The sequence below is a fragment of the Musca autumnalis genome, unplaced genomic scaffold (assembly GCF_047663935.1).
Source record: "Musca autumnalis isolate F117 unplaced genomic scaffold, ASM4766393v1 scaffold_2, whole genome shotgun sequence".
Taxonomy (NCBI): domain Eukaryota; kingdom Metazoa; phylum Arthropoda; class Insecta; order Diptera; family Muscidae; genus Musca; species Musca autumnalis.
The window spans coordinates 86,873,923-86,946,011 of record NW_027411755.1 but is presented as its reverse complement, the minus strand read 5'-3'; the positions used below and the strand labels follow the sequence as shown (position 1 = coordinate 86,946,011).

Here is a 72,089-nt window from a genome sequence, read left to right as displayed (position 1 = left end):
ATAGGGTTGTACAAACTGACTTATGTACGTGTAGGGACCTCTAACAACTGCTAATAAAATGTAACGAGTGCCGGTTAAAATGTAAGGAAGTGGAGTGCTTTTTTCACGACTCTGATTGAACTGCATCCGGATAGAGTTAAAATGTGAGAAATAGATGTCATTCGTTGGATCGCATCCGAATGCGCATAAAATGTGAGGAATGGAGTGCATTTTTCACGAGTACGTTAGAACTGCATCAAAACATGCCGTGAAAGAACTAGTCTACATTGCACTACTTCCATTTAATTTTGCCGGGCATGTATATTCATTCTATATTAAAAACAAGTAAGAAAAGCGTTAAGTTCGGCCGGGCCGAACTTTTTATACCCTCCACCACGAACTGTATTGAAGCGAATTCCAAAAATTCCGAAAATTGGGAGATATCGTTGACCTATACCGACAAATTTCAGGTGGAAAGTTGTATACCCTTAACGAAGACTAACTACCAAATTTCAGTCATTTCGGTGGGATATTGAGGTCACAACCTTCAAAATAACGAAAATCAGTAGGTACGGTTCTATGGGGGCTATATGAAGACGCGCACCTATACCGATAAATTTCAGGTGGAAATTTGTATACCCTTAACCAAGACATACTACCAAATTATACTAAGGCGTGGACCTGTACCGACAACTTTCTGGGAGAAAGTTTTATACCCCCAATGAAGACTAAATATCATCCATTTCTGGGGAATATTGAGACCAAATGGAGACCAAATACCAATTTTCAGCCTTTTCGGTGGTTTAATGTGGCCACAACCTTCAAAATACCGAAAATCTGGAGGAACCGTTCTATGGGGGCTATATGAGGGCGTGGACCTATACCTACAAATTTCTGGGGGAAAGGAAGACTAAAATACAAAAATACAAAGCTACAACCGATTCTGTGGTCAAATGGGACTAATACATTCAAAATATCGTAAAGTGACGTTTACTATATACGGGGTTTTATATGGGGGCTATACCAAAACGTGGAGCTATATGAACAAACTTTGGTAGAAATATTTTTTAGCCTCTGAAAATACATAATACCAAATGGGATAAATATCTAAAAAATTCTTTAAAACGACGGCGCGTCACGCGTCACTTTGTATAGGGGCTATACGAAAACGTGGACCTACATAGCCCGCTTTCAATACCAGAAGTCCTACGTACATATAATAGATGCTACCAAAATTTCATCCACCTACTTCAATCCGTTTGGACGCTTGAGTGATTTCCACAGACGGACAGACAGACATACGGACGGACATGGCTATATCGATGTAGAATTGCACGCTGATCAAGAATATATATACTTCGTGGGGTCTACAATGATTATTTCGAGTAGTTACAAAAGGAATGACAAACTTAATATACCCCCATCTTATGGTGGAGGGTATAAAAATGAACTTCTTTCAGTAATATTCAATATAAGTATTTCCGTCCTGATTAAGAAATACGCTATCCCGCTTTAGCTAGGACTCTTTTGCCTATTACTCCAACAACTAAATTTTGGAAGCGTAGTGTCTACTAGAGTCGTAGATTTTACGCATAAATGATTACCATACAATTTTGAGAATATTTATCACTGTAGAATATGGCGGCCCCTTCAGGGTATCCCCATTTCTTTTCAAAAATTTAAGTTTTGATGACTCTAAGTGTACACAAATTAAAAAAATCGTGACGAAATTACAACCCCGAAATTCTCACTACTGGAAATTAACTTGTTGAAGGAATAAGTCAAGCCTTGTCCGACATTACACTTGATTATAAAAAAAATCCTTCCCAAAGCAGGATGTACGGGTGTATTCTTAATCACGACGGGTATACGTATATTGAATATTACTGACAGTACTTCATTTTAAACATAGAGAAAAAATGCATCGATGTTCTAATACAATCTTTATGTATAGTTTTTTTTTACTTGAATTTTTTACTTTATTTTGCTTTCTTTGTATAACTCGTACATAAATCAGATTTGAATACAAGTGAATGACTAAGTTTGCTCCAAACATATGAAACAATATATAACAAACTTCAACACTACATATCTTGTATAAATATGAACAATTTGAGGTTGAAAACAATTTGGTAGGGGGTTCTATTCAAGTGGGCGGCACTGTATCCAAATGAAGTTGTTCGCCTAAAGATTAGCTGGGCATAGGAGTGGCCTAACATATCTCTTCTCTACTATATTCGCCGCCAGATGAAAATATGCCTATTTGTTCATTTTCAAAAGAAATTACAGAATTACTTATTAGTAATGATGAATCAGATTTTCGTAGAAACGCCTCAAACTCTCAACACCATGACTTATATTGCCATTTAAGTTAGATCTAAAACCTCCATTTTAATCATAAAGCAAGATGTAGGTTAATAAATCAGAATGCAAGATGCTTCAGAATTGATTGTAATTGTATATGCTCTGTGTGCAACGGAACGTGAAGATACACTACATTTTATTGGCATTGGTATTGATATAAATAATTTAGAATGGCGTATTTCGGAAAATCTGTACTTACATTAAATGAAGTATGTAGGATATTAAATGGCTTAAATTGTGTATCTCTATATACATATTTTGAAAATTGTTTAAGTATAGAAGTCTAACATTGACCCAGCCAGCATTCTTTGAAAATTTTAATCAAATTCGAGTCTTTTTTGATCCGGCTGCACGATTAAAAAGCTAGAATATGAGCTCATTTTCTGATCATAAATGACTCCTTTGTTGGTAGGAAAACATAACCTCAGGTGACTCGTCTAAGCAAATCACAAATGAGTCTTCCTCAGCATTAGTTTCGAGTCATTTTTGTCCATTTTCTGATGTCATATAAAGTCTTTTTCGATTCGCATTTCAATCATTTATTGGTGATTTGTTGAATAATTTGGGACTCTTTTTCGAGTCTTTTTTGGGTCATGTTTATAATCGTTTATGAATCTTTAGGGAGTCATTTATGAGTATTTTTATTAAACAAAATAAAATAAAAGAATTTTCCCTTTATTCTCTTTTTCTTTCGTTTTCTTTTCTGCTTTGTTATGACTTTTAATTATCCTTTATGTTGGGCGGTGAGTATACTGCTTCTTCACTTCACCTGGCAAAACCTGAACATGTGTTGTGTTTGTATATACACTTAATATTTTACGTTACATTTATATCAAATTTTTGTAGAAAGTGTATATGAGAATTTTATTTTTTTTATTTACAACAAAATAAAAATAAAACAAAGCAATCAGTTTTTAATCACCTAACTGTTCAAAATATGATCAGAAGATACATAATTATAATCACTTTTCAAACAACTGCATGACCCTTTTTTAATTAAGCACTTTTCCATCTTCCAGATGATCAAAATGCGACAATAAATAACAAAAAATGGTCACATTTTAAACACTTCAATGTCTATTTTGTGATTGCTACACATTTATTGTTGTATTTTAAATTGAACTCTTTTTAATCACTACAGGGAGTCACTTTCGAGTCCCTTTCGGATCATACAAGCGACTTAATCAATTTTTGATCACTAAAAGGACTCTAAAAAGACTCCTCAATGTGATTTTTGAAAAAACAGTCTTCCAAATGCTAGCTGGGGAATGAATTCAATGTTTAAAGAATTAGAAATGTATATAACATATTTTGTATATGTACTTATTTAAAAACTAATATAGTGTTCTGTAAATTAAAATGGCTTACAGCATTATGCTAGTCTAATATTGAATGCAATCATTAATTGTAAGCTTGTAAGCTAAGGAAACTCTATATAGCACGAACATGGCATAACAAATATAAATTATATGCATTACAAAATTCCGTGTTCCTTTATTATTTGATAATGGTCATAAAGAAGTAATACCGATTTTATTGGAAGTTTTTCTCAAAAAGAGTATTCAAAAAAAATGTAAAAATTTTTCTTTAAAACGTATTAATATAGTACAGAAACTTCAGAATAATATACGTTTTCATTTAAAATCTCCAAACATAAACAGTAATTATGAGAAAAAAATGCAATTATTTATTAAAGTAGCGCAAACAATTTATTAGTCCAAACCAAAATTGCATATTGACATCAACATTTCCGAAGATTTTTTATTTATAGTCAGTTGCATATCCCGACTAATTAGAGATGTATGAAAAATATAACTGACTTAAAAAATGTAACATAAAACTGTTTTAAACGCAAGAAACGCGGACCGGGTCAGCTAATTTGTTTTAAAACCGATAAAATTAAAAAAAGCTTCAAAAAACCTTTCAAAGTATGTGATCGATCTTGGACGTCTTTAAACGTTATCTTTCTTGAAGTCGCTAACTATGCACAAATCATAAAATCGCAAGGCACTTGTATGTATATTGACCAACACTAAAACGTGAACCAGTGTTGACAAATTTTTGCAGACAAAATATTTATCCCTCTTTGTTGTGTTTGCATGGTTTTGACTTGTAAGGTATAATTTTAAAACCCAGTCTCTTCTTCTCGCATCAATTTTAACACGTATGCCATCGATCTTAAATTTATTAAAAACGTGTGAAATTGTCCAAAACTCTGGATATAAATTGAACAAAAATTACATTCCATACAAAAGCATTTAGCCAATTAAGTTCTCATATCCGATTTCATTTAACACAATTCTTCCAATATGCACGGTAAACGTATGAAACGCTTAAGAATTTAAACATGTCGTCCCTTTTTGTTTTTAACAAATTATTGGTAAATTTCTATCAGTTTTTCCTCCACATATACGTTTCCTTAGACTTTTGAATTCGTGGCCGCACTGTGTCATTATTTTAAATATTTCCGTTACATTTGAGTTTTGCTGTCGTTCGGTAGTGAAGACATGTATCCCACTTATCTTAATACTACTTGGCATTGGAGTTTATTTCACTCATACCCATGTTATATTCACAACACGTATCTGTGCTCAGTTTCATTTTGATAAATTCAATATTGAAAACGAATAATAGAATTTTGAAAAATGCTTTTGTATTGTTGTTGTTTTGTGTGTCCTTTACGTTGACATTTCTATTGGAGAATGAAAAAATTTACACTTTTGTTGTTGCTTTCTTGCACCATATCTTTGGTAAGGGTGAGGTGATGATTGTTTGACACTTAAGTTTTTTTAAAAAGCGTGTAGTTCTGCACGTAACTTATGCTAAATAACATTCCCAGTCTCCCTAAGATGTCTTGTCGACTATTGATTGGTTGTAGTAGAATTTCATACCAGACGTTTCACAAAAGACTGTAGATGTCAATTCTTTGTCTGATTGAATAACTTAATTTATCTTGACGTTTTTGCTTATTTATTGGATAACAAATTGTCTGCGTGGTGTCAAACACCTACTATTGGGAGAACACTAGACAAACACTCATTTCGATTTACAGTTGAAAGTTATTAGAAATGTATAACTTGTTAGCATGTAAAATAAAATAATAGTAACATATGTATGTACTTATTAACTAATCACTATGCAAGAAAATTTAAGGAAGATATCACAAGGCAATGACTTTAAATTGTATTGTGCTAAATCGGACAATGGAAGAACGGAACACAAAAAATTATGACAGTCTATTAGTTTATCGGGTGAGTGATTCAAGAAATTCTTAGAAAAGATCAATAAATATTTTGTAAAGATCCGATTACGACGCAAAATGGTTAAGAAATCGATATCCCCAAATATTTTGTCATCATCGATTATACATTTTTATAAGGGATTGGATAGTAAACAGGCGTAAAATAGTACTATATATACGCTAAATCAAAAATGGAGGGTATAATTAAATTTGTCATTCCGTTTGTAACACATCTAAATATTTGTCGGAGATAAAGAATATATCTCTGGTTTTCTTAGAAAACGCTCAGGAGAGCGAAAACAATATTTTTGTAATATTTGATATATGTCGATGACTTTGTTTTGTTTTTTGTTTACATATTCATGGAGCATGTCAAAAACAAACGTTAGGAATAAAAAAATTTTAAATTTTTTTATAAATTTACTTTTTATTAATTTTTTTTAAACATATCTTTGCAAGTCCTTTTTATTTGTATAACACATTTATGTATACTTATGCTGTTTTCTGTGAATAATAGCGGAGAAAATGGAAAACACATATACACTTGTGTTGTTTTTCGGTGAAATTTATTATACAATTTATAACCCAATCTTTATAGAAATAAAAAAACATTTGATAAAATGTAAATAAAAATTGTATTTCAAAAATTTTATCAGTGTTTTGCATGCAATTATCAAATAATGGCCGAAGACGAAAATGAACTAAAACAAAATCGAAATATTCCTCATACTAATGTCATTTAGAAAAAGGTGGGCTGTATTATAAATTATTCATTGTAGATATATAACACGCTTTAGACTTTGATGAATTTTTACAGTGTTTTATTTAATTTGCTTTGGTGTGTGTTTAGTTCAAATCTGGTAACTCATTTTTAACACGGGTGCAGTTGACCAATCGAATTAAAACTTTGCACACTTTTCAGATATGGATGACAATACACGAATATGAAATCAAAACCAATATTGGTCCAGCTTTACACGGTTTTACAGTGTTTTATCTAATTTGCTTTTCAAATCTGGTAACTAATTTTTCACACAGTTGCAGTCGACCAATCGAACTTAAAATTTGCACACATTTCAGATTTGGATGACAATACATGAATATGAAATCAAAACCAATATTGGTCCATTCTTACAGAGTGTTTACGGTGTCTAACTTAATCCCCTTTTCAAATCTGGTAACTGATTTTTAAAACGGTTGAAGTTGACCAATCGAATTAAAACTTTGCACACTTTTCAGATTTAGATGACAATACGTGAATATGAAACCAAAATCAATATGGGTCTATTTTTTCCTATAGCGGTAACGGTACCACCCGATTTCCGGTATTTTGCTTTTCAAATCTGGTAACTCATTTTTCACACAGTTGCAGTTGACCAATCGAACTAAAACTTTGCAAACTTTTCAGATTTGGATGACAATACATGAATATGAAATCAAAACCAATATTGGTCAATTTTTACAGTGTTTTAAAGTGTTCAATTGTACATGCTTTTCAAATCTGGTAACTCATTTTTAACACCGTTGTAATTGACCAAGCGAACTAAAACTTTGCACACTTTTCAGATATGGATGACAATACATGAATATGAAATCAAAACCAATATTGGTCCATTTTTACACTGTTTTACAGTTGTCTATCTAATTTGCTTTTCAATTCTTGTAACTCATTTTTCACACAGTTGTAGTTGACCAATCGAACTAAAACTTTGTACACTTTTCAGATTTGGATGACAATACATGAATATGAAACCAAAACTAATATGGCTCCATTTTTTCCTCCTATCCAGCGGTACCACCCGATTTATCGTCATTTTAAGCCCGTATTGGCTGTTTTTTTGACAACTAGGGTTTCCAATGGTACAGAAAGGAACCCATTAAAAATTATGGACATAGGTTCAGGTTTTGGTATAGCCCCCATATTACGACTCATCCCGATTTCAAGTGTTTTTACAGTGTTTTATTTAATTTGTTTTGGGGTCCGTTTAGTTCATTTTTAACACAGTTGCAGTTGACCAATCGAACTGAAACTTTGCACACTATTCCGATTTAGATGACAATACATGAATATGGAATCAAAACCAATATGGGTCCATTTTTTCCTACAGCCGCCATATAGCGGTACCACCCGATTTCATGTATTTTGAAGATTTTATCTTCATTTTTGCCCGAATTAGCTGTTATTTGGCATTTGCGATTTCCAATGATACAGACATTTACCCACCAAAAATTGTGAACAGTGGTCCAGGTTTTGGTATAGCCCCCTTATACCGGTACCACCCGATTTCAAGTATTATGAGAATTGTATCTTCATTTTTAACCCGAATAGGCTGTATTTTGGCATCTGGAGTCTCCAATGGTACAGAAACTTCTCCACCAAAAATTGTCATAGGTCCAGGTTTTGGTATAGCCTTTATATAACGGTACTACACGATTTCAGGCATTTTAAAGTTTTTATCAAAATTTTCGGCCTACATTGACCATAATTTTGTTCTCAGTGGTCAAAAAAGTGTATTTACTAAAAAGTTAAAAATAAAAAATAATTTAAAAAAATTAAGTTTCAGTGTTTTATTCAGAAATGCACTTAACACTAGAAAATAATTTGTCGCTTAGCCTCAATAAATATTTTTTTTCTCAAATAAAACGCTTGCATTTAAATTATGAATGGTGGCAAAATTAAACGGCAAAGCGTTTTAATTGAGAGATTCCATCATGAGAAAGAATATATTTATTGAGGCTAAGCGACAAATTATTTTCTAGTTTTAATTGCATTTCTGAATAAAACACTGAAACTTAATTTTTTTAAATTATTTTTTATTACTTATTTATTCATTTTCTTGTACTGCGATTACTTCACAATTATGTATTTTAGTAGATAAATAAATGATCAGCATTTCTTGCTGTTTTTTGGACTATGGGAGAACAAGACATGTGTTAGGTAGTAAGCTACATAAAAACAGAAAAGTAATATAAAGTAGCATGCAAAAGAGCACATTTAGTTTTACGTCGTTTTCACTTGGAAGAGAATCGACAAATATTTTAATTTATTTTTATCAAAAAGGACCTAGTTCATCTTGTGCCTTTTTATGAAAATATTTGGAATTTATTGCTGCTTATGTCCAGATGATAAGTTTATTTTGAAAATTATTTTATAAAAAGGCTCACGCTATTTTAGCACGCCCACCTTTTAAATGTATTTTATATCCAAAACAACTGAACCGATTTTCCTGCAAAATTTCAGAGAATGTACATGGAGGACCCGAGGTGAATATAGGCTATATATTTTATTGAACTTCGGAGGAGCGGGTTATCCCCTCTACGCTATATATGTAAGACTTACTAACACGTCTGTTTCCCCGACCCTGGGTACATATTTTAGCCAGAAGAACCATTTCTTAAATATGTTACAAATCAATGGAAATACCAGATGTTATGCATAACGAACCGTTGGTCTTATTGGAAAGCAAATGTTTAGATTAGAAGGCAGCATATCGATAGTGATTGCTTCATCAGTTATATAATATACATTATATGCAGGTGGAAGGACTACACAGTTGGCACTTAAGTTGCCACTGGACATTCATTTGAATGAAGGGAACACATGCAATATTAAACAGAAGTTATCATCTGGGACGAATGTACGTTGGCACATGAAAATTCCCTAGAAGCTTTTGATCGTTTCTTGAAGGATTTAAAAAGCAATTCACGTTTAGATTTCAGACAAACACCTCCAACGATACTCTTCCAGCGGATGAAATAAATGCATGCCCCAAGTCGTGAGTAAAAATTGCATATCAACACCAACATTTCTGAAGATTTTTAATTTATAGTCACTTGCAGATCCCGACTTATTGAATTAAGAAAAGGTCACATAAATCTGTTTCAAGTGCCAGGCACGCGGAACAGGTCGGCTAGTCTTATATATAAAAGACAATGTGTGTATGTTTGTATGTTCCATATAGACTCAAAAACAGATTTTCTTGAAAATTTCAGAGAATGTACAGGAAACACCAGTGATGAAAATAGGCTATATATTTTGTTGAATTTCGGAGAGGTCGGGGTACGTCCCCCATGGCCCACTTTTTAAATATATTATATACCCAAACCTACTGCACCGATTTTCCTGAAAATTTCAGAGAATATACAGAGAGAGCTCGTGGTGAAAATAGGCTATTTATTTTGTTGAATTTCGGACGGGCGTGGTGCCTCCACTATGCCCAATTTTTTAAAAACTCTATTTTAGCACGATTACTTGGTAAATATGTTATATATCCAAAACTACTGAACCTATTTACCTGAAAATTTCAAAGAATATGCAGAGAGGGCCCCTGGTGAAAATAGGATACAGTATTTTTGCCTTACCTGCACATTCAAAAATTGCACGACTTCTTGTTCAGGAATGCCCATAATGCAGGAAGCTTAAATTCGCTTACCTGCCCAACAAAGCAGATACATTTAAGAGAGGAAAACGCTATATTTTTTACTTTGTACTCTTTTTTCTGGAGCTGCCTTTGTTCTGCACACTTCAGAGTCAGAGTTGTTGAACTTTGTTCTTATTTTGAGTTCGTAATTTTTTTTTGATTTTTTTTCTTGTGCAGCTATATACAAATACTACAACCAAATTATGTGAATGTGCACTTAAATATAATATATTGAAAGGAATCTGGAGAATAGTAGCCTAAAATTATTTTTGGTCAGGAAAAGCCAAAATGCAGGTATGAATGATACAGGTAACCAGAAATTACTGTATATATTTTGTTGAATTTCAGCACTTTATAAATTCGTTTTCAATATTAACCCATTTTTTTTAAATATGTTATATATTCAAAACAACTGAACCGGTTTTCCGGAAAATTTTAAAGAATGTACAGGGTGGACCCTCTGTTTTAAAAACGCCTTTTTGCTAAACTGATGAACGTATCGGTGAGAAAATTAATTTGCAAGGCAATGGTGGTTGTGTACTCTTTTGGGACCAAAAGTCCCGACCACGCCCACTTTTTTTTAAATATGTTGTATATCAAAAACTGCTTAACCGGTTTTCTTGAAAATTTCAGAGAATGTATAGGCATGATATGTGGTGAAAATAAGTTATATATTTGGTTGGATTTCGGAGGGGACGGAGTACCTTCCCTAGGTCCTATTTTTTGAAAACGCTATTTTTGCAAAACTTGCGAACGTATCGGTTACCGATACGGAAAATTTCAGACAATGTACAGGGATGACCCCTAGTGAAGAATTTGCAATGGTGGTTGTGTCTTCCACCCTAAGAACTTCTGAGCCGAACATAAAATTTCCCTAGAAGCTTTAGATCGATTCTTGAAGGATTTAAGAAGCAATTTACGTTTAGATTTTAGACAAATACTTCCAATTACACTTCCGACTAATTAGCGATGCAAGAAAAATATAATTGATGACTTAAGAAAATGTAACATAAAACTGTTTCAAGGGGCAGAAGCGCGGGCCGGGTCCGCTAGTATACATACATATATATCTAAGTCGATATATCCATGTCTGATTCTCCGTTCGTCTGTTGAAAACAAGATACAGCTCGCAATATTTAAGATAGTGCTTTATAATTTGGTACAGAAGTTTCTACTACTCCTAAGATTTTTGGAATTGAAATTGGGCTACATCGGATCACCATAGAACAGTAACTCCCACGTTTCGTTATTTTGAAGGTTTAGTCAAATTATCGAAAATTTGGCATTTAGTCTTCATTGGGGGTACAAAACTTTCCGTTCGAAATTTGTCAGTATAGGTCTATGTTTAGATATAGCCCCCAAAGAATGCTACCTCCCGATTTCCAGTATTTTGAAGGCTTTAGACATAATTGCTCACCGAAATGCCAGATATTTGGCATTTAGTCTTCATTGGAGCTACAAAACTTTCTTCTAGAAATTTGTCAATATAGGTTCAATTGTTGATTTAGCCCCAATAGAAAGGCACACTAACTTACTGAAAGGACTGCAATTTTATATTTATCAGAGTCATATGTAAAAGGTGCAATAAAAATGCTTTAGAAACCGTAAGGGTTGGGAAGGAAAGAGGTTTTCTAATGTTTGTGCTATAAGTAGAGACGTACAAGGGGTCGCCTTTTAGACTCCACATATATTTGGGCGAAATCCGTTTCCTACAATATGACATCATTTAGCACAGTCCGCCCGCCGATAAATCTCGAAAGAAGTAATCGAGTCTAAACTTTGCACTTCGCAATATTTCTTCCAGACATAGATTAGGTTCGAATACGATTATGTCGGTACGGTCGGTTCTCTCATTCAAGTACCTCTCAGATATCTCAAATATCCGAGTTGGCCGCAACTTTACACATCGTAAAACTACTTTCAGTTTAAAGATTGTTCAGGAATCTTTTGGGAATTTTTACCAAAGGTACTCTTTGTAGTCTAGAAGTTAGGTATTTCCTCAGCAGCCTAGGGCATGAGAAAAATCTTTTTCATGTTTTATTATTGTACGGTAATGCAGCTTTATATCACTTTTGTTGTTTTATAGTTTCAATAACCAATAATTAAAAGAATTAAGCTACCGTGTTTTATTTATAAATGCACTTAAAGCTAGAAAATAATGTTTCGCTTAGCATCAAGTAGTATATTCTTCTTCATGGCGGAATATCTAAAATAAAACGTTTTTCGTTTAATTTTGGCACGATTTTTAGCGTTTTATTCGAGAGATTCCACCATGAAGAAGAATATAGTACTTGATGCTAAGCGAAAAATTATTTTCTAGCTTTAAATGCATTTATAAATAAAACACTGTAGCTTAATTTTTTAATTATTTTTTATTTTTAACTTAAATACAATTTTTTTGACCACTGAGAACCTCATAACCAAATTACAGCAATGTAGACCGAAAATGTTGATAAAAACTTTAAAATGCCTGAAATCGGGTGGTACCGTTATATGGGGGCTATACCAAAACCTGCGTCCACAATTTTTGGTGGAGAAGTTTGTGTACCTTTGGGAACTCCAAATGCCAAGTTACAGTCAATTCGGGCAAAGAATGAAAATAAAATCCTCAAAATATCCGAAATCGGGTTGTACCGTTATATGGGGGCTATAGGAAAAAATGCACCCGTATTGGTTTTAGTATTATATTCATGTATTGTCATCCAAATCTGCAAAGTGTACCAAGTTTTAGTTCGATTGGTCAACTGCAACTGTGTTAAAAATGAGGTACTAAATTTGAACTAAACAGACAGACAACAAAGCAAGTTAAATAAAATACTCTAAAAACAACAAGGCAGCTAAAATGTATTTCATTTCGGGAAAGGCAGAAAAGACTAAACCCATTGTAGGGTTTTTATGAACACACGAACTTCTGATTTCTAGCCGAACACACTACACACCATGCCACTCGTAGGAACATTAAAGGTTGTTTAAACGCCTACATGTACACTAGCAACTGTTCTTTGTTTTTTTTTTAACAAATAATAACCGGCCGAGCGTTGAACACTTAACCTTCGGTTTTGTACAAACACAAACACACAACAATTTGTTGTAGAAAACACGTTCTGTGCCACCTTAACTTAGTAAGGACTAATATAAGTGATTTTTTTTGTTTACATTACTTTGTAATGTGTTACATAATGACTTACGGATCCGAATTTTTGCTGGGTAGTTTCGATCTACGCCGCTAGATCTCATCAGTTCTACTAGTTCTTTGTATTGAAACAAAGAACTCTTCCCCAATTGTATGAGCTCAAGAATATACATATGTGACTGCTGAATTCGTTTAAATGCGAATTTAACAGAGACATGTAAAAACCCTTGTAGCCGTTTTTCATTTCAATTATGTACTATAACATAGTCATTTATTATCTGATTTAACTTAATGGCTTGTTCGAAAGCTATTGGTGGCTCCTTTAAAAGGAATAATAGAAATGCGTTGTAAAAAAAAAACAAGTTATGACCGTTTAAATCTGAAACCCCTGTTGATCTACATTTACCGCTATAAAATCAATAAACGAAGTGACCCAAAGAAACCAAAGGTATTTTCAGTTTCCATGGACCCCAGTTTACGAGTCTGAGTCGAAAAAATAAATCGACTACGGCTCCGGACACTTTTTTCTGCATTATAGAAATATACATTAAATTAGGGACACCAATCTTTTTTCGAAAATTATTACTTATTTTTGAAGTATAGTCTTTTCATCTCCAATTTGTTTACAAAATGCTTGTCGAGAATATTTTTTGGTCGAATTGATCCTTAAGTTTGTTTCAAGCAAAAGTAAAGTTGTATGACAATCGAATTTTAATTGGACATTTAACGCCTTCTATATAAGTCCTTCAAGTCTTCTGCATGAGGACTTACTGGTCTTCTCACAAAGGTCTTCTCATCTCGTCTTTTGTGAGAAGTCATCCTTGTCTTCTACTAAAGCACTTGTTGGACTACTACTGATTACACTGTGACACAAAAGATCTTCTCATCTTGTCTTTTGTGAGAAGTCATCCTTGTCTTCTATTAAAGGACCTGTTGGACTGCTATGAATGTAATTTGGTATAGAAGTTTCTATTACTCCTAGGATGTTTGGTATTGCAAATAGCCCACGGTCGGCGTTTTGATATAGCCCCCATAGAACGATTTTCGGTATTTTGAAGGTTTTAGCTCCATTATCTCACCGAAATGGCTGAAATTTGGTACTTAGTCTTCGTTGGGGGTATAAAACTTTCCCCCAGAATTTGGCGGTAAAGGTCCACGCTTCTATATAGCCCCCATAGAACCGTACCTCCGGATTTTAGGTATTTTGAAGTTTGTGACATCAATATTGCACCGAAATTGCAATTGAAATTTCGTATTTAGTCTTCATTTGGGGTACAAAACTTTCCATATGAAATTCGTCTGTATAGGTCCACTCCTTCATATAGCCCCCATAGAACAATACCTTCCGATTATCGTTATTTTGCAGTTGTGGCCTCAATATTCAAACGAAATGACTGAAATTTGGTATTTAGTCTTCGTTGGAGGTACAAAACTTTCCAGCTGAAATATCTAGGTATAGGTAAACGCCTTCAGACTACACTTAAATAAAGGTACATCCCGAAAATCAGCCATCGAAATTGCTGAAATTTGGTATTTAGTCTACGTTGGAGGTAAAAACCTTTCCGACTGAATTTCGTCGGTTTAGGTCCACGTTTTGATATAGCTCCCATAGAACGGTACCTTTCGATTTTCGTAATTCTGAAATTTGAAATGACTGAAATTTGTTACTTAATCTTCCATGCGGTTATAAAATATTCCAGAAGAGAATTATCAGTATAGGTCCACGACTTCCTATATCCCCCATAGAAGCATACCTCTTGATTTTCGGTATTTTGAAATTTTTACCCACATTTTCTTACCGAAATATCGGAAGTTTGTATTTAGTCTTCTTTGAGTTAAAAAACTTACATCCTGTTTCACTATGTCGAACGAAAATGAAAAGGAAAGAAAAACAACTAAACTCTATATGATTTTTAAATTTTGTAGTTGTTTTAAAGCAAACACGAAGTCAATATTGCCATGAAAACCAATGTTTAGGTGTTTTTCGTTCGCAATAATTTTCTTTCGACATAGTGAAACAGGTATGATATTGGTATTTGGTCTTCTTCATAAACGAAAGGGAACTAATTGTTGCATTTTACTTCAATTCAACTCGTGGTGGAGGGTATAACAAGTTCGGGCCGGCCGAACTTAAAGTCGTTCCTACATGTTTAAATTGTGTTTGCCCATTTATGACCAAAAACTTCAGTTTTTAAGCCAAAAATTTAAAATTTTACTTTTTCTATCCATTATTTCCATAAAATCTCAAGTTTTTTTACAATCGATCGAGGAAATATAACGACTAAAGAATTTTAATTTAATTTCCGTTAGTAGTCTTGATTTGTAAATATTCCTTATATATGAATGTTGCCAAATATGAGAGTATCAACACTAAATTGTAATGTAGAACAATTTTTAGCGCTCACATTTGTAAATTATTTGTATATTTAAAGAATATTACAATATGTATTTGTACACATAGAATTGTGAAGAAATGCTCCCAACAATTCATAGACGTAATAGCGATACAAATTTAAAATATATTCACATTTTCCGTGTATGCTTTTCGTGTCCACGGTAAGCAATGACTTTTTATAAACGCCCTTTCCTTGATGGGGTTTATTTCTCACCCACCTTTTTATTATATTCATGTACATGTAGGATTCCATTACCTATTTACTTTTTACCATAGACATATTCAAATTGAGACATTAGAATAATTAAATGTTCACATAATTTTTGATTGTTATGTTTTTTCCATGTTGTTGTTTCTGTTTCACCCATGGTTTGTTTGTTGTATAAAGTGGGTGTTGAATTTTTGTGAATATGTGTTGAAGTGAATTTTTATGGGCTTTAATGTTTAAATGCAATTTGTTGGGTGGGGGTTACATCAGACATTCATTTGTAGTTTATTTTAAAATTTACATTTATTTGATATTTATTAAAATAGAAAACATTTTCAATTATAAACGCCATTAATAATAACGTTTATTTTAATGTTTTATGAGGTATTTAAATGAGAATTGAAGCAATTTAAATGGTATATTGTTATTTCGACGCCTCCAAACAATAGTATGCTAAGTCGACTTAGCATGTTTTCAAGTTCTTTACATTTTTATAATTAACGTCCTTTAACTTAAATTCCGTCAAATGTTGGTAATGATCGGACAATCCGAACAGAAGTTATAAACAAATATTTACTTAGCATAGTACTGAAGGTCAAAGAAATTTACAAACTTTTATAGCTTGTCCTGCAAAACTCGCTTTTCAGAATTTGCAAACTATTATTTGGAGGTGTCGAACGTCCTTTAACTTAAATTCTGTATAATTTTGGTAATGATCGGTCAATCCGAACAGAAGTTATAAACAAATATTGACTTAGCATAGTACTGAAGTTCAAAAAAATTTCCAAACTTTAAGAGCTTCTCCTGCAAAACTCACTTTTTAGACTTAGCATACTATTATTTGGAGGTGTCAATATGACATTGCTATTTTGTATAGTGACCTAGAATTTTGTACTCATTAACCCTTTCGTATGTTCTAAACATACGTTTATTGAGATCTAAGGTACATTTTTGTCGTTGGTTGTTTGCTTTAAATTTGATCAGTTTGATACCGGTAGACCAAAACCCGAGAAAAAATGTAAAAAGAAATTACATCTTAACGATTATGTGTTCACAATTTGTGTTCTTTTTGAGATGTGCTACAACATTGCCTCTGAGATGAATTCATATTTCCTAACGGTTTGGAAGATATAGTCCTAACAAAATGACCCCTTTTGACATCAAAGACTCAAAACTTTGGAGGCCTATAACCGCGAAAGTTGATGAGATAGGAAAAAAACATATTGTTGCATATTCCAATTAAATTGTGGGAGTTCTGAAAGTTTTATAAAGAACTAGCTGACACAGGCCCGCGTCCCTAGTCCGTCGTTTTATTTATTAATGGCAACTTTTTATGAGCTCTATACTTTAGAATTCAAATATATGTATTTTATAGTATGTATATGAAGATTTAAAATGTATCAACATTAGGCCAGGCCGATTTGTATGGAAGGAAAAACCTTAATGTGCGGGTCATGCTTCTGATTCCTGTGATTGTATTGAGCAAAAAAGACTACAAGAGCATAAGTCTACGGTGAAAGTCGAGCCTCCTGATTTTGACTTGAAAATTTGTATCCAAAAATCCATGAAGCCCCCAACACGGTAGTATTTTTGTCTCAAAGCCAAAACTGGCCGAAGGAGCGTTCCAATGCTTTTGCTATGTACTAGAGAGTTCTTATTTATTGTCTTGGCTAAAATTTTTGTCTTAGTGGTGGATTGAATCTCAATGTTTTGGCTGTTATGTGCCAAAATATGCAAAAAAGTCAAGGTCGGGAGACTCGATTTCCGCTTTTTGGTCGATCAAACAGGCGCACTGTGGGCGAAATGCAAATCTAGAGGGAAAAATTAATAACTCCTAAACTAGTTGAGGTAATTTGGTACAGATGTTACTTATATGTGTAGGTATGATTACACTGAATATGGCGTATAAAGCTCACTGTTAAAGCATATCGTCATCGTAACGGTACCTCCGCATATAAGGTATTTTGGGTATGTGGACCGCATTTAACTGTTAATTATCCCTCTTCAGAGGGTATATAACATTATTTCCAATTATGGGGGCCATAGGTCTAAGTTTTGTTCTAGCCCTAGTAAACACAAAACCCCCGTACCAAAAATGTTCGACGTAAAGCATCTCCCGATGTACAGAATTAAGAAGGTTTTAGCAACATTTTCCAACGGAAATGGCTGTAAATTTGGTCTTCGGGTTTTTAATAGACAAAACATCTGCACACCAAACATTACCCCATACAAATGTCCAGCGTTAAATTACGTATTTTCCCAACATACCAAATAAAAATAAAAAGTAATAGGACTTGAGAATAATAGTTTAAAAATAGAAAATTCACAATCAATTTGTAACTATGCTTGTAAAACTATTACTGGCACAAACTTTTCTAAAGTCTGCCTGACTTTTGTTGATAAATTAGTTTTCGTAGAATTTTTTTTTTTTGTATTTTACATCGATTTCTTAGTTTTTATGTGATTAAATGTATATCCGCGTTGTGTGAACTAAATAATTATATCCGTGTTGTGCTAAAATATAATTGCCGATGCCTACAAAATATAAAACAGTGTTAAGAGACAAAAAAGTCATTGAACTTTTGAATCATAAAAAATATTGAGGATTGGTGATGTAAATAGCGGTTGTGATGAAGTGAATGCGAACATAGTGAAAGTGACGATACTACGAATAATTATATATTTGACATTCATACATATGTTCCCAACCCTATTTTCTAAGGGACACGGCAGATTTCTTTCATATTAATGAGTGCATGCCGCTTCATATTGGCTTAATGACATACTTGTTATCGCCGAATCCGAAAGTCGTGTTTTACGACTGCGGAAATGTCGTCTACATTACGCTGAGGGATATTTTGCCACCGTTGGAAAGTATGATGTTTTTACCCGACCTGAGAATCGAAACCGTGCATACAGAGTGCAAGACGCTCAACTATTGCACAAGAAAAGCTATATAAAGTAAGTTCAATTTACAAAATTAACTGAAAAAATGATCATTAAATTTCTACTTTTCATAGATGCCGCAACTCCAACGACACATCCATTCAAGACGGTTCGCGAAAAATCGTATAAAGATGCGAAGCAATAATAAAACCAAAAAACGTAACTGTAAATATAATTATTTTAATTATACCATAGAGTGAAAACTTAAATCACTAATCAACTTTATTAAAATTAAAAAAAGCAATGATAAAATACACTACACATTTTGTTAATTTATAACTAAATCTCAAAATTTGAACTGAATTTATAAAATTGTAATAAAAATTTAAAAAAAATATATGTAAGCTTGTTTTACTATTACATGGGTAAGCTTAAGATAATATTAATTGCATAAGCTTGTTCTACAATTACAAGGGTAAGCTTATAAACAAGGGTTCCGTTTCGATTTTTCTACAATTATGACATAAGCTTTTAACAATAAATTTCTCAAGTCTTTTTTAAGCTTAAGGCTTATGTTGGTAAGCTTATTATAATATAATTCTCAAGCTTTTATGGTATGTTGGGTTCATATAAAAATGGATTTATAAAATTGTTGAGAACATGAACAAAGGCAAACAAGGCAGACGAAATTTTTGGAGTAGAAAATTCAATTGTATCACTTGCAAATAAAACTCCTAGTAAAAGTACTTTTATAACAGCCAATAACCATTAAATGCAAATTTGAAAAATACTGCATTAATGATTTTTTACTTTTTCGCCGCTAAAGTTGAATTTCGCCCTCTGTGAGGCGCTGATTTGAGCAATGTATGGAAACTCGCATTCTCATGGTGCACAATGACACAATGATTCGTTTTTCTAATTTCTCCGACGCATAAATACATGATCCGTCACATGTGACGATCTTCTTTTGAAGCATCACGATCGTATTTTTATACCCTACGCCACATTGTGGTAAAGGGTATTCCTACTTGTGAATTTTTATATAACATATACAAGAAAACGAAATAGACCCATAGTTCCTTTTAGGTACATATGTACATATATACATAGAATCACTCTCTGAGTCGATTAATGCATGTCCGTTCGCAACGTACAGGTATAATTTATTGTCCGATTCATCTGAAAACTGGGGAATATCATTTTGGATATAGCTCCCATCTATATTTTCGCCCGATTTGAGGTATTTGGCGCGGTAAATACGAAAATTCTGTCCTATTTTGATAAAATTTGGAAAATGTCACCGAATTCGGATAATAAAAAAGTTTGCCAAATTATAGTGAAATCGGTTCAGATTTGAATATAACTCCTATATATGTGCGACCAATTTAATGTTTTTGGTGAACCAAATACCAAAATTCTGTCCAATTTTAATGCAATATGAAAAATGCCACTGAAATCCGACCTAGAAAAAGTTTGGCAAATTATATTGCAATCGCTTAAGATTTGGATATAACTCCCATATATGGTCGCCCGATTTCATGTATAAAATTATACAGACATTGAAATGAAATTTGGAAAATGTGACGCAATGGTCTAGAATTTTTTTCACCAATTTATATTATCCTTTCCTTACTGGTTTCAAATTCTCTTTACACCAATCGACACGAGCCTTTTTTGAGCCATTGTCAAATTGTGCTGCATCAAACGAAAACATACCCCTGTTTTACGGACAGGTATTCATGCAATATAGAATGTATGCTGGTGAGAGGAATGCCCAAGGAGGGATCCACGGTACGTCACATGACATCAGCATTTTTTAACACAACGGACGTTTTTGGACTACCTTCACTACCATCGTCTTTGATCGAGCTTCGGCCACGATACAATTTATTAAACTAGTTTTAACAGGGCTATAGACTGGTGCTTCATTGCCACACAAACATTTAAATACAGATTTAAATTAAATGCACTCTTGCTGTGATAATCCAGGTCGAAAGTTCACAACTTTCGATCGGGCGAAAATCTTCACAAGTAAATTATATACATAGTATTTTTTTGCAAATCGATTTTTCAAGTCGCTGTAAACATTGCAATACATGGTAGTACGTAAAACCGTACTTTCCAATGGAAATGTCAAATTGAGCCTGGCAACATACAGTGTTGCCTAGACCAGAAACTTATATAGTATCCCTCGTAGTTTCCGTATACAGATATCACCATGTTTTACGATTTGTTTTAATTAACCAAAATTTGTTACGTTTTAGAATATTTTTCATACAAGAATATCATTATATTTCACTATTTTTAATTTAAACATAAATAACCTACTAAACCTGAACAATTTTTGGAAGAGTGTTTTTCTATCAACTAAGTTGGTCCCCCGATTTCAGGTACATATGTATTTCGAAGGTTTTGTCCCTACTTAAATCGGCTGTAATTTTGCTTTTATGTACTTAAATGAAAAATTTGGATAAATAAACAATGTTATACTCTGGATGTACCGTTAAATAGGGACTGTATTATAAAATTTTTCAGAGACGTTATCATCACCTAGGAATTATATAGTTTTTTTTCTAATATGTATTTTGTAAAAATACTCAAAATATCCCAAGTTTGTATTGTTTTTGTCATACTTTACATACTTATCTACCCACATCTTTTCGATGTTGTCACAAACTCAACGAAATAGTTAGTGCCTTCAATAAGTACTAAAAAATTTACGACAGTCTCTTAGCATTGACAAACACCAAAAAGTGGCGTTTCTACACGATATAAGCGTCGATAGACAATTCACGAACACCGCGTTTTTCCTATATTCCAATTCACGAACCCCTATTTCCCTATTTTAAAAGATGTTGTTATCTCATTCCACCAGATGCCACACCAGCATAGACTAAAAAATCGTATAGACAAAGAGATTGTAGTGTGCTTCTTTTTTGTAGGTGCCGCCATTAGGGAAACAGCTTAATCATAGTACACACGGTCCAGCAAAACTGACAGTCAACGTACTTTTACGGCAATTTTCTGGCAAATAAAAACTTTTTGTTAGCTAAAAATGATTGAAATACAACATTTAAGGTATAATTTAGTGATTAGGAAAGTAATTATTCAGCTATACTTTGATATTAACGAAATAGACCTCGATGACTGCCAGTTTTGTTGGACCGTGTGTACTATGCTTTAATCTTTTCACTCAATTGCACTATGTTTTGGGGTAAATTCATGGCACAATAATACAGGTACAACAGGAAAAACAGCTGATTATCACACTATTTGTCAAAATACATTATTGTGAATAAAATCACATACAGAAGGTAAACAAGCAATTCACACTAATGTTTTATTGTGAACAATTTTGACGTTTGGTATGATTTGATGTAACTCATTCTTAAACTATGTTTACATTTACGAAATCCACTCGATTTCATCTGTCAATTCCTTTGTGTATACGTCAAATGAAAACTCATCTGAAATCGATTGGATTTCATTTGACGTTTGAGCAATGAAATTGACAGTTGAAATCGAGTGGATTTCGTAAATGTAAACATAGTATTATTCCACCATGGTCTTTACGATTCATTAGTCTATGTCCCAATTTACATTAGGCGAGTTTACTTGCGGCAATTGTCAGTTTGTCGGTGAGAGAGGGTGTTGAGAGGCAAAGGGTTACCATATTCCTCACCCCTCTCTTCATCAAACTGACAATTGCCGCAAGTAAACTCGCCTAATGTAAATTGGGACTATGGTCGAAACTTAAATTTTATCGAACTGACGCTTGTGTAATCGTTCGGAAAAAATTTAAGTTACTTTCGAAGACCTTACATGACCTTGTTTAGACATTCAAACTGGAAAGAAAATTTTTCTTCTCAATTTCTTTCAAAATTTCCTTATTGTTTAGACACGAAAATCATGTTTGTGTCAATTTTATAATTTTTCTTATTCTTCTCCACAATCATTTTCTCATTGCGCCGTTCAAAAACAATGCCAAGGCAAAATTGTAATGAAAAGTAAAAATGGACGTGAGCGATAAACAATTAATTATTAAAGGAACCCTTGAAGTGTTCGAAGAAGCTATATCTATGGATTCTAATGAGGAAATATTATGCGGTAATACATATGTTTTATTTCTTTTGTAAAGAATAACGATTCGTTTATTTTTGTAAAGGTTTACGTTTGTGAAGGTATTTGGCAGAACATATAAGTATAGCTGTGTTCCAGAACTAAAAAGTTTTTACAATTTTTACGACTTTTACCCATTATACTTGAAAAAGCGTTCCCGTACACAAAAAAGTTGTAAAATGTTCACTTCTCTTTAAACAAAAATGGCGCTGAATGACGCTCTCTTTAAAAACTTTTTACACGACAAATTTGGGCGAGTAAAAAAATAGTAACATGGTTGCCGGCGTCTGATTGGCTGATACGCCGACTTTGACATTTGTTCCAGTTTTTTGACGTATTTTCCATTTTTCCGTTCCTGAACTATGTCAAAAAACTTGTGTGTGAGAACAAATTTTTTGCAGTTCTCTCTTTTACGAGTTTTACTATTAAAAAGTACGGGAACGGAGCTTTTGTTTCTACATAACATTTCAAATGTTAATTTTTATAGTTTCCAGAAAACCCATCCGAATGGGAAGCTATTGCAAAAGAATTTGCAATAAAATGGCAATTCCCAAATTGTTTGAGGGCGTTGGATAGTAAACATGTAACATTTCGTCCACGGCGTCAAGACGGAGCGTTCTATCACAATTATAAAGAGACTAATAGCATTGTCTTGATGGCATTAGTAGATGCAAATTGTAGATTCATTTTTGTAGATGTTGGATGTAATGGCCGAAACAACGACGCAGGCGTATATCTACAAAGTCATTTAAGTGATTTACTGCACAACAAAAATGGAATACCTGATGATTGTATAGTGGGTAATGGACGTCGGCTCCCTTATGTAGTACCTACCCAGCAAAAAGTTTGCATCCGCGGATGAAGTTGAATCACTACAAGTGTACGGTACATTTGCCGTTGGATTACATCTTTTCCTATAAATTCACTTATGAATTTTACAAGAGAGTGCGCAGCTAGGATGCACTCCATTTTGCTTCCACAGCACACAGCTAGGATGCACTCCATTTTCGATCCAAATCACTGCTTAAGATGCAGTGCTTTGGATTGAATTTATATGCGTTCTTCGGATTGCATTTTTAATCAGTCTAAAGATGCAATTAAAATGCAAGCCATTGCGAAATATCCCAAAATAAATAAAATGCATTTATTATTTGTGTAAAACAAGAACACAAAAAACTTTATTATATAAACTTTATTATATTATTAAAAAAAAGTTTCCATTAAATTCAATCACATTTAAGCTTACTTCCTCCGTTCTCGATTTAATCCAAGCGCATGATTTTCTTTCATCATCCTAAAGTTTTATGTTGCCTTCCCATCACTAGCTCAGTTTTCGACATGGACTTCAACTCCACTCCATTAAAAATTTCCGTCTCGTGAATTACCTCAAAACTGTTCGCAACATAAGTTGTTATTTCTTTATTTTTATTTATTTCTTTAATTTATTAAAAATTCTTCGAAATGTATACACTCTCGTTTATCTTTTGAAGAAATGTGTAGGGATCAACCAACTGTATTTTTCTGTTGGGATCTCTACAGCAACTGCTTATAAAATGTATCGAACGAAGTGCATTTTTCATAACTCTGTTGGAGTACATCGAAAGATTTTGTGAAATCATAACACCAATTGCACAACTTCCAAAATTGTTTGCTGGGTAGTTGGGGATGACGCTTTTCCCATGCAGAAACATTTAATGAAACCCTACATTTACCACACAAAGTAAAAAGAAATACAAATCTATAATGCACGATTATCAAGAGAAAGACATGTTATGGAACACTCCTTTGGAATGTTAGCAAATAGATTTAGGATATTCTTAGCGCCAATTAATTTATATGCTGAAAAAGTGGAATTAATCACTTTTGCATGTATTGCGTTGCATAACTTCTTGCTGCAAAATGATGTTTCATATAAACCCAGCACTAGTTCTGAGATTCCAAACATTCACCATAGTGCCAAAAATGACTGCACTTTTTACAACCCGCGAAAAGGCGAGGCTGAAGCCATAAGGCAACAATTTACCGAATATTTTAATTGTGAAGGAAAACTGGACTGGCTTTAATTCAACCTTCATCATTTACATTGTATTTAATACATACATATGTACATAAGTATCCAGTATTATTTTTTTTAGAAATTGAATAAAAATTATTCAAAATAATTCGGTTCAATTCTATTGTAGTTTTAATTAAAATATACTGGCACTGTTAGCCAAAACTTACTTTGTTTGTGGATTTGTTACAACGAAATTAATAAAAAAAACTTCATTAATATATTCGGTATTTGTTTCGCCCATTCCAAACTTGCAAGAACGTTATATTATTGTATGAATGGTTTATAACGTGTTGGAATAAAAAATAGAACAACATTTTAAACATTTCTTCTTTTGACACTAATATTTATTGTATTTTTCTACTGAAAAATGAAACGTAAAGATCTATTATTGTTTAAAATATATATTTTTGCATTACTACAATAATTTTAAGGGATTACCCCTATTTGTCACTTTCAAAAAATCGAAAAAAAATTATTTGCTCATTTTTAAATACTATAGTATAGAATATGTCGCTAAAATTTCAAGTCGATCGGAGCAAAATTGTATGAGATATAATCATTGGAAGTTGCCTTTATGGTGATTTGTATGTAGCATACGAGGGCGGTTCGGAAACTTCTTAGCCGATCAATGAAAGAGAATAGTTAGTTTTTCAAAAATATTTTTATTTTTCAATATAATCTCCTGAAACTTCAATACACTTAGTCCAACGCTTTTCTAGCAATTCCATCCCTTGATTAAAATAGCTTTCCTCAAGGTCTTCAAAATAGTGGTTTACAACTGTAATTGCATCTTCATTTGAGGTAAAACGCTTGCCGGCAAGGAATTTTTTTAGATTTGGGAACAAGTAAAAGTCACTGGGAGCTAAATCAGGACAATAAAGTGGTCAAGCAACTCGTACTTTAATTCGTTGATTTTAGCCATTGTTAAAACACTCTTGTGCGCTGGTGCGTTGTCTTGATGAAAAATTATTTTTTTTTGTGTTGTAAGCCAGGACGTTTTTTCTCGAATTTGTACATTTAATTGATCCAAAAGGTTGCAATAGTACTCTGTATTTATTGTTTTACCCTTTTGCAGATAGTCAATCAATAAAATACCTTTGAAGTCCCAAAAACCGTTGCCATAACCTTACCAGCCGATTGAATTTTACCTTCTTTGGGGCACTTCCTCCAGCTTCAGTCCATTGTTTGGATTGTTCTTTTGTCTCTGGAGTATAGTGGTGGATCCATGTCTCATCAACAGTTATGAAATGACGCTTAAAATCCATTTTTTCGCTTAAAACGATCCAAACAAGCTTGATAAATGTTCATTCTTATACGTTTTTGATCGACTGTTTACAAATGCGGCACCCATCTTGCAGAAAGCTTTTTCATCTGTAGTTCTTCATTTGAGGGTTTCATTTGAGATTCCCATGATATTAGCAATTTCACGCACTTTTATTCGTCGATCATTTAACACCATATCATGCACTTTGGCTACAATTTCTGTTGTTGTTGCTGTTTTTGGACGTCCACTACGTGGTTCATCTTCAATGCTTGTACGACCACGTTTAAATTCAGCAACCCAATTTTTTACTGTTGCATTTGACGGAGCACTTTCACCTAACACATTCACCATATCATTATGAATTTCTTGTCCCGATAAACATTTTTTATGTAAATATTTAATGACAGCAAGCATTTCTAATTTTTCCATTGTAAAAAAATTGCGGATGCGTCTTTTTTGAACACCTGTTTCTATATGAAGGAGTTGCCAGATCGAAACAAAATTTAACATGTGTTCATAACAGAGATGGAAGTTTCCTAAACTTAACTTTTTCTGTTTTTACCGCGCTTTATGTGCTAGGCTAAGAAGTTTCCGAACTGCCCTCGTAGAAACTTTCAGCGGTATTTTTGAAGTCGATGCCAACGATAGCTCTAAAATGAATTGACCGGATCGGCCCATCCATTTTAAAGCCATCGTTGGCACCGCAAAACGCTTTCACAAAAAGAGGGTTTCCCAGATAGCCATTTTCCACGAGACTATGCAATATTTTTCAACAACAAATATTCCAAAAGTAGTATAAGATGTGCTCCTTCATACGAAGGAACTCTTCAAAAAAATTGGTAGTTTATTTGAAAAAAATTATGAAAAATTAGTTTTTTGGTCTTCACAACTAGGGGAAACCCCTAACACTGCAGTTACATATGCCAGTAAATTGGTGCCAGTTGAGTACATTTATGTATACTCGAAAATGCCGAAACAGTGTTCGACTGGCATGCAGTTTTCTTGTGTGTTTACAAATGCCAGTGCAAGTTCAATTTTTAAATTTTTTAAGCCGCATATAACACACAAAACTGCATTATATTTCAGATTTAAAACACAATTCACAACATATTTTATTATTTTTATTTTATTTTGTTTTAAAAAGATTGTTTTCAATCATAAGCATAATGAATCTGGTATTGCCGTCTTTTTAATATTTTATAATCCCAGAGGGGAAATTATTTATCATCCTATATTTTCATGAAAAACATCTAAATTATATCTTTATTTATCACTAATATATTGCAGCTACCGAGAATTATTATTTATATTCCATATCCTTTTTGAAATTATGCATAAAATCTTTGCATTCTTAAAAGAAACAAAAATGTGCATGGATTAAAAAATAGTCTCGACAACTCTTTTTTCATTTTCGACATATCACTGGCAGCCAGTTCAAAATTATGCTGGCATGAAAAATCTAGTGCCAGTGGAGTCGACAATTCCAAAAATGTAATTGTCGTAGTAAAATATTGTGTATGTATTGAATTTTTCGAACTGTCACTGGCAGGTGTAAACCCTGGGTAAGTGTTGGGTAGTCACAGGTAGTTCGTCCCAATTTACATTAGGCGAGTTTACTTGCGGCAATTGTCAGTTTGTAGGTGAGAGAGGGTGCTGAGAGGCAAAGGGTTACCATATGCCTCACCTCTCTCTCCTACAAAACGACAATTGCCGCAAGTAAACTCGCCCAATGTAAATTGGTGGTCTGTTCCTTTACTTCTGAAAGTGGTAAAACCGGCAAAAGTAGTAAAAGTTGAAAACTGCTCCCATATGAATTGTATTGTGTCTGAAGTAAAGGAACGTTTTTCGAGTAAAAAGTTGTAAAACTTGAAGATTCTTGAACGTAAAGGAACAGGGCTTGGGACTTCCGAACAGTGATGGTAATGCCATGTTCATACCAGCATTTGAATCACGTTGTTCGCTCTCATAATTACGTACACGAATTAACCCGTTCATACGACATTGTACACACATGATTCATATTTTCATACTTTTATTTACTAATTTTAAAGAAAGTTTCAGCCAAAAGACGAGTAAAATTAATTGATATGAACTGAAAAAATATTTGTCCTTCTTTCAGATATCTATTTAATATTAAATTATATTATTTTCATTCATGTTTTCTATTTTTCTCACAATTTGGGTGTTTTCAGTAATTTTTTTAATTTTTCTATTTTCAAAATTAATAAGAGGGAGACCTGCCAAAATAACTTTTTGGTATACAGACTTTCTGGCAGGCATTTTGACCTTTGTTTCTAAATTTGTACGCGAATTTGAAACGATGGACAAGAAATGCAACTGCAATGAAAGAGAAGACAAAATTTGCCATGTTTTAAGTGTATCTAGTCGTTAAACCGTTTACTTTTCATTCATGTTTTGCAGTGTCTAAAAATGTTTGGTTTTTAATAAATTTTTAAATTTTGTATTTTTCCTGTCACAATTAATTTATTTCGATAAATTCTCTCATTTGTTAGAGATGGGACATATTTTATCGTCGTTCTGAGAGTAATTTAAATTGAACAATGTACAAAAATCGTTTTTCGTTCTCGAAATTTTGTGTGGGAAATGAAGTAATTATATCGTATTTTGGGTTCGAACAACGAATAGAGAGCGAATTAGCCTTAATATGAACAAGGCATAACACAAGCTACCAGAGTTTGTAGCAATAGTCATCTGCAAAAGTATTTTAATTGAAATTAGTTTAATTTCCTTGATACATACATAATTACTTTAATATATACCTTAAACGTTTATCCATGAGAGGTGTGTGTTCCAGGGTTCAATAAATTGTTTAGAAAACGCTGACTTTATTCAGTTGTTCTGGCGCTCATTCTTCTTATGTATATTAATTGGGAGTAGTTATTACACCAAAAATACCACCAATTTAAACGCTTGGCATTAGTGGTGGCGATTATTGTTTTGTTCGCATTGCTGAATATGTCAAAAACTCATTCGCCTCCATTAAACGGTGGAGACAAATATCCATGCTGTGCCATTCATACATTTACCGTAAAACATTTTGCATTACACATGACCATAATCTGGAAAAAGGTTGCCATCTGTTCTCCATTATAATTATGGCTTCCAAAAGGTACAGAACAGCAGCATTGTACGTAATTTAACCACATACCAGAAAAAGAGTGTTGGTTCAACAATTAAGTTCCTTTTTATCTGTTGTGTTTGCGATTTTAGAAACAACCCAGCAAAAAAGGCAACATTTTGCGTCATTTACCATACAAAATTAAATGACGATAGCTGCGTCATTTATTCTAAACAACGCACGAAAACACCAACTATTATAAGCAACCCAGTTTTTTTGACATAAACTACCGAAAAATACAACTGTTTTCAGCTGATTGTCATATTAAAAGGAAAACAAGCTACACGTAAAAGAAATAAAAATACAAAAAATTTATGTAAATTAAATAAATATGGCAAAAGAAAAGTAAGTATTATCAAATTAATGTTTTTACTGTTGCCATTGTTTGTTGTAGCAGCACATGCAAACAAAAACGAAAGCGATGGTCGGCCGAAAGTGAGGATTTGTTGTTTTCTCTTTGGGAGGACCACATGGAAGAATTGCGTGGAGCACGTAAAAATGGTCATGTTTATGCCAAAATGGCCGCGGAGATGTCCGAGAGTGGTTTCCCGTATTCTCCAGATGAAATGAAAACTAAATTGCACAACATATCCAGCAAATACAGGTAACATCATTATCATTATACCGTTGTATGTAGTCAACAAGGTTTCTTTATCTGCACACCAAGTGCTGCTGGCTTGAGAACCATGTTCCTATTTAACCGATCTTACCACCTTTTTCCACTCGGGGAATATGAAGATTTCCGCCACAAAATCTACAGCCACTCTGTTCACCACATTGACACAGCAGTTTGGAAGAAAGTACTTCGAGCTTTCTTTTATTTGATAGTGAATAACTGAGTGAATATATACAACAACAAAAAAGTAAAAACAACATTTTAGTCACCATAGTGTCTGTAACCGATACTATGGAAAATATTTCGCAGTTTAATAGATTAACATTTTGACTATTGCTCCGCTGGATCAGTGGTTTCCACCAGTGTGCAGCGGCTTTATTGTACCGGATTCACCTGGACCAAATAGCATTTCCGCGGGCGAAAATTTTCTTCCAAACGTACATCAAATTCCAAGACTATTATTGACTACATATTACCACTGCCTCGTTTACATCCCACATAAAATTCGGAAAGAGTGCAGTTTATGGACTCGTCTGGGATGATTTTTAATTTTTGGTAACATGTTCTGTATCCAGTCCAGTTATGATAGTACAATTTTTTCGAGATCAAATGCATACGTTTTGAGAAGTTGGTCCATTGTTTTTAACTCCGTTTACTATGAACAGCAAACTATGAATCTATGTGGACCTTTAATAAGTTTCCGTTTTGGCCATGCGAATCCATTTGTTTTCTAAACAATGACAATTTTTGTGCCAATTGGGTTTGATAAAGTCAATAAATGATAAAGCCAATACAAATACCTAGGTATTGCAAACAGCTTCGGGTTTAAGTTCTATGTGTTAAAATTTACTTTAGAGCATCCTCAAAAGTGAAATTTTTCACTGGACATTAGATGAATTGCTAATAAACTTTGCAAGACAATTTGATAGTGTATGGCCCGCTTAAGAAAATGAAATGTTTTGAATGAAAATGAACATGTTTTGAAGCAAAAGCAAAAATATTTTAAGTTTGGTCGTGTTTCATTCGAACCCATTTGAGAACCTTGTTCCTATTTAACCGATCTTACCACCTTTTTCCACTCGGGGAATATGAAGATTTCCGCCACAAAATCTACAGCCACTCTGTTCACCACATTGACACAGCAGTTTGGAAGAAAGTACTTCGAGCTTTCTTTTATTTGATAGTGAATAACTGAGTGAATATATACAACAACAAAAAAGTAAAAACAACATTTTAGTCACCATAGTGTCTGTAACCGATACTATGGAAAATATTTCGCAGTTTAATAGATTAATATTTTGACTATTGCTCCGCTGGATCAGTGGTTTCCACCAGTGTGCAGCGGCTTTATTGTACCGGATTCACCTGGACCAAATAGCATATCCGCGGGCAAAAATTTTCTTCCAAACGTACATCAAATTCCAAGACTATTATTGACTACATATTACCACTGCCTCGTTTACATCCCACATAAAATTCGGAAAGAGTGCAGTTTATGGACTCGTCTGGGATGATTTTTAATTTTTGGTAACATGTTCTGTATCCAGTCCAGTTATGATAGTACAATTTTTTCGAGATCAAATGCATACGTTTTGAGAAGTTGGTCCATTGTTTTTAACTCCGTTTACTATGAATAGCAAACTATGAATCTATGTGGACCTTTAATGAGTTTCCGTTTTGGCCATGCGAAGCCATTTGTTTTCTAAACAATGACAATTTTTGTGCCAATTGGGTTTGATAAAGTCAATAAATGATAAAGCCAATACAAATACCTAGGTATTGCAAACAGCTTCGGGTTTAAGTTCTATGTGTTAAAATTTACTTTAGAGCATCCTCAAAAGTGAAATTTTTCACTGGACATTAGATGAATTGCTAATAAACTTTGCAAGCCAATTTGATAGTGTATGGCCCGCTTAAGAAAATGAAATGTTTTAAAGCAAAAGCAAAAATATTTTAAGTTTGGTCGTGTTTCATTCGAACCCATTTTCGTTTCCACATCCAGAAAAGCCTGTTAATTAAAGAGTAATTTTTACACACTTCTTACCATGGTACAATAATACGTTTCTACCATGTCACAATTACAAAGGTAGTGGTATCCACCACTAAACCAGCTGTTCGAATATAAAACGTCAAAACAAATGGTTGTAGTACGAATTCGCCGCAATGTTGACAAACAAAAATTTCAAGTTTGAATTCCAATAAAAATATATATATGTATGTATATATGTTTATTTAAAGTTTTTTTAAGAAAAAATAATGGCAAAATGGGATTGCAGTATTTGGAATAGAAAGAAAGTGTTAAAAAGCAACGTTCTTTGGTGTTCCAAAGGAAAAAGTTAAAAGAGCAGTATTGTGTGCGATTTGTGGAGTCCAAGGACCAAGTCAAAAACATGAGATAATGTTCAGCATAGATATCCAAGCGAAATTTTGGGTTACAATTTCTTATTCGGAAAAGTGCCACTATCATTGATCTAAATCAACAATCATTGATATGACAATGCTTCCTGGGTTCTTCGGGTTCTTCCCTCCGAAGCATATGTCCACGAGAAACATTATACTGCTGTAAAAAGAAACAAAAGGAATACTTTCGTTAAAAACGATCCTCGAACAGATTTTAAATTGCAATTGCATTTGAGTTGACGACGACAACGTTTCTTTGAGATTTTGGAGTCATTCTCTCATGGAGAATGGACTTGCCTCGAGAAAAATTGTACCGTCGAAATTTTTTCTTGCGATAGAATGTTGCTAGAAAGATATTTTGGGGACAGAACTTCCCATACCATTGAGCAGAATTCCTTGAAAATAACACACACCGCTGGAGTTGATACGCCAAATAATTTTGAAATGGTGGAATATTCGGCAGACGAGCGCAAAGTGTATAATGCTATCGCAACACGTTTGTCTAACGGAATGCATTTGCGGAATCGGGTGTCACGTCTTTCCATTGAGGAGAGCTCTTGGCACAATATGTTGAAACACTCTCGACTCATTCTGAAACTTTCTTTGAAAAAAGATGGAGTGCACCTTGGAACACCCAGTTCCCAGAATTTCCCATGCCGTTCCAGTTTAAAGATTGTTGGTAAATTATTTATTTTACGAACACAAAAAGAAAAAATATTACATATTTCCAAATCCTTCCCGACATTTTCAAAGCGCGCGAAAGTTCATTTTGTTTTTTTATTAATAAAATTATTTTTAACATAATTTTCTTTTGATCCTGGTCAATCCTGCTTAGAACCAATTTTTGGCTATCGAGTCGTGTAGAGCACTGGATGAAAAATTGTTTTAAAATCGCACTTTTTCCATTTTTAATTTTTTAATAATAGAAATAATTGTTTGAAATGAAAATGTTTGTAAACAATAAAGAGTGTCTGTGCATGTAAACAAATATCAGCTGACTATCATTTAAATGACGCAAAAAAACAGATGTAAATACACTTCATTTGTTTCTAGGATTTCGTAAAACGAAATTATTTAATGTGCATATGTAAATTGGACTTTAGAGTTTTTTTTTTGGAAATCTGAACTGAAGTTGGAGGAAAAATGAAAAACCATTTGGATGATGAAGCAATATCAGTAGCGGTGTCACAAAAAGCAGAGCAGAGGAAGTAAGCTCAGTTATGATCAAATTTAATGGAAAGTTTTTATAATTTGTATAAGTGTAATAAAATTAATATTCTTGCTTACACGAATAAACAATGTATTTTATTTATTTTGGGATATTTGCAATGACTTGCATTTTATAGCATCTTTAGACTGCATTTAAATTCAATCCAAAAGAGTACATCAAAGGCTGTGATTTGGATCGAAAATGGAGTGCATCCTAGCTGTGTGCCGTGGAAGCAAAATGGAGTGCTTCCTAGCTGCGCGCTCTCTTGTAAAATTCATTGGTGAATTCATAGGAAAAGGTGTACTCCAGCGGCAATTGTTCCAGTGATTTAACTGCATCCGCGGATGCAAACTTTTTGCTGGGAAGTCATGGTACAATTTTTACAGGTAAAAGCAAGTGTTGTTGTACAACAATCGTAACAACAAACACATAGGAATTTGTTGTTGCACGTAATACTAGTGTCAACGACGAAATGTGTATATTGTAAATAAAATTTTGAAATTTAATATATTTGTTATTTCAAAATAGTCTGGCTTAATCCCATTGTTGTTGTTTTAATATTTTAAAACAACTATTTTATTAGTGGAAAAGATTTGGCATTGTTCGCCAAGGGTAAGGCAGAGAATACTACCGCCACCGAAGTATTTTTCCAATAACTTCTTCAACAAGAAACTTTTTATACCCAAACATCAATCGTCAGCTCGAAGTATAAAGGTAAGCAAAGAAAAAAGTTCAATGAGAAGTTTTTCCTTGGCAACCTCATACAACTCCGACAAAAGTGTCTGCGAAAACAGTTCAAACCTCTTCCACTTGTATGTGTCGTCGAATTTCGACAAATGCACACACCAAAATTTGGTTGGTCTGCTTTACAGCAAAAACAACACACGTCGTGCCAGTGTCTTCAATTTGAAGCAAAAATTGCAAACGCTATCCCAATAAAAAAAACGCCACAATGCTTCAAATTGAAGACACTGGCACGACGTGTGTTGTTTTTGCTGTAAAGCAGACCAACCAAATTTTGGTGTGTGCATTTGTCGAAATTCGACGACACATACAAGTGGAAGAGGTTTGAATTGTTTTCGCAGACACTTTCGTCGGAGTTGTATGAGGTTGCCAAGGAAAAACTTCTCATTGAACTTTTTTTCTTTGCTTACCTTTATACTTCAAGCTGACGATTGATGTTTGGGTATAAAAAGTTTCTTGTTGAAGAAGTTATTGGAAAATAACTTCGGTGGAGAATATCCACAAACAAGAAACAAGGGAACTGATGAGCAGAGTACGTAAAAATACTTTAAATAAAATTTCCAATCGTTTCGTTTCGTATTTTCCATAGGAACAATACAAAACAAAACATAACCCTCGTTGGCCGAGCTCGCTGTTTAGTTTCGTTTTGTTTACATTCGTGAGTACGAACAAAACGAAAAGCGAAAAGTACTCAACTCCACAACAACAGATAGAAAACTAAATAGTACTTAACACATGTGAATAAATCAAAAACGTTTGGTGGTTGATAAAATTCACTGTGGCATGCTGATGCTAACTTATAGGGTTGTTAAGCAATCACATGTGTGTATGTGTGTGTCTGAGTGTGTCATTGACCATAACGCACGGCAAACGTTTCCCAAAAATACTTGTCGTTTCGGTGGTGAATGAAACAACTCGGCAAAGCATAGCCGAAGTTACATTTCACCATTCGTACGGTTTCCATCTTTTTACGTTGAAAAGTTTGTGTTTTTGTTTTGGTTGTGAGAATGAAACGATTCACAGAAGCTGAAAAGTTTGTGGCTTTGTGTGATTGGTACGGGAATCGTTTTGTTTCTTTCCGTTCATTGCTGATGAGATCCAGTGGCGTGGATCGAAACTATAGTATTCCCTGCCTTACCCCTTGGCGAACAATGCCAAATCTTTTCCACTAATAAAATAGTTGTTTTAAAATATTAAAACAACAACAATGGGATTAAGCCAGACTATTTTGAAAAAACAAAATTGCAAACGCTATCCCAATAAAAAAAACGCCACAATGCTTGAAATTTAATATATTTTGAAGTTTCACAAATGTTGTCGTAAAATAAGTTGGAATTATAAATGTAAACATTTACTAAAAAACAATCTAATTTGCAATTTTATTGAATCTGTTGGATACTTCTCACAAAGAAAATTATCAGTGGTAAGTATTGAAGTGATAAATATGATTAATCGGTAATAACTCATTGTTTTACTTTCAGATGGGACCACAGAAAACATACAAGGATCGAAATTTCCTACATAAATTAATAAAAGAAGATCCGCTACGATATTATAGTGCAACTCAATCAGAAATCTCTATGGAGATGATGAAAAATTCATTCCATAGAGGTGGCAGTACAATCCAGGCGAAATTAGATTTTTAGAGGATTTGTATGTATGTATGTGTTTCCTTACGTTGCAATTGTGTGAAAAATAAAACAAGAATGCAAAAATGTGTAAATTTGAGTTTCGAAAATCAGTTCTCTGTTCCAGAAGCTGCAAGGATGTACTTTTTTGACAAATTTATATAGGAAAGATTGCCAAAATTAAAAAAAATATATGTATATTAGACTCTTGCTGGTTCTGGAATAGAGCATAAGTTGCATGTGCCAGGAATGAACTCAAAAAAGCTTTATACGAAATATACATACAGTTGTGCATGGTACAATAATACAGGTAGCATTATCATGCCAGCTGATGGTAACATAATGTGTCAACTGCATTGAACTGATGTCAAATTTTGACATCTTATGTTACCAAACAATTTCCGGTGCGGCTACCTGTTCTATGTGTTAAAATTTACTTTAGAGCATCCTCAAAAGTGAAATTTTTCACTGGACATTAGATGAATTGCTAATAAACTTTGCAAGACAATTTGATAGTGTATGGCCCGCTTAAGAAAATGAAATGTTTTGAATGAAAATGAACATGTTTTGAAGCAAAAGCAAAAATATTTTAAGTTTGGTCGTGTTTCATTCGAACCCATTTGAGAACCTTGTTCCTATTTAACCGATCTTACCACCTTTTTCCACTCGGGGAATATGAAGATTTCCGCCACAAAATCTACAGCCACTCTGTTCACCACATTGACACAGCAGTTTGGAAGAAAGTACTTCGAGCTTTCTTTTATTTGATAGTGAATAACTGAGTGAATATATACAACAACAAAAAAGTAAAAACAACATTTTAGTCACCATAGTGTCTGTAACCGATACTATGGAAAATATTTCGCAGTTTAATAGATTAATATTTTGACTATTGCTCCGCTGGATCAGTGGTTTCCACCAGTGTGCAGCGGCTTTATTGTACCGGATTCACCTGGACCAAATAGCATATCCGCGGGCAAAAATTTTCTTCCAAACGTACATCAAATTCCAAGACTATTATTGACTACATATTACCACTGCCTCGTTTACATCCCACATAAAATTCGGAAAGAGTGCAGTTTATGGACTCGTCTGGGATGATTTTTAATTTTTGGTAACATGTTCTGTATCCAGTCCAGTTATGATAGTACAATTTTTTCGAGATCAAATGCATACGTTTTGAGAAGTTGGTCCATTGTTTTTAACTCCGTTTACTATGAATAGCAAACTATGAATCTATGTGGACCTTTAATGAGTTTCCGTTTTGGCCATGCGAAGCCATTTGTTTTCTAAACAATGACAATTTTTGTGCCAATTGGGTTTGATAAAGTCAATAAATGATAAAGCCAATACAAATACCTAGGTATTGCAAACAGCTTCGGGTTTAAGTTCTATGTGTTAAAATTTACTTTAGAGCATCCTCAAAAGTGAAATTTTTCACTGGACATTAGATGAATTGCTAATAAACTTTGCAAGCCAATTTGATAGTGTATGGCCCGCTTAAGAAAATGAAATGTTTTAAAGCAAAAGCAAAAATATTTTAAGTTTGGTCGTGTTTCATTCGAACCCATTTTCGTTTCCACATCCAGAAAAGCCTGTTAATTAAAGAGTAATTTTTACACACTTCTTACCATGGTACAATAATACGTTTCTACCATGTCACAATTACAAAGGTAGTGGTATCCACCACTAAACCAGCTGTTCGAATATAAAACGTCAAAACAAATGGTTGTAGTACGAATTCGCCGCAATGTTGACAAACAAAAATTTCAAGTTTGAATTCCAATAAAAATATATATATGTATGTATATATGTTTATTTAAAGTTTTTTTAAGAAAAAATAATGGCAAAATGGGATTGCAGTATTTGGAATAGAAAGAAAGTGTTAAAAAGCAACGTTCTTTGGTGTTCCAAAGGAAAAAGTTAAAAGAGCAGTATTGTGTGCGATTTGTGGAGTCCAAGGACCAAGTCAAAAACATGAGATAATGTTCAGCATAGATATCCAAGCGAAATTTTGGGTTACAATTTCTTATTCGGAAAAGTGCCACTATCATTGATCTAAATCAACAATCATTGATATGACAATGCTTCCTGGGTTCTTCGGGTTCTTCCCTCCGAAGCATATGTCCACGAGAAACATTATACTGCTGTAAAAAGAAACAAAAGGAATACTTTCGTTAAAAACGATCCTCGAACAGATTTTAAATTGCAATTGCATTTGAGTTGACGACGACAACGTTTCTTTGAGATTTTGGAGTCATTCTCTCATGGAGAATGGACTTGCCTCGAGAAAAATTGTACCGTCGAAATTTTTTCTTGCGATAGAATGTTGCTAGAAAGATATTTTGGGGACAGAACTTCCCATACCATTGAGCAGAATTCCTTGAAAATAACACACACCGCTGGAGTTGATACGCCAAATAATTTTGAAATGGTGGAATATTCGGCAGACGAGCGCAAAGTGTATAATGCTATCGCAACACGTTTGTCTAACGGAATGCATTTGCGGAATCGGGTGTCACGTCTTTCCATTGAGGAGAGCTCTTGGCACAATATGTTGAAACACTCTCGACTCATTCTGAAACTTTCTTTGAAAAAAGATGGAGTGCACCTTGGAACACCCAGTTCCCAGAATTTCCCATGCCGTTCCAGTTTAAAGATTGTTGGTAAATTATTTATTTTACGAACACAAAAAGAAAAAATATTACATATTTCCAAATCCTTCCCGACATTTTCAAAGCGCGCGAAAGTTCATTTTGTTTTTTTATTAATAAAATTATTTTTAACATAATTTTCTTTTGATCCTGGTCAATCCTGCTTAGAACCAATTTTTGGCTATCGAGTCGTGTAGAGCACTGGATGAAAAATTGTTTTAAAATCGCACTTTTTCCATTTTTAATTTTTTAATAATAGAAATAATTGTTTGAAATGAAAATGTTTGTAAACAATAAAGAGTGTCTGTGCATGTAAACAAATATCAGCTGACTATCATTTAAATGACGCAAAAAAACAGATGTAAATACACTTCATTTGTTTCTAGGATTTCGTAAAACGAAATTATTTAATGTGCATATGTAAATTGGACTTTAGAGTTTTTTTTTTGGAAATCTGAACTGAAGTTGGAGGAAAAATGAAAAACCATTTGGATGATGAAGCAATATCAGTAGCGGTGTCACAAAAAGCAGAGCAGAGGAAGTAAGCTCAGTTATGATCAAATTTAATGGAAAGTTTTTATAATTTGTATAAGTGTAATAAAATTAATATTCTTGCTTACACGAATAAACAATGTATTTTATTTATTTTGGGATATTTGCAATGACTTGCATTTTATAGCATCTTTAGACTGCATTTAAATTCAATCCAAAAGAGTACATCAAAGGCTGTGATTTGGATCGAAAATGGAGTGCATCCTAGCTGTGTGCCGTGGAAGCAAAATGGAGTGCTTCCTAGCTGCGCGCTCTCTTGTAAAATTCATTGGTGAATTCATAGGAAAAGGTGTACTCCAGCGGCAATTGTTCCAGTGATTTAACTGCATCCGCGGATGCAAACTTTTTGCTGGGAAGTCATGGTACAATTTTTACAGGTAAAAGCAAGTGTTGTTGTACAACAATCGTAACAACAAACACATAGGAATTTGTTGTTGCACGTAATACTAGTGTCAACGACGAAATGTGTATATTGTAAATAAAATTTTGAAATTTAATATATTTGTTATTTCAAAATAGTCTGGCTTAATCCCATTGTTGTTGTTTTAATATTTTAAAACAACTATTTTATTAGTGGAAAAGATTTGGCATTGTTCGCCAAGGGTAAGGCAGAGAATACTACCGCCACCGAAGTATTTTTCCAATAACTTCTTCAACAAGAAACTTTTTATACCCAAACATCAATCGTCAGCTCGAAGTATAAAGGTAAGCAAAGAAAAAAGTTCAATGAGAAGTTTTTCCTTGGCAACCTCATACAACTCCGACAAAAGTGTCTGCGAAAACAGTTCAAACCTCTTCCACTTGTATGTGTCGTCGAATTTCGACAAATGCACACACCAAAATTTGGTTGGTCTGCTTTACAGCAAAAACAACACACGTCGTGCCAGTGTCTTCAATTTGAAGCAAAAATTGCAAACGCTATCCCAATAAAAAAAACGCCACAATGCTTCAAATTGAAGACACTGGCACGACGTGTGTTGTTTTTGCTGTAAAGCAGACCAACCAAATTTTGGTGTGTGCATTTGTCGAAATTCGACGACACATACAAGTGGAAGAGGTTTGAATTGTTTTCGCAGACACTTTCGTCGGAGTTGTATGAGGTTGCCAAGGAAAAACTTCTCATTGAACTTTTTTTCTTTGCTTACCTTTATACTTCAAGCTGACGATTGATGTTTGGGTATAAAAAGTTTCTTGTTGAAGAAGTTATTGGAAAATAACTTCGGTGGAGAATATCCACAAACAAGAAACAAGGGAACTGATGAGCAGAGTACGTAAAAATACTTTAAATAAAATTTCCAATCGTTTCGTTTCGTATTTTCCATAGGAACAATACAAAACAAAACATAACCCTCGTTGGCCGAGCTCGCTGTTTAGTTTCGTTTTGTTTACATTCGTGAGTACGAACAAAACGAAAAGCGAAAAGTACTCAACTCCACAACAACAGATAGAAAACTAAATAGTACTTAACACATGTGAATAAATCAAAAACGTTTGGTGGTTGATAAAATTCACTGTGGCATGCTGATGCTAACTTATAGGGTTGTTAAGCAATCACATGTGTGTATGTGTGTGTCTGAGTGTGTCATTGACCATAACGCACGGCAAACGTTTCCCAAAAATACTTGTCGTTTCGGTGGTGAATGAAACAACTCGGCAAAGCATAGCCGAAGTTACATTTCACCATTCGTACGGTTTCCATCTTTTTACGTTGAAAAGTTTGTGTTTTTGTTTTGGTTGTGAGAATGAAACGATTCACAGAAGCTGAAAAGTTTGTGGCTTTGTGTGATTGGTACGGGAATCGTTTTGTTTCTTTCCGTTCATTGCTGATGAGATCCAGTGGCGTGGATCGAAACTATAGTATTCCCTGCCTTACCCCTTGGCGAACAATGCCAAATCTTTTCCACTAATAAAATAGTTGTTTTAAAATATTAAAACAACAACAATGGGATTAAGCCAGACTATTTTGAAAAAACAAAATTGCAAACGCTATCCCAATAAAAAAAACGCCACAATGCTTGAAATTTAATATATTTTGAAGTTTCACAAATGTTGTCGTAAAATAAGTTGGAATTATAAATGTAAACATTTACTAAAAAACAATCTAATTTGCAATTTTATTGAATCTGTTGGATACTTCTCACAAAGAAAATTATCAGTGGTAAGTATTGAAGTGATAAATATGATTAATCGGTAATAACTCATTGTTTTACTTTCAGATGGGACCACAGAAAACATACAAGGATCGAAATTTCCTACATAAATTAATAAAAGAAGATCCGCTACGATATTATAGTGCAACTCAATCAGAAATCTCTATGGAGATGATGAAAAATTCATTCCATAGAGGTGGCAGTACAATCCAGGCGAAATTAGATTTTTAGAGGATTTGTATGTATGTATGTGTTTCCTTACGTTGCAATTGTGTGAAAAATAAAACAAGAATGCAAAAATGTGTAAATTTGAGTTTCGAAAATCAGTTCTCTGTTCCAGAAGCTGCAAGGATGTACTTTTTTGACAAATTTATATAGGAAAGATTGCCAAAATTAAAAAAAATATATGTATATTAGACTCTTGCTGGTTCTGGAATAGAGCATAAGTTGCATGTGCCAGGAATGAACTCAAAAAAGCTTTATACGAAATATACATACAGTTGTGCATGGTACAATAATACAGGTAGCATTATCATGCCAGCTGATGGTAACATAATGTGTCAACTGCATTGAACTGATGTCAAATTTTGACATCTTATGTTACCAAACAATTTCCGGTGCGGCTACCTGTGTATTTGTACCATGCAGTTGTGTGAAAAATAATAAGGACACTTCCATCCATAACCAAGATTACATTGAAAACTGAATAAAAAAGTGAAAATGACTTTAGCTTATACAATTTATTGTTTTCTTAAAATGCTAAGAAAAGGTTTATAAAAACATTTTGATTGTTTGTAAAATTATTTTATGTATCTTTTATATTTCATACGAATTGCCGTAGTTTGGTGTGTGCGAAAAAATAAGGACACTTCATGACATCTTTTAATAAGGACGCAATTTGAAAGAAATCAATGCAGGTTTTTAGTAAATAATGGTAGATAAAGCGTTTCAGTTTCATTAGTACTTTTTAGATGAGCCTTTGTTTTCTAAAACGACAGCGCATCTTCTAAAGTGCAGTACACATTGTCAGTTTTGAATGACGATTTTTTGCAATTATCGATAACTGTCCAACCATCCAGCAACCACAAAATATTTTGTGGTTGCATGATGAGTGACAAAAATGAACGGCCACACTGGCAAGCACCAACAAAGCTGTCATTCAAAACTGACAATGTGTACCCAGCTTAAGAATTGAGTCAACCAAATTTTGGCACTCCTGTACTGGTATCGCGTTCCACGCAACATGTATAAATTGCAAAAAGAGATCATAATTTTATGGACACTTTCCCCTGCTTGATCTTTTAACTTCATTCCACAAATTGTCAATCGGGTTTAAGTCAAGGGATTGTGCGGGCCATTCTAACAACTTTATTGTCCTGGAACCCCTTTTTTCATGTTGCCATATGCTTTGGATCATTATCCTGCTCGAAAACTTATTTGAGAGGCACATCCCAGCACCTTCAGCATACTGTTGTATTATATTTTTCAAAATTTCAATGTAATGTGGTGATTTCAAACCATTTTGAATACTGTATAGAGACCCCACGGCTTAGTAAGAAAATGAGCCCCACACCATGATGTTACCTCTGCCATATTAAGTCGCCTTCAGAGTATATTTTGGGTTATATTATTGATTTTTAGGTCTCATACGCTGTTGAACTCCTCTGTCCGAACACTAAAAGTAAGTTTGGTTTCATCGGATCAAAGAATGGTACGCAATTTTTCCTAGACCAAGCGATGTGATTTCTAGCAATCTGTATTATTTGTTGAAAATTTTTATACCCTGCACCACCACGTGGGAAGGATATTATTTTTCGATTAAAATGATACATTTCTGGCACTATGAGCTCTAATGTGGACACCAAAGATGGTTTTACGAGTTGTTTATGCCTCAAAATTAGTATTTAAGTCGTTTTTTATTTGTAAGGATGTGGTAAAAGGATCTTTTTTACTCATCGAATAACTCGTCTTATTATTACTGGTGTAATTTCTGGTGTTCTGCCACAAGTTTATTTTTTTAAGTCCACTTAAATACATCCTCAACAATTGTTTTCAAAATCCCAAGCTTTTCCTGTAATTTTTCTATATGAATTTCCTTCCTTATGTAATCATTTAATGATTTCTCGAGTAGCGTGATAGCAATCTGAACTTTTACCCATAGTTGAAAAAAAAAACTAAAAATATTGGTAGGTTTAACATTTAATGAATAGAAATCACAAAAATATAATATCAACTTATTTTCACTAAAACGAAAAACTGTCCTTATTATTTTTCACAGCAGAAATCTCGCATTTTACGAAAAATATTTGTTTTGTATAGAAACGAAACAGAAAGAGACCAAAATCGTAACGGAATTTCTTATTGCAATACATGAACATTTTCAAAAACAAATTTCTATCACCTATTCTTCCATTTTACACATTTTAGAAGCGATCAAAGGCAGTGAATGTCACTGTCATTATTTTTCACATAACTGTAGGTGGATGGTGGAGGTAGATCATTTGTCGGCTAGTCGGAACAATAAACATTTATGATGTACAGTCGAACCTCGATTATCCGTGAATCGATTATCCGGGAACCTCCATTATCCGGGATAGAAAAGAATTGTTGGTATTTTTTCCACTACCTCTATTATTCGTTATAATCTCCATTATCCGGGATATAAGTCTTACAAAATCAACTTTTAAAAGAAGCAGTACGTTCTTGTTGGACTTCATGGCTGACCAGTAGTGGAATTCTGTAACTCATTTTTATTTAACTCATTTTATTTAATATTTAACTGTAATTTATATTGTTCTTAGATAACTGTAGTGAAATTTTATGACTCATTTTTTGAGTTACCGACAAAAGTCGTTAAAATTAAAATGTTTATAATTTTGGTAATTACCGACATTTTTCGGTAAGTTAACAACCAAAATAAAGTTGTCGCTAAATCCTACCGATAGCAACATTGTTGTCAACTGTTATTGATACTTTTCATTCATAATGTTGTGTTTTAATTTTACCGATTTTTGTCGGTAACTCAAAAAATGAGTCATAAAATTCCACTACAGTTATCTAAGAACAATATAAATTACAGTTAAATATTATTGTATGACCCCCAGTTTATGTATTTCGAAACGAAAATGTGTGCGCATGAAAGACACCCAAACTTTAGTTTTTGAAATATTATTTCATTTGCTTTTGCTTCAAAACAAAAAACAAATTTGAAATACACACTTAAATTTGGTAGTTTTTCTTCCGCATTCGTTTTCTTATCGACATACATAAATGTATACAATATTATGCCATTTTTACTTAAAAATATGTTTAAAAACAGCATAAAAACATTGACTCCATTATCCGTGAAAATCGATTATCCGTAATGCCTCCGGTCCCGACCATCACGGATAATCGAGGTTCGACTGTATTCCGTTTGTACGAGGTCTTGGCCAACTGGAATCATAGGGTAATCATACACACATGTTTGACTTCGTTGAACATGTACATTATTCCGTAGTCAATTAAAGTTATAAACATGGGTCAAATTTGCAAATAAGTTACATTTATTCGCGGATTTTTATAGCTATGTTAAAAATTATTTCCTTTTCCGAAACCGAATAATGTTCACAAAGTTGGGAAAAATATTATTTTCTTCTGGAGAATGAAAACATAATTTGACAAAAACCAGAATTCAAAATATTAAAACTTCATATCAGCTTTGACACTACCCAGCAAAAATCCTCCTTACAAACCTCCTTTCCCACCCATTATTTTAACAAGGGCATGTCGCGCGAAATATCTCTTTATTTTGTAACCACTGAAAAGTTAGATGGTATCCACTGAAATAAGTAGATACTGAGTAGATTCTGACTACTTATTTCAGTGGTTACAAAATAACCAGATATTTCGCGCGACATGCCCTTGTTAAAATAATGGGTGGGAAAGGAGGTTTGTAATGAGGATTTTTGCTGGGTAGTATTACGGGTTATTAAAATCAGCTAGCACTTTCTGTTACCTGTAATAATTGTACCATGGAAACAAGTCAAGGAACAACAGTCATATGATTTAAGAAACGTCAAATATGTATGTATAATTTTCCAATTTAGGGGTTTACCTAAATAATTGCGTGTTGTTGTTGTTCCCGATTTACATTAGGCATGTTTACTTGCGGCAAGTCTCTGTTTGTAGGAGAAATATGTAAGGAGAATGGAAATAAATTGTCCGTACCAGCAATTTCAGGCAATTCCTTTGATATTTTTCGTATTTGGCATTATTAATGGCTATATTACACCATATGTTTTTTCACATGTATGACATCAGCTGGTCTGTTTATTAGTATAGCCCATGGCAGAACTACCAGTTAGTGGTATCACACCAGCTGATCGAATATGAAAAGTCAAATCCCTTTATAAAAAAATTATTTTTGTTGTAATTTCCCCAACAACATAAAGAAAGTTTTGACATAACATATTCAAAATTTTACGATGCCACTACCTGGGTAATTGTGCCATGGTATAGCCAAAGTGACAACATAGATGTAAAATGCATATGGTGTAATATGACTATAAGGGAACAAACTTGAACCGTGTTCAAAACTAATTATTTAATAAAAAATTATATTTAACGCCAAACCTAAACTATTTCAAATTTAAGTACATGTATTTTTTTCTGGTTGTGTATTTATTTCAGCTAAAGTCCATATTTTGTTGCTTCAAAATTTGAAGAAACAAAATGTTTAACAGTGGGTGTTGAAATTGATTACTACGAGCGGAGGCAGAGAAGACTATAGTTTCGGAAGCAGCCAAACTTCCTCATCAGTTCTCTTAACCGCTGACTCTGTATCAATAAACAGGTCAATAAGAGTGACCAGAAAATGAAACAGAACGAGAAATTTTCTGTATCCTCCTAAATTTGTTGACCGCACAATTGAGTCAGAATAATCAAAATCATATACCCACTACTGTTTTTATGCTGTCTTTGCATCGCAAAGAAGACAAGCATAAGTAGTGTTGTTTGCAGTAAGCAGAGATCACAACAAAATGTTGTTTTTGCTTTATGCGTAGTCAACAAGTAAGGCCGTGCTGATTGCCTGTTATTGTTGTTGGCTTTGTATTGTTGGACTGCAAAATAATACTTGTTGTATATTTATTTCAGCTAAAGTCCATATTTTGTTGCTTCAAAATTTGAAGAAACAAAATGTTTAACAGTGGGTATTGAAATTGATTACTACGAGCGGAGGCAGAGAAGACTATAGTTTCGGAAGCAGCCAAACTTCCTCATAAGTTTTCTTAACCGCTGACTCTGTATCAATAAACAGGTCAATAAGAGTGACCAGAAAATTAAACAGAACGAGAAATTTTCTGTATCCTCCTAAATCTGTTGACCGCAAAATTGAGTCAGAATAATCATATTTTTTCTTTGAACGCACACCCAAAGTTTTAGGTTTTGAACTAATATCAATGAACATACACAATCACTAATTGTAAAATAAACTAATTCTGTATTCGTCTAGGGGCCATTATTATATGTGTTCTTTTACTATCTGATGAATTTGAAAACGCAAAATAAACCAATTTGGAGGCATTAAAAAGTTAATACCATGAAGCTCCCCCTTGGAATTTTAACTTTAAGTTAACCGAAACGCTATAAATCTGCGTGTTGTTGTTGTTCCCGATTTACATTAGGCATGTTTACTTGCGGCAAGTCTCAGTTTGTAGGAGAAATATGTAAGGAGAATGGAAATAAATTGTCCGTACCAGCAATTTTCAGGCAATTCCTTTGATATTTTTCGTATTTGGCATTATTAATGGCTATGTTACACCATATGTTTTTCACATGTATGACATCAGCTGGTCTGTTTATTAGTATAGCCCATGGCAGAACTACCAGTTAGTGGTATCACACCAGCTGATCGAATATGAAAAGTCAAATCCCTTCACGCAGAGAAAAAATATTTTTCGCTTTTGTTGGAACAAAAATATATGTTTTGGTTCCAAAAATGTATTTGTTTTGTTCAAACATTGTAATCCAAATCCAAAAATACCATCTTTTGTTCCAAACATAGAAAACAAAAACAACTTTCGAATTTCCGCAATATTGTTAAAATCGTTAACAATACCGATTGTAGGAACTATCATAATCTAATTTTGTGTACAAAAAGTATTGCCAATACAGAAAACCAGCCCAGAAATTTTTGTTTTGAGTGCATTGTACTTCTCATATACACTTTTCGCATAACTTGGATATAAATGTCGCGTATAATATTGCAATCATTGATGAATACAATACATGGTTTGCTGCATTGGCTGACAACAAAGACAAACAAAAAGCCACAAGAACCCACCACAACATAAGGAATAATTAAACACCATAACAAACATGAAAAGGAAAGAAGAATGAAACAAAACAGAAACAAATAAAAACAAGAGTCTCACAAGTACATACACACAAAAACAAAGGTAAAGGCAGCACGTCATACAAACACACCACAACTTACCAAAATTGTTTTTTTCAACACGGCATCGAATAGCGAGAGAAGAGAAACAAATTTTCGAAGAAAAGAGAGAAATATTGTTCAGTTGACACAAACTATTTTTGGATTTATAATACTACATGAGGAATCCAACAATATGTTAACAATACATATTTTGCTCTTGGAATATTGTTGGATCAAACATATTTTTTTCTCTGCGTGTTTATAAAAAAATTATTTTTGTTGTAATTTCCCCAACAACATAAAGAAAGTTTTGACATAACATATTCAAAATTTTACGATGCCACTACCTGGGTAATTGTGCCATGGTATAGCCAAAGTGACAACATAGATGTAAAAAGCATATGGTGTAATATAACCATAAGGGAACAAACTTGAACCGTGTTCAAAACTAATTATTTAATAAAAAATTATATTTAACGCCAAACCTAAACTATTTCAAATTTAAGTACATGTATTTTTTCTGGTTGTGTATTTATTTCAGCTAAAGTCCATATTTTGTTGCTTCAAAATTTGAAGAAACAAAATGTTTAACAGTGGGTATTGAAATTGATTACTACGAGCGGAGGCAGAGAAGACTATAGTTTCGGAAGCAGCCAAACTTCCTCATCAGTTCTCTTAACCGCTGACTCTGTATCAATAAACAGGTCAATAAGAGTGACCAGAAAATTAAACAGAACGAGAAATTTTCTGTATCCTCCTAAATCTGTTGACCGCACAATTGAGTCAGAATAATCAAAATCATATACCCACTACTGTTTTATTTATGCTGTCTTTGCATCGCAAAGAAGACAAGCATAAGTAGTGTTGTTTGCAGTAAGCAGAGATCACAACAAAATGTTGTTTTTGCTTTATGCGTAGTCAACAAGTAAGGCCGTGCTGATTGCCTGTTATTGTTGTTGGCTTTGTATTGTTGGACTGCAAAATAATACTTGTTGTGTATTTATTTCAGCTAAAGTCCATATTTTGTTGCTTCAAAATTTGAAGAAACAAAATGTTTAACAGTGGATATTGAAATTGATTACTACGAGCGGAGGCAGAGAAGACTATAGTTTCGGAAGCAGCCAAACTTCCTCATCAGTTCTCTTAACCGCTGACTCTGTATCAATAAACAGGTCAATAAGAGTGACCAGAAAATTAAACAGAACGAGAAATTTTCTGTATCCTCCTAAATCTGTTGACCGCACAATTGAGTCAGAATAATCATATTTTTTCTTTGAACGCACACCCAAAGTTTTAGGTTTTGAACTAATATCAATGAACATACACAATCACTAATTGTAAAATAAACAAATTCTGTATTCGTCTAGGGGCCATTATTATATGTGTTCTTTTACTATCTGATGAATTTGAAAACGCAAAATAAACCAATTTGGAGGCATTAAAAAGTTAATACCATGAAGCTCCCCCTTGGAATTTTAACTTTAAGTAAACCGAAACGCTATAAATCTGTTCGGTAAATCCAAACTATAACAAAAGAAGACTTGTAATAATGGAGGTAGGTGTTTTAGTATTTCAAATATATTTATATAAAGTTATAAAGGGGACAAACTTAAACAATATTCAAATATAAATATATATACCCAGCAAAATGTTTGTAGCCAAAGAAGTAGTTAAATCATGAGTGCAAGTGATTCCGGACTACATCTTTTTACGTGACAGAAGTCATGATTTTTACAAGGGCATGGTGCAGTGAGGATACTGTCTAATTTACTTCTTAAGCACACATTTTGCATTAGTTCTTTGTAGTGAATAAATCACAACAACATATGATTCAACTACTTCTTTGGCTACAAACAAAGATGTAGTTCGAAATCACTTTTATTATTTTTTGTATACAAATTACTTTTTATGGATGCAAACATATTGCTGTTATTATAATTAACAAGAAACAAATTAAGTTCTTTGTCTTTTTAAGTTTTTTTTTTTTTTGCAAAATTTTGAAATTTCTAAAATGTGAAAAATTTATGAAATGGATTCAAATCGGACATTGTCAAAATGTGAAGAACGGACTGCATTTTTCATGACTCTGCGTGGACTGCTTCAAAAAAATGTATTTAATCACTACTTCACAAGGAACAACTTCAAATAAATTTTGCTGGGTATATATGATGCATATAAGAACTAGAAGATCATGTTTAGCCTCTTAACCGTAACGGTGATTGACGTTTTTTTCTAAAATATACATCATGGTAGAACAAGAAAAGGTAGCAGCAATACCCATCTGACATAACTGGGCTGTAGTGTTACATTTTATATATTTATTTCTATGTTCGATGTATATTAGGGATATATATTTTTTGAAGAACAAATTTATTCATCAGAAAAAAAACTAATTTCCATAAAGACTCCTTCATATCATTGACATGTAACCTCCTCCAGGTCCGAACGACATGCCGCACACTAAAAACCCGCTTATAGAGGCGGTACAATATTTGTTAATATGTGTGGTATTTTGTTAATCTTGAAAATAATAAAGCCCTAATAAACATGTGCTTCTTTGATTTCAAAAACAAAAGACTGAACCAGCTTCTCCTTTTTCAATGAATTTCCAGCCACCCCAAACATTTTTGCAAGAATTCTACTTTCTGCGAGAAATTATGCATTTAGTGGAATGATGTGGAAACATTCAAATTGAAAATGTAACGAATTTTAATTCATGTTTTTCAAAATATTCAATAAAATGTGAAAAATTATTAGTTTTTTAAATTCCAATAATTTATAGACATTTCCTTATTTTGTTTACACGTACGTTGACTAGGTCCAAGTTTTGGTTTAGCCCCATAAAACGGTGCAAACTTAAAAATATCTGCAATAGGGTGCTACCGTCATATGGGGGGCTAAACCCATACGTGGACCTATGCTAATAGATGAAGTCGGTCACCACATGGAGGTAGATAGCTAACCCAAAACTTGGACATAAGCTAACAACTTCAAGATGTTTCAATTGAGACAGTATCTTTATTGGCGGCAGTGGTTGTTTATATTCTGAAACGTAGATTTGAGTCCAAAATGTTTAGTTGAGAAGTTTCTCGGCCTCTGGCTGAAAATGTAGCTAAAGACCTCAATATTCCTAAAATCGAGCTGATATAGCCCAGATTAGTGTAATAAACACGGACAGACAGACATGAATATATCCCCTCAGAATTCCACCGATAGGGTCGCAAATGATTATTTGATGCGTTCATTACCTGTATTTTTGGGTAAAATTTCTTATCTTCACATGCACTTCTTCAGGGCTAAATTTGTTGTCCATTTTTGCAGCAATCTCTTGATAAATATGTCCATTCCTTTTTGCACGCCGCAAATCTATAGCACGTTCCGCCCACAGTTCCAGCAATAGCTGGGTATCTGCCTCGCACCATACACTCCGTTTCTTTCCTTTGGACATCTGAAATATTATTATTATTTCTTTTTTTGCTGAAAAAAACTAAAAACATTTCAAATTGCTTACCTTTGTTGACATATTATCCATTTTTATATTTCAAAAAAACGTAAACAAATTGACACCAGCTGATTGATTTTCTACAGTATTGCCATATTGAAATACCTAAATGCCTTTTAAATGCAGCTCGATTTTGTGCATTAAGAATGTGGATAATGCACGAATTAATTTGAATTAAGGCAGTTAATGCAAATTAACGCTGCCGTCTGTCTAGGGTATAACGTTCAGAAACAAAAACAAATTTCTATGTGGTTGTTGTTGAGTTGTATTTGTTGTAGTACTTACTTTACCTGGGGCTCAATTCTTGTTTTATGAAAATTTGAAATGAAATGTTTTATAAAGGAAATAAATGTCAAATGAAAAATTTGATAAGGCAAATATTTTTCATTTCAAATTTTCATAGAACGAGAATCCAGCCCCTGGTTTGTTCTACCGTGAATATACATTAAATTAGAACTATTCCTAATCGCATACAATTAATGGGTCGATTACGTATTGCGACGCGAGTCGTGTCGCGTTGCCAGTTGCAATTTTTCTATTACCTATGGCAAAAGTTGCCCGACGACGTAAAATTCTGTCGCCATAAAGTTCATTTTCCGGCGACAACAAATTGGCTGTCGCCGTGCATTTTTTACAAACGAATAAAAACGAAAAATTGAAACGAAAGTAACATTTTCATTTATTTTAATTGAATTTAATATTATATACGTTTCTTGGTGCTTCAGTACTTATATTGGTAAAAATTACAACAAAACAGAAATTTGAAATGCTGCTTGAAAAAATGCAAGCCCACCCAAACCTAGCTCATTGAGTCAGACTTTTTGGCGGAACTAAAGCCACTTTTGATGAGGTGTGGAAGGATGTTGCGGACCAATTAAATAGTTGTGTGCGTACACCAGATGAATGGCACAGAGTATGGACTCATTTTAAATCCAAACTAAAGAAAAAATGTCCCAAAATAAGAAGAACATTACAGCTACAAGAGGTGGACCATCACAAGAAATATCTTTGTCGTCGATGGAACAAGCGGTAGCAGACTTACTGCAAATTAATATGGTTTCAAATCCTGCAGGTGCGATCTACGGAATCGAAGAGACATGGGATGATAATAAGGGTGAAATTGGACAATGTGCTGAGGTAGAAAATGAAAAACCTCAAAATAAAGTAGAAATTGACAACGTACTTGCCACCAAAAGTTTAAACTAAAATATCCTTTTCTATTCAGATATAAATGGCGAACATCTTACTTTGGCCCCGTATATGTACATGTGCTCCGTCAATGCATCCGACAACGCCCGGTAAATTTGTTTTTGAATAAAAGTAGTTTTTATTTTTACGTTTTTCCTCTTCTGTTAATTTGGAAGCAATCCAAATTTTTCACAGTTTTTCCTCTATTAACTCCAGAACATCACTTAATACCTTTGACAACGTGGGCTTAGACTTCCCGAGGTTAAAGTCATTGCCATAAAATTTTTGAAAGCTTCATTCTGCAAAACGTCACCATAAATGCCGGAAGACGTAACCGACATGGAAATGGAAATTCGTTTTTTGATGGAAGCTGATATATTACGCTAAAATACATGCTCTGGCAAAAATTCAAGCTTCAACGTTTAAAAATAACGATCCTATTCAACAAATGCCAATAGACGTAACAGCATACCGTAATTTTCATAGAACACAAAAGGCGTAACCCACATTATTTCAAAACTAAACAGCAGTACAAACAATGTATTTTTTGATATTTGCAGCAATTATAATGCCAGAGGGAGGGCTTATTGAGTTAATGTATAATTTCCACGGGGGCGGATTCGGTTAACCGGTTATTTGACCCGAAAGTTCTGGTTCAAAACTGGGTTAGACCCAGTTCTACTGAACCGATTACTACAAAATGGGTAAGGTATGAAAGCTTATGGAAATATCTATCACATGGTGTAGTTACTTTAACAGTTTTGTCTTTTACTCGGCTTATATCTCCATATGTGTAATTTGACTCTTAGGTTACAATATCTCAAGAATGGTAGCTTTTTTCAAAAATCACAAAGACCATTCTTTTAGTTAATTTTTAAAGCAATAACTTTGACTTTAGACGGTTTTTACTGGTCTTACAGAAAAAATCCATAATTGAAATAATTGAAGATGATGACAGAAGACCTATGCCCTGATTTAAATAAACTTCTAAAATGCACATATGGAAAACAATATGTTAACCGAACAAAAGAAAGTGGTTATTCGGAAGGCAATGCTCGTCCCGATATTGTTTATTTTTCCAAGAGAAAGAACGAACGGAAATATTCAAAATTTGAGACGTTGATACGAAAACGTGTATATGGTCAAAATTCACGTCGTTCTAGTACAAAGATGTATTCTTTAAAGACGGATACGATTAGGCTGTAAGTTTGCAAAAGATGGTCTGGTCAACCAACCCATGGTTTAATAGAGCTCAACTGATTGTAGTAATCGAATAGTTCCAGACAAAAACGCAAATTTTCTGTATTGGTTTGGATCAGGGTTTCGGAGTCGGAGTCGGGCAAAAAATACCTCGACTCCGAAACCCTGGTTTGGATTATACAAAAAGACAGGAGATCCTACAGTCACTGCGAGCATTGGCTTTTGATCCTAGCAGTATAATCTTTTTTAAAACTGATATCAAAGACGAGTACCAGATTCTACCATAGAGAAGTTCCAGAAATTTTGGGACAGTGGAATAAACAGTTCACCTAATTGTGGTCCATTGAAATATCAACGTCAAGGCTGGGAGTTGAACCCAACACCGTCAGATGGTTAGTTTAAAGTTCGCTTAACCGCGTAGGCCAATAAACTAGTCCTAATTTGTTTATAATTTTTCATTTATACTAGTTTCTTCAAATGTATACTCAATAAATTGTAGGTTACGTCTTTTAGTATTTCAGAAAAATACAATACCAAAAGACGTAACCCACACAGCTTCTAACATTCTGGAAGAAAATTTAATTTTTTTCAAAAAATATATTTCTTCTCTGTCTTAAAACACGATACTAAAATTTTTCGATATTTTATAACACCGTTTTCATTTTATAACGTTTTTTGCTTCTCCTGTAAAGTTTTATTTTTGTGGGTTACGTCTTCCGGCATTTATGGTGACGAAAAAATCTTAAAGCAGCACACACTTTAAGGAGTGGCTGTATTGGTGTTTATACCTACATATTAATTTTGATATTTCCACTTATTTCGATTTTTTTTGCTAAACAAATAGTTTTTCCTTTAAAAGTATTTTTTCAATTGTCTTCGCTGTTGTTTGTTTCTCGACAGAGAAAATAAAATGTAAAAAAAAAGAAAATGCAAAAACAAATCTGCAGCCAACTTCTTCAAAATTTGGAAATTATTAATCGATTAGTTAACGATACTGTAAACAGAATATTTTTGTATGCCATCTTAATTGTTAAAAAATCTCAACTCGTTTCAAAGATATCTACGTTTAAATTTTTTATTTCAGGTTGCATCATTTTCCGTGACAGTCTCTGTATATAGCTTTTGTTGCTACCACCGCATGGACAACGAACCATGTGACTTTTAACAATTCCATGCAACACTAGATCTGCGGATGGGCCCGGAATTTCAGCCCACGCAATGCTATCAGTTCTTGCAGCCATAATATAATGTGGATATGTGGTAAGTAGCATTTTGTGTTACCAAATATCCACTTTTAAATGAAACACGCTTCCATAAAATCATAACGATCGTGAGGTTTTTGGAATTGTAAAAATGCTTTGCTAATTTCGTTCCATTTTCTAATGCATGTAAAAGTTATTAAAAGGTCTGGTCATAAAGTCATTTTTAATGTCTCTACTATATAAATTACAGCATCTTTTGGAAGCCGAGAATAGGCTGTAAACCTAAAAAATTAACAATTATTTTGATAAATGTTGAAAACCAAACATACTCACTGATGGCAATTCTAAAGGATTCGATGTATCTCTTAAGTGTCGACTGATAGATGCTACGTTAACTATATTTTCTTCACTATCATCAAAAAATAGTTCCACTGGGGTTATCATTTTAGAAAACTATAACTTTTGTGTACAACTTGTTCTGATATTTTTTTCTAATTTAAAATCGACGATTATTTTCTATCGCTTTAAGCTGAGTACACATTGCCAGTTTTGAATGACAGCTTTGTTGGTGCTTGCTAGTGTGGCCGTTCATTTTTGTCATTCATCATGCAACCACGAAATGTTTTGTGGTTGCTGGACGGTTGGACAGTTATCGATAACTACAAAATATCGACATTCAAAACTGACAATGTGTACTGCTCTTTACGTAGGTTTTTTTTATTTTGTCACAGAGGCGATTGACGACGTGACATGACTCGCGTCGCAATACGGAATCGACCCATAAGTCATCTTCATCAAGGACTCCATTCATTGACAGCTGCAGTATATCCATAGATGGAGGACTTCTGCTTTGTGCGAATTTGTTTATTAATTCGCGCATAAGGCATTGTACTTGCCATGCAGTGTTGTTTTGTTCCTCTGGAGCTATCCCCTCTATATGCGCTGCTATTAAATTGCCTAGACAAGCATATTTCAACTCCCTTTCGGCAGACATCTTTTTCATGTTGTCTAGATCATTTCGAAAATTATCTGCTAAATTCTAAATGTGAAAAATGTATCGGCAAGTACAATATAAAGACAATCTTTCATTAAAACTTACTACAGGTTTCTTTCTAGGACGTTCGTGTACCACCTTTGGAGTATCTTCGTCAGCCGGAAAACTTTCTACATTTTTCTATGTTAATGTTCTGAAATGAACATTTTAGGGTTTTCTATACTTATTGAATTTTCAGGATGTTATACATATGTACCACTATGTTATCTTTGGAACTTCTCATCCTCATGTGTGATTTGAGGAATCCCAACTAGACGTAGCACCACAGTTTAGGAACATAAATGTCCTCTGTTCCTGCTCCACTTTTTTGGGAAGCAGATTTTTGTCTCTCCTCTTGCGAATATTGGATTCGCAAATTCTCCCACTTCTTTTTAACCTCATTTAAGTTAATGATCGGCTCCGTAACTTGGAGCCACTCCACAATTTTATTCCAGCATTCAGCTTTTTTTCGGTTCACGTATTCTGCTGATAGGACGTTGTAAAGGCATGGGTACTGCTGCACATAAACAATCAGCTGTTCTATAACTTCTCGTTTCCACTTTAAGGACATCTACAAAAATTTGCAGAATAATGATAAACACTGAAGTAATTTGTTGTTGTAATTATAATACACAAAATTTTAAATAATCCGTAAGGAGGATCTTAAATGGAATAAAGCAGAAGAATTTATACCTAAATTTTAATTTTGATATTTCCACTTATTTCGAATTTTTTTTGCTAAACAAATAGTTTTTCCTTTAAAAGTATTTTTTCAATTGTCTTCGCTATTGTTTGTTTCTCGACAGAGAAAATAAATTGAAAAGAAAATGCAAAAACAAATCTGCAGCCAACTTCTTCAAAATTTGGATTTTATCAATCGATTAGTTAACGGTACTGTAAACAGAATATTTGTGTATGCCATCTTAATTGTTAAAAAAATCTCAACTCGTTTCAAAGATATCTACGTTTAAATTTTTTATTTCAGGTTGCATCATTTTCCGTGACAGTCACTGTATATAGCTTTTGTTGCTACCACCGCATGGACAACGAACCATGTGACTTTTAACAATTCCATGCAACACTAGATCTGCGGATGGACCCGGAATTTCAGCCCACGCAATGCTATCAGTTCTTGCAGCCATAATATAATGTGGATATGTGGTAAGTAGCATTTTGTGTTACCAAATATCCACTTTTAAATGAAACACGCTTCCATAAAATCATAACGATCATGAGGTTTTTGGAATTGTAAAAATGCTTTGCTAATTTCGTGTCATTTTCTAATGCATGTAAAAGTTATTAAAAGGTCTGGTCATAAAGTCATTTTTAATGTCTCTACTATATAAATTGCAGCGTCTTTTGGAAGCCGAGAATAGGCTGTAAACCTAAAAAATTAACAATTATTTTGATAAATGTTGAAAACCAAACATACTCACTGATGGCAATTCTAAAGGATTCGATGTATCTCTTAAGTGTCGACTGATAGATGCTACGTTAACTATATTTTCTTCACTATCATCAAAAAATAGTTCCACTGGGGTTATCATTTAGAAAACTATAACTTTTGTGTACAACTTGTTCTGATATTTTTTTCTAATTTAAAATCGACGATTATTTTCTATCGCTTTAAGCTGAGTACGCATTGCCAGTTTTGAATGACAGCTTTGTTGGTGCTTGCTAGTGTGGCCGTTCATTTTTGTCATTCATCATGCAACCACGAAATGTTTTGTGGTTGCTGGACGGTTGGACAGTTATCGATAACTGCAAAATATCGACATTCAAAACTGACAATGTGTACTGCTCTTTACGTAGGTTTTTTTTTTATTTTGTCACAGAGGCGAGTGACGACGCGACATGACTCGCGTCGCAATACGGAATCGACCCATAAGTCATCTTCATCAAGGACTCCATTCATTGACAGCTGCAGTATATCCATAGATGGAGGACTTCTGCTTTGTGCGAATTTGTTTATTAATTCGCGCATAAGGCATTGTACTTGCCATGCAGTGTTGTTTTGTTCCTCTGGAGCTATCCCCTCCATATGCGCTGCTATTAAATTGCCTAGACAAGCATATTTCAACTCCCTTTCGGCAGACAGCATCTTTTTCATGTTGTCTAGATCATTTCGAAAATTATCTGCTAAATTCTAAATGTATCGGCAATGACAATATAAAGACAATCTTTCATTAAAACTTACTACACGTTTCTTTCTAGGACGTTCGTGTACCACCTTTGGAGTATCTTCGTCAGCCGAAAAACTTTCTACATTTTTCTATGTTAATGTTCTGAAATGAACATTTTAGGGTTTTCTATACTTATTGAATTTTCAGGATGTTATACATATGTACCACTATGTTATCTTTGGAACTTCTCATCCTCATCTTTGGAACTTCTCATCCCCAACTAGACGTAGCACCACAGTTTAGGAACATAAATGTCCTCTGTTCCTGCTCCACTTTTTTGGGAAGCAGATTTTTGTCTCTCCTCTTGCGAATATTGGATTCGCAAATTCTCCCACTTCTTTTTAACCTCATTTAAGTTAATGATCGGCTCCGTAACTTGGAGCCACTCCACAATTTTATTCCAGCATTCAGCTTTTTTTCTGTTCACGTATTCTGCTGATAGGACGTTGTAAAGGCATGGGTACTGCTGCACATAAACAATCAGCTGTTCTATAACTTCTCGTTTCCACTTTAAGGACATCTACAAAAATTTGCAGAATAATGATAAACACTGAAGTAATTTGTTGTTGTAATTATAATACACAAAAATTTCAATAATCCGTAAGGAGGATCTTAAATGGAATAAAGCAGAAGAATTTATACCTACATTTTAATTTCGATATTTCCACTTTTTTCGAATTTTTTTGCTAAACAAATAGTTTTTCCTTTAAAAGTATTTTTTTCAATTGTCTTCGCTATTGTTTGTTTCTCGACAGAGAAAATAAAATGAAAAGAAAAGAAAATGCAAAAACAAATCTGCAGCCAACTTCTTCAAAATTTGGAAATTATCAATCGATTAGTTAACGGTACTGTAAACAGAATATTTGTGTATGCCATCTTAATTGTTAAAAAAAATCTCAACTCGTTTCAAAGATATCTACGTTTAAATTTTTTATTTCAGGTTGCATCATTTTCCGTGACAGTCACTGTATATAGCTTTTGTTGCTACCACCGCATGGACAACGAACCATGTGACTTTTAACAATTCCATGCAACACTGGATCTGCGGATGGGCCTGGAATTTCAGCCCACGCAATGCTATCAGTTCTTGCAGCCATAATATAATGTGGATATGTGGTAAGTAGCATTTTGTGTTACCAAATATCCACTTTTAAATGAAACACGCTTCCATAAAATCATAACGATCGTGAGGTTTTTGGAATTATAGAAATGCTTTGCTAATTTCGTTCCATTTTCTAATGCATGTAAAAGTTATTAAAAGGTCTGGTCTGCCAAATTTGCGAACATAGGTCCGCGGACCTCCCGTAGACGTCGAAGGTAGGACTTCCAACTGACCCATATTCGCTATATTTAAAACGTTCCTCCCCAAGACGTCTATTAAATGTACATAGCTCTCTGCTCTAACCTCCTTCTGATGATTCCTTATATAACTCAATCTTTCGCTCTAAATTTTGGAATGCATGGCGACCAAATATTGACTAGTAAAGTTTCTATAGTATAAAATATGGCTTTCTTCATCTGGCTTTATCATTATTCTGAATGCATAACAATTTGCTGCTGACACCGTTTTAGAAAGAGGTTGTTTTCATATTACCGTCTTCCTCACCACAAAACATTAAAGAATATTGTACGGCATAAAATTTATTGCCGTGGGTTCGAATGACAATGTCTCTTTTCTCAAATTGCTGTCCTAAAGGAACTTCTGGAGCATTAAGAGCGTCTTAACGTCCGACATGAGCATTTGTATGAATTTTACTCGCCTATATAACTAATTTAAATTCATTTGACGTACGCATTTTCAGCATGTAAAATATCTTGTGATTGCTTAATTATATATCGCTCATTTACTCAAAGAGTTGAATAACTCAAAAAATTATGACGAGTCTAAAATTCAATGAAATAAAGCTCAATTATTTGGTGTGGCATAAATCAACAAAATATTTTTCTGAGTTTACGAAGCGCAAAAACACTTCAAATCATGCTTGACCTTGCATAGAAATTTAGCAAAAGATGGTCCATTTAGTTGTTGTTTTTATACCCTCCAGCATAAGATGGGGGGTATATTAAGTTTTTCATTCCGTTTGTAACTACTCGAAATATTCATTGTAGACCCCACAAACTATATATATTCTTGATCAGCGTGCAATTCTACATCGATATATCCATGTCCGTCCGTCTGTGGAAATCACTCCATCGTCCGAACGGATTGAAGTAGGTGGATGATTTTGGTAAAATCTTTTATATGTACGCAGGACTTTTGGTATTGAAAGCGGGCTATGTAGGTCCACGCTTTCCTATAGCCCCCATACAAAGTGACGCGTCGTCGTTTTAAGGAATTTGTAAGATATTTGTCCCATTTGACCATCGAATCGGTTGTAATTTGGTATTATGTGTTTTCAGAGGCTAAAAAATATTTCTACCATAAAATGTTTACATAGGTCCACGTTTTGATATAGTCCCCATAGGACGATACCTTCCGATTTTCGGTATTTTATAGCCCCCATAGAACGGTTCCTCCAGATTTTCGGTATTTTGAAGGTTGTGGCCTCATTAATCCACCGAAATGGCTAAAATTTGGTATTTGGTCTTCATTCGGGGTATTAAACGTTCCATATGAAATTTGTTTGTATATGTCCACGCCTTTATATAGCCGCCATAGAACCTACCTCCCGATTTTCGGTGTTTTGAAGGTTGTGGCCTCAATATTCCCCAGAAATGGCTGATATTGGTATTTAGTCTTCGTTGGGGGTATAAAACTTTCTCCCAGAAACTTGTCGGTACACGTCCACGCGTTAGTATAGTCCCCATAGAACGGTATCTCCTGATTTTCGGTATTTTGAAGGTTGTGACCTCAATATCCCACCGAAATGTCTGAATTTTGGTAGTTAGTCTTCGTTAAGGGCATACAACTTTCCACCTGAAATTTGTCGGTATAGGTCAACGCCCTCATATAGCCCCCATTGCCCAAATCTTCCAATTTTCGGAATTTTTGGAATTCACTTCAATACAGTTCATGGTGGAGGGTATACAAAGTTCGGCCCGGCCGAACTTAACGCTTTTCTTGCTTGTTTTATGTTGCCTTCCGATTTCTGGCTTAACTTTACATTTTATAGACCTATGCCCAGAGAAAGGATTAAAGAATACTCCATGGGCAACATATTACTAGTGTATGGTTTTTCGATATATCCATTACAGCCACCTTAAATTGATGCTGACATTTTGAAGCCGGAATTTCGTGTTTTTTTATTTTTTAATAATTCGGAAGCGCAACAACATTATATTCCAAACTCATAGTAGGATTATAGAACTCGTGATTTTACGTCGTTTAATGTATATCTCATGAGTGTGCTCCCTTCAGTATCCTAGTAATTGAAGTCTAACCCCCAGTTTTTGTAAAAATTTTTATTCTTCTCACACGAATTGATTTTTAAATGAGGAATCCTTAATGATATATGGAACGGGTATATGAAAAATTAGATGTGTATGTCATCTGGGGGCTGAGCTATGAATGCCTAAATTATTACGAATATAGACGAACGAACAAAAATAAGTTACAAAAACTGGGGGTTAATGCTAAAATTTGATGAGTGAATTTTTTAAAAAACCTATTTTTTGCCTTTAAAATTTACAAGTGTCATTCAATTTCCTTTGAGGACCGCGTGAATTTATTTTTTTACGCGATGGATCTAATGAGCCCTTTCGCGATCGAATCCATCCACTAAAACTACGAATATAGATACCTTGGAAATAGGAAAATCAGCAAAAATATATTTTGACAAATCCGCGTACTAAACCGCGATTTTCTTTAAACATTTTTACATAAGTGGAATCCTTTATACGCGATTATAATATTTGCGAAAACGAGTGTCATAAATTACAGAGATACGTGTGTAATATAGGTCTTAAACACAAAATAGAATATGGAGGCACATCCGCGGTTCTTGAAGAATCTATTTGAAATAGGATGCGCATCAATATCGTATACACATTGCGCGACTTTTACCAACTTTAAGGTTATTGGCATTGTGAGATGCAACTGACGGCACACAATGGCCGCTGAATGAAACCTCGAAATATGCATAGATATTAAAAGAGATTGATTCTATCCAAAATCAGATGCGCATCAACTTAACTTATTCGCAAATAACATGCTTTTTAATGTTCATATTTTTTGAATGATTTTTGCACTTTTCTTTGAAATTAGTTTTGAGTAATATTGTTGACAAAGTTTCGACCATGTTTGCTTTTATAAATATAAAAATTTCAACACCTTTTGTTGTCATTCGAGCCCAAACAATAATACTTCTTACGAAGCTTTTTGATAGCGACAGTTTAATTATTTAAACGCAGGTGTGTGCTGGCTTCTTCTACAAGTAAAATGTCGATTTAACGCCAGATATACTGGTTTTAATCTGAACTAAGAATTTTACTTCACACAATAACAGTTGACATTCCTGCTTAAACAGTGGTTTTTGTACGTCAAAAATCACCACAAGTAGCGGGAAAACCACCAACTTGGCAGCCCTGCCAACAATGGGTGTGGGAATTTTTGTTTTTATAAAGGCAGACATGATCTAGACATTGTTAACAATGTTTCTAAAGACTATTTTTCAAGAAAAGTACAAAAACCTTTGTTCTATGTCCTGATTTTTTCCTCCATCAGGGCAATGCCGTTAAAGACTAGTCTAATATGGGGTAAGCCTGGCTGATACAGGACTTTCCATATATTAAATTGTTTGTACATTCTATAGACATTACCCTTAATCATGGTAGAACAAGAAAAGGTAGCAGCAATACCCAGCTGACTGAACTAGGTTGTAGTGTTAGTGTCAAATTTCATATGACATGTTATACATTCATTTCTATTTCGAAGTACATTAGGGATATATATTTTTTGAGGAAAAAACCATTTCCCAGAAAGACTTCTTCATATCAATGATATGTAACCAACCTCCTCCAGGTTCGAACGATAAGCCGCGCAGTAAATCACCGCTTGTAGAGGCGATACAACGTTTGTTAATATGTGAGGTATTTTGTTAAAATTTAAAAAAATAAAGCCCTAATAAACGTGTGCTTCTTTGATTTCTAAAACAAAACATTGAAACAGCTTCTCCTTTTTCTATGAATTTCCAGCGACCCCAAACTTTTCTGCAAGAATTCTACTTTCTGCGAGAATTTATGCATTTGGTGGAATGATGTGGAACCATAAAAATTGAAAATGTAACGAATTTTCATTCATGTTTTCCAAAATATTCAACCAAATGTGAAAAATTATTAGTTTTTTAAATTCCAATAATTTATAGACATTTCCTTGTTTTGTTTACAAATACAACTGGCAGTAACGTTACAAACAAAAACAAATTCCTTTGTGGTTGTTGTTCGAGTTGTATTTGTTGTAGTATTAACTTTACCTTGTATTTGTTCTACCATGACCCTTAATGATTTTTCTTAGGAATTTTTTGGAAAATAGCTTCAAAAACTATAAATTTCTAGCCAAATTACCTACAAAGGCACATTAATTACAATCATGCCAAAATTACTTCAGTAACATCATTTTTCTATCGGAATCAATGACAAAACTATTGAAAACGATAAGGGACCAATTACACTGTGACACAAATGGTCTGTTCCTTTACTTTTGAAAATGGTAAAACCGGCAAAAGCAGTATAAGTTGTAAACTATTCCCATATGAATTGTATGGTGTACGAAGTAAAGAACGCTTTTCGAGTAAAAAGTGGTAAAACTTGAAGATTCTTGCACGTAAAGGAACAGAGCTAAAATGGAAATCAAAGTCTGGGGGTGGAAAATTTCTTTTGGATATGAAAGCCCTTAATGAGTTTACTAAAAACCCAAAAGGAAATTTTCGCCATAGGTCAAGTTTCTGAGATATCGCGTGATTAATTTTTTGATTTTTCCACTATAATACTTGCGAAAATAGCTTCATATCTGTCTATGGCGTTATTGTATCTTGGTTTTGAGATCACATGTCTTCACTCAAATTGTTTGCCAAATCTTTTTGTAGAACATTTTATTTTTCTAACTCAATGCCATTCATGTCCTTTTCTTCCTTTATTTCTTGAACCGTAGTGAAAGTACCACAAGATGAGATTTTTGAGCATCCAAATATTCTACAAAAATTTTGTTCAGAAGATGTTAGGTACGGTTCTCTTTGACAACAATCGATTTTGTCCCGTTTTCATTGTCCTTTTTGAACTTTAATCGGTTTTGGTTCAGAAATAATCTGTGTTTTGTTTTTCTGTATATTCGTCATTGGTTATTTATTGGTGTGTAAATTATTTATTTAAGATCTTTATTTCATCACATTGGCCTTTTGGTCAATGCATAATAATAACACAACGTTGTTATTGATTTCTGAATTACTTTATTATTAGTACGAGCTAACCGCTCCCTTTAAAGGTATAAATGTAATTGAACTAAAACTAAAAGTATAGCTAGCCACCACCAAATTGTATAATAAGCATATTGTGGCAATTTGGGCATTGACACAAAGTCAGCACCTTATTGCCCTACTTAATATTCTTATTGTCGCAATCAGGGCGTTAACAGCTATGTCAGCACCTTATTGCAACTATTCAAATTTATTAATAATATTAATTTATATTTTTAACTACATATTTAATAGCATATTTGTTTCCTGATAACTGCTCTCCCTTTAAGAAGTGGGTGTCCCAGCCACGACATAGCTTTCAACAACTCGTTGAATTTTCTTAGAAGCACGTCTTGTCTTAAGATATTGGCAAAGGATGATAGCGCCACTAAAAGATAGACTTGCTGTCATTGCAACGGCAAACAACATTTTTGGGGAGCCATCTGATGCAACGTCATCCCTAAGTTCCTTTATGATTTTCAGGTTTTGCTCATTCATTCGGTGCAACATCGGCAGGCTTAAAACATCATTATGGCCAATGATGTCCAGTAAGGGTGAAGAGGCTATTCCTGGTGCTTTCATTAGGTTTCCATTGTGGTTTATGTAATTGGTATCATTTGTTGTAGCTGTGTTCTCAAAGGTGATGAGATAAGTACCGCTTATGGTCATTTCAGGGCTGTTATCTGTTCTAACCCTTGCGGATTGGTCGTTGATTACTATTACACCCTCGTCCACGATGGTTATAGGTCTTAAGTGACTTGGTTGTGTGTGGCATTGGGCAGAACCTCCTGAATGAATTGCACGCGCACAGGTATCGCTTTTCATTACTCTGCAGAATGTTGCTTGGTTGACCTTTGCACAATTGTTGACAGCTATGACCCTATCGTCGCATTCTGCAACTGTATTTTCTTCCAACTGCAATATGGTGTCGTTATGGTTTACAGGAAATATTATGACCTTTTGGCAGCTGGACTCTACTCTAGGATATTCTATCAGTAATAAATTACACTTTCTGATTGCAAAATCTTTATATTTGAAATTTGCATTAAATTAACTATTGAAACCTCTGTGAGCTTTTCAACAAAAATAGATTTCAAATCATTATTATCAAAAATTGCTGGATTTATAATATTAGATTTAGCTAATGTGACAGTTAGCATTAAATTCTGAATTTCTGTTATGACCATTCTATTTCTAGCCAAGAGTACATCGTATAAATGAGACGTATCTGGAGTGTTTTTCTTAGTTTCCCTAATGATTTTGTTAACTGTGTCTGTGAGCCGATTTATTTGTTTTTGTATTTCTGTATTGATCAAGACTTGTCTATTATTTGATTCGATAAGTTGCGACTCAGACATTCTAAGCCTTTCAAAGTCAGCAGCATCTGGAGTTCCTGCCACAACTTTCAATGCTGTTCCTAGAAAATCTAAACTTCTTGCTAATCGATGATGTAATTTTAAAGTGGACAGTAAATTTCGAGCATGTTCTATGTCGACAGTGAGCAATTTTCTCATATGCGACTGAGGAAATAATTCCGTCATCTTGGCAGTCTCGTCTAAAATTTTCACGAAATCTGTTAAGTTAGTTGAATGTCGAATATAACTATATTGCTCCCATACTAAAACCCTACCATCTAACACGGGAATGTATCTTGAGTGAGAATAGTCGGTGATGCGAGCATTTGCTAGGTTAAAGATGGTGAATAAGTGTAATATGAGCCTAGAAGAAAAATAATGAATAAGCTAACGTTAAATCATTGTATCTCTATTTTAAATCAGATGTAATAAGAATAACCTTAGTCATTTCAAATTGTCCTTGTGGACTACCCTCCCTTTAATAAGTACTGAAGTTCCCAAGTCAGCTTGTATGGTTTCCTCAGAATATAAGGGGGACAATTTGTTGCCTAATCTTTTGTTGTTTTTTAGGTAGACTTTTTCGCCAACTTCAAAAACTCTATTCTGCCTGTTTGAGTTAAACCGGGTTAATTGGGTTTCTTGAGCCTGTATAATTTTATCTCTGACTTCTTTTTTAATGTCATTAGACGACGAATGTTTCATTATCGCAAAATATGACTTTTGTTTTGGGATATAAGTTTAATAATTGCAAAATAGGCACCGTTACGTCAACAATTGCTCGAGATGCTATTGGTTGTACAACGGCAAATTTGGAAAATTTGTCTATGCAAGTGAGGAAATGTTTTTTGTCCGTGGAAAAGATGTCGATATGTAAAATTTCACCTGGATAATTTGGTATTGGTGTTTCGCCTAATTTTTGTTTCGTAGGGTGTCTGTCATATTTTGCCTTCGAGCATACTTTGCAGTTTAATATTACTTCGTTTGCTATTCTCGTCATTTTTGGAAAATAGTAATCTCGCAGAATTTGCTTTACATTTTCCTGTGCCGCTCTATGTGCACGGTTGTGCTCAGCAGTGACTATTTCAACTTGTTCGGACTTATCTAATATGTCCGTAACAAAGTTTTTACAATACCAGAACTTTGTTCCTGGAAAGCTTAGTACTAGTTCATTTTGGATACTGGCCAAAGTAGGCAGTTCGCAATGCAACGCATTAACTACGTCTGGTTTTATTACAGGTTTAATCGCTTCTAAAAGATTACACATATTTGTGAATTGGATTATATAGCGAGTTTTGGAACTAAACATTATAAAACTCCGCTTTAAAGGATATTTAGATTCTTCTAGAATTACCTGATTCCTAAAGCAGTTAATCGGTTTTTCAGTTGACTCTATTGTGTAAGACAAAGAATTTTCACTATGTATGGTAGCTGCGTTGGATTGTAAATCGTCTTGCAACGAGTTAATATTTTGTCTTGAAAGAGCATCAGCTACGTAATTTTGGTTTATAGTGAATTTTTGCGTTGTGCTCTTCTATGAATGCCTTCCATCTTTTAATTTTTGCATTAGTATTCCTTTCGGCCACTGCAAACGTCAAAGGTTGATGGTCGGTAAAAATATTCAACTCTTTAGTGCCATACAAGTATGATTGAAGTTTACCTAGGGCCCAAACAATAGCTAACAATTCCCTTTCATTGGTGGCATAATGCAACTCGTTGTCCTTTAATGTCCGTGAGATCATAGTTATGGGCCTACCTTCTTGAGACAAAACCGCTCCGATTCCACTAGCGGATGCATCTGTGGTTAAATCGAAAGGTTTTTTGAAATCTGGATACATAAGGATGACATCTTCAGAAGCCAAGATGTTCCTTAAATGTTCAAATGCGATTCGTTGTTCATCACTGAAATTAATTAGTATTTTCCTAGACATGTATTTACTGACTGTACCGTTTTCCCCTTTTAGTATATTTGTCAAAGGCTTTGCTATCGATGCGTAGTCTTTGATAAAGATTCTGTAGTAATTGGCCAGGCCAAGGAAGGACCTTAATGCATACAATGTTTTTGGTTCGGGATACTCTTGTATTGCCTTAACCTTTTCTGGGTCTGTTCTTGTTCCTCCTCTGGCTACAATAAATCCTAAATATTCAACACTTTCTTTAAAAAATTTGGTTTTCTCCCGTGCAATTCTCATATTGGCATCTATCAATTTTCGAAGTATCGTGTCGATATGCCGGACATGGTCACTTTCATTGTCCGAGAAAATTATTACGTCGTCAACGTAGACATAACATATTTTCCCAATGTCTTCGCGCAAAACATCATCGATTGCTCTTTGGAAGATGCTTCCAGCATTTTTTAAGCCGAAAGGCAACCTACAAAATTCGTATTTCCCGCCATTTACAGAGAATGCTGTTTTTTCGCGATCCTGTTCCGCTAGATAGATCTGGTGATACCCAGATTTTAAATCCAGAGTAGTGAAATATTTTGCCTTCCCCAAATTAGCAAGGATCATTGGGATGCTTGGCATTGGATAGAGATCAGGTATTGTGTGCTCGTTTAATTTTCTAAAATCAATGACTAGGCGTTTATTTTTATTGCCGTCTTTATCAATGCCTTTTTTGTCAACCACCCACGCCGGGCTATTATACGGTGACTTTGAAGGCCTTATTATCCCATGTTTCAACATTTGTTCAATCTCTTTATTAACAAAATCTGCTACACCCATGGGATATGGATATCATTTAGAATATATGGGGTTATTATTTGTTGTACGTATTGTAGCGATGACTGAAGTATTAAAGGGTAGTGCCTCGTTAGAGGTTGAAAACGCCTTAAGTCTCTTCAGTATCATCTTCTTAAACTGATTTCGTACTATTTCAGGGACTTGTATGTCGTCGACACGCGTGAAATTTACGTTTTTACAGAAGTGGTACTGCAATGGTTCAGACACCCCAGAGTATGTTATGTTGTTATTTCTTAAATTCAATGTTACACCCGCCTGCGTTAGCAGGTCGAAGCCTATGATAGCATCGAACGTATTTAATGAATCCAACAAAAAAAAATGGGGCAACTTTCCCGAAAACTTTAATTAAACATTTTTCTTTTATTTTACTTGAACCATGTATTGAGTTTACAGTAAAAGGGACATTGACAGGTGTTACGTTTTTAAGCCCATTTATGGGTCTCACGTAGTTTTTTGCCGCCCCAGTATCAATTAATATTTTTAATGTTCTATCAGCCAACTGTCGCTTAATGTACGGCAGTTGGGAGCGTTTTCTAAAAAATTCAACGAGTCGTTTTCAAACGTAGAGTCATTGTCTTCATCAATATCTTCAACCGTTGATGTAGCCAAATCATCATAAGTTTCCTGTTCTTGACTAACTTCCTGATTGATATTGTTCACCCGTTGACGTCTTTGTCCTGTCATACGTTCCGAAGAATTTTGTCTTTTTTGGGCTGGAAGAACCCCAGAAAGTTGAGGTTTACTGAAGTTTGTCGGTTGCCTAAATTTAGATGATGATGGATCGACATCCATTGGATCGAATTTTTGGTTTTGAAATTCGTTTCCGGATTGACCATTTTGTCGTGAAGTGCTTTGGTCAGCTTTCCTAACAAAGTGAGGGTTTTTTTCATGTTCTTGCCCCTGTTTTGTATGCCATCGGACGGCTGATTTTTATCCTCAAGGGCTTTGGCGTATGAAGCAGCAAATTTGCTTCTTTCGATACTGGCCTCAGCTTCTTGGGCCAGGGCTAAAGCTGAAGGTAAGTCCCTGGGCTGTGCAGGGAATACAACAGATCTCAATGGGTTTTTGAGACCTGAAATAAATGCACCTCACCTCTTACCTCTGAGTTGAGTAAGGCGGCACCTTCTGCATCACGGGTCATAATGATTTTATTTGTGACAAGTGTCAGTTTTTTTTTCGACCTCATCATAGTAGTCCATCAAGCTCAAATTACCCTGCCTAACCATTTCCAATCCCTGTCGTAGTGTTCGCAAAGAAGTCCTATCAGCATATGTACAGTCCAACCTAGCTATTATAGCTTCAAAGTTGAGCACTGTGTTATGCGACACGAGTAATGCTCTGGCTTTTCCTCTAATCTTGTTCCTGATAATTGTAACCGCTTGATAGTGAGCCTCGCTACCAACATATGGCTTAAAGATTTCATATGCGTCTACGGCTGATTGTCTCCACGACACATATTCGTCCTGAATTCCATTGAATTCTGGAACAGATTTTATTATGTCTAGACCTACGTCACATTTTATATGTGAATTTATAGTAATTTTTTCGAATGTTTTGACATTTGGGAGATCCACCCTTAGGTTGGAAAACTTTTGATTTACCTCATCAATTTTTGCTTGAAATTGCCCTGCAAGTCGTGTTTCCTCTTCAATCAGAGCAACTTGTATTAAGGTTTGTACTTGTGAAACGTCCATTCTTTTTTTATTTCCCTATACTCGCCGCCCCAACTCATCAGCTTTCAACTGATGGTTTTTTTTAAACCGTATATTTAATTTAACTAAAACTTGTATATGCTATACATATACTTATTTAGTGGATTATTTCAATTTATTTGACATATATTGTATGTAAATGGATTTGCTAAGCCAAGAGTAGTCTGAACGGGGTATAACGATTTATATAACAAATCTCAATTGGCACTTATTTAGATAACACTTCACTGTCACACACTACTTCAAAAAGTTAACTACTTCACTCTTTATTTGAAATCTTATTTTTGCTTGAAAAATTCACTTACATGTTATTCTTGATTTTTAGATATTATTAAAACTAAAAATTTCCAGCTTTGGCCAAACTTTCTGGTCCAGTTGATTGTTGGTCCGATTTGTTGATGGGCGCCAATTATTTATTTAAGATCTTTATTTCATCACATTGGCCTTTTGGTCAATGCATAATAATAACACAACGTTGTTATTGATTTCTGAATTACTTTATTATTAGTACGAGCTAACCGCTCCCTTTAAAGGTATAAATGTAATTGAACTAAAACTAAAAGTATAGCTAGCCACCACCAAATTGTATAATAAGCATATTGTGGCAATTTGGGCATTGACACAAAGTCAGCACCTTATTGCCCTACTTAATATTCTTATTGTCGCAATCAGGGCGTTAACAGCTATGTCAGCACCTTATTGCAACTATTCAAATTTATTAATAATATTAATTTATATTTTTAACTACATATTTAATAGCATATTTGTTTCCTGATAACTTGTAGACATAACAATAGGTTATTGCTTATATAGACATCTGGGGTGCTTCTGAACTATTTACCACAAATAGCTCTTGAACACGTTATTACCAAATTTTCCTTGAGGATTGATCCGGTTATCTCAATTTTTGAACCGGATATTCCGATGAAGATAATATTACGAACCAGGCGAAATATGGCGAAAATTTCCATTTGTGTTCTTAGTATACTCATCAAGGGCTTTCCTCTCCAAAAGAATTTTTCCACCCCCCAAAAATGCTGCTGCACAGTGTTATTCCACCATTCTGAATACTAAAATGGCAGAAAAAGCGAAACATTCGGAAATTATTGTTCGATTATTTTGCAGTAAAACAAAATGTCCTTTAACGAGGTCTGACAAACAAAATAAAATATTTTATATTTGACAACAGAATCGGTTGTAACTTTGTATTTTGTGTTTCCAGAGGCTAAGAAACATTTCTACCATAAAATGTTTATATAGGTCCACGTTTTGATATAGCCCCCATAGGACGATATCTCCCGATTTTCGGTATTTTGAAGGTTTTGGCCTCATTATGACACCGAGATGGCTGAAATTTTGTATTTAGTCTTCGTTGGGGGTAAAAAACTTTCCCCCAGAAATTTGTAGGTATAGGTCCACGCCATCATATAGCCCCCATAGAACGGTACCTTCCGATTTTCGATATTTTGAAGGTTGTGGCCACATTAATCCACCGAAATTGCTGAAATTTGTGGTGGAGGGTATAAAAAGTTCGGTCGGGCTACTTGTTTTTTTTCTCTAAAATATATCTCAGACACCCAGAGACATTCGCCAAAACTGCTGCTAATTCCATAAATTGTACGGTAATACACATATTTCCATGGGTGTATGTAAACTTTTGTCCCCACACATTTTTGGTTTTTTTTTAAATTTACAGTTATTTGTATTATGGAATATACTTTTGTTGTACATAATCTTTATATGGCGAAAAACAAAAATTTTTTACAATCGATGAATCCGAGTTTCACCCTTTCAGAATTCGCGAACTGTTAACATATTCTATATAGTATGATATACATTCTTTAAAATGAAGTGTTTTAGGAGGAAGCCCATAAGGTCGACCATTCAAATTAATTTACGTGGAAGCTGTGTTGGCATCAATGTAGAAAAATAGGTAAAAATTGGTTGAAGCCAACAAGTTTTTTTATGCTCCCTTCCGATTTTAGGCTTTACCTTACATTTTATAGA

At 34.0% G+C, this 72,089-nt stretch overlaps 1 protein-coding gene across 1 annotated transcript; it reads right to left on the bottom strand.

Moving 5' to 3' along the window:
• Positions 1–37,853: 37,853 nt before the first annotated feature.
• LOC141392330 (uncharacterized) lies at positions 37,854–51,160 on the bottom strand. The gene is made up of 3 exons (XM_073965281.1): positions 51,089–51,160; positions 50,826–51,025; positions 37,854–37,947 (listed from the first exon to the last, which is right to left on the bottom strand). The coding sequence occupies exons 1-3, from the start codon at positions 51,107–51,109 to the stop codon at positions 37,854–37,856; spliced, it is 315 nt and encodes a 104-aa protein (XP_073821382.1). The 5' UTR covers positions 51,110–51,160.
• Between the last annotated feature and the right edge of the window lie 20,929 nt (positions 51,161–72,089).

Bases quoted from the DNA above. Each gene is read 5' to 3' on its own strand.
- LOC141392330 (XM_073965281.1), bottom strand. From the start codon at position 51,109: ATGGATAATATGTCAACAAAG. The intron at 51,026-51,088 runs GTAAGCAATTTG...ATAATATTTCAG, and splicing joins TGGATAATATGTCAACAAAG to ATGTCCAAAGGAAAGAAACG. The intron at 37,948-50,825 runs GTAATGAACGCA...TTTTTACAGCAG, and splicing joins AATTTTACCCAAAAATACAG to TATAATGTTTCTCGTGGACA.